Source organism: Hemitrygon akajei, chromosome 1 (assembly GCF_048418815.1).
Source record: "Hemitrygon akajei chromosome 1, sHemAka1.3, whole genome shotgun sequence".
NCBI classification, from domain to species: Eukaryota; Metazoa; Chordata; class Chondrichthyes; order Myliobatiformes; family Dasyatidae; genus Hemitrygon; species Hemitrygon akajei.
This window is the reverse complement of record NC_133124.1, coordinates 185,232,216-185,301,922: the sequence shown is the minus strand read 5'-3', so window position 1 is coordinate 185,301,922 and position 69,707 is coordinate 185,232,216. Positions and strand designations below refer to the sequence as shown.

Below are 69,707 nucleotides of genomic sequence, written 5' to 3'. Positions count from 1 at the left end.
CTGAAGCAGAGAGGTCCCGGCTGTTCCCAGACGGCAGTAGCCCAAGCTAGCGAGGTGATGACACAGGCTATTTTAGAACGGTCTGTAGGGAAGGTTAGAACTTGCTTTGAGGGATCATTAAGTGAGGAACTCCCCTGGGTTCCCATCGTACCTCTGACGAGATGGCAGGCATGGCTCAGACCTGGAAACTAGTGGACTAGGAGGAGCTGGCAGTCCAGGTGCTGGATTGGACCTCCGAAGAGTCTGTAAAGAGTGTAGAGAGGAACTGTTCATGCCTAGTAACTGCAGTTTCCTGTTTGGCCAATGCTTGCTCATAGTAGCAAGGAGATTGTCAAAGTCAGAAGGGCCCCAGATGAGGTGGGATTGTCTCTGCTGTGTCTATGAAGTGGCTCAGCCTTACTGCAAGGAAATGGCCTGACTGGGAATCAAACTGAGGTCGCTGAGTTGAAAGTCCAGCACTCTACCACTGAGGATTGTGAGTGAACCCAGTTGAGAAACTATGATGCAGGCTGGAGTTGATTTGCACATTCAAAGCAAGTTGTACTTTCTTTTAGCCAAGATGGACAAAGAACAGACATGAGTAAAAACAGGCAACCAGTCCAACTCAAAAAGGCAGTAATCCAAACACAAATACATTAATCCAAGATCTTGATGCACAAATAAGATCCAGAAATGGCAGGCAGTAAGCAGACATTTAAAAAAAACATAAAAAGTCTCAAAAATACCAGAGACTCTTACCACTTACAAGATCACATTTTAAAACCGAGCAAAGCAAGATACAGGAAGCAGGGTTTAAATATAGATATTAATTGTGAACATGTGCAATCAATGATCAACAACAAGTCCAATCAGTTCTGAAAAGAGCCCTTGGGGAACTATGTCTGCCCCTGCTGGCCAATCCCAGAATAGACCAGAGTCCGAACAGTCACCTCAAGCAAGTATAAGCACTCCTGCGCCTAGCATCGCTTTATGTATTTATATTTCTTGTTTTTATTATTATGTTCTTATCTTATTGTTCTGGTTTGTGCTGCATCGGATCTGGAGTGGCAATTGTTTTGTTTTCTTTTACACTATGCACTGGAAATGACAATAACCAATCTTGGCTGTTGAAAATGTCGAGTTACAGGGAGAAAATGGACTGGCTGGAACTTTATTTCTTTGAGCAGAGGAGACAGAAAGCTGAACTTATACAGGAGTGTGTAAAAAAAAATATAGGGACATGGGTATGGTGAATACACAGTCTTTCTTTCCATTACTGGGGAAATCAAGAATTAAAGGGCATAGGATTAAGGAGGGAAGGGAGAAATTTAATGGGAACTTGAGGGGCAACTTTTTTCTCAACAAGTGGTAAGTATGTGGAATGAGATGCTAGAGGAAGCACTTGAGGTGCAAAGGATTCACATTCTGCAAAGCCCCAAACTTAAAAGGATATTTAAGTCCTATCCAATACAGGTATCTAAAATTAATGTTGTGACTCTCAATATCCTAATCCTATTGATTGATTAACTATACCTGTGACAATATTTGATGTGCTAAGTGACAAAATAAACCAGGTCTGCAAGCTTCTTTTCAATATGTCAAATATTTGATTGATGGAAATGATGGCTTTGTTGCTATGCAGATGTTATGAAGGTGGGTGGAGGAGCAGGTAGTTTTTAGGAAGTACAGGGGCTACAGAAGGACAAATAGATTAGGAGAATGGGCAAAGAAGTGGCAGATGGAAGCATATGATCATGCACTTCGGTAGAAAACAATGAAAGGGTTGACTATTTTCTAAATGGAAAGAAAATACAAAAATCTGAGGTACAAAGGGACTTGGGAGTCCTTATGCAGGATTCCCTATAGGTTAATTTGCAGGCAGAGTCTGTGGTGTGGAAGGCAAATGTGATGTCAGCATTTAAGAGGATTAGAATATAAAAGTAATGATGTAATGTTAAGCCTTTATAAAGCACCTTTGAGGCCTCACTTGGAGTATTATGAGCAATTTTGGGCCCCTTATCTTAGAAAGGATGTGTTAAAACAGGAGAGAGTTCCAAGGAGATTCACAAAAGTGATTCCAGGATTGAACGGCATGTCATCTGAAGAGCATTCACTAGAATTTAGAAAAATAAGGGGTGACCTAACTGAAACCGAATTCACAAATGTCTTGATGGAGTGGATGTGAAGAGGATGCTTCCTATGGTGAAAGAGTCCAAGACCAGAGGACACAGCCTCAGAATAAAGGGATGTCCTTTTAGAATGGAATGGCGAATCTGTGGAATTCACAGGGTGCATTGGAGGCCAGGTCTTTATGTATATTTAAGACAGAGGGAATGAAGAGATACTGGTTGACAGCAGGAGACTGGGGCCGAGAGGGAAAATGGATCAGGTGTGATGAAATGCTGTGCAGTCGGTAGGCCTAAATTCTGCTCTTACATCTTAAGTTCTTATGGCCTTATGTGTCATAATGTTGTGTCGGAAAGCTGAAGTTTAAACCTCCTGGACCTTGGAATCTGAATATCCAGAGGAAGGTTTACAAGACCATAAGAGATAGGAGCAGAAGTAGGCCATTTGGCCCATCGAGTCTGCTCTGCCATTTCATCATGGGCTGATCCAATTCTTTCAGTCATTCCCACTACCCTGCTTTCACCCCATACCCTTTGTTGCCCTGGTTAATCAAGAACCTTTCTATCTCTGCCTTAAATGCACCCAGTGACTTGGCCTCCACAGCCTCTTGTGGCAACAAATTCCACAGATTTACCACCCTCTGACTAAAGTAATTTCTCTGCATCTCTGTTCTAAAAGGATGTCTTTCAATCCTGAAGTCGTGCCCCCTTGTCCTAGAATCCCCTACCATGGGATATAACTTTGCCATATCTAATCTGTTCAGGCCTTTTAACATTCGGAATGTTTCTATGAGATTCCCCCCTCATTCTCCTGAACTCCGGGGAATACAGCCCAAGAGGTGCCAGACGTTCCTCATACGACAACCCTTTCATTCCTGGAATCATTCTTGTGAATCTTCTCTGAACTCTCTCCAATGTCAGTATACCCTTTCTAAAATGAGGAACCCAAAACTGCACACAATACTCCAAGTGTGGTCTCACGAGTGCCTTATAGAGCCTCAATATCACATCCCTGCTCTTATATTCTATATATCTAGAAATGAATGCCAACATTGCATTCGCATCTTAACTGGCTCAACCTGCAGGTTAACCTTTAGGGTATCTTGCACAAGGACTCCCAAGTCTCTTTGCATCTCTGCATTTTGAATTCTCTCCCCATCTAAATAATAGTCTGCCCGTTTATCTCTTCCACCAAAGTGCATGACCATACACTTTCCAACATTGTATTTCATTTGCTACTTCTTTGTCTATTTCCCTGAACTATCTAAGTCTCTCTGCAGGATCTCTGTTTCCTCAACACCACCCACTCCTTTGCCTACCTTTGTATCACTGGCAAATTTAGCCACAAATCCATTAATACCGTAGTCCAAATCATTGACTATCGTATATTATCAACATTTGAAAGACAGTTGGATGGGTATGTGGATTGGAAAAGACATGGTCATTTTTTTTTTGCATTAACACCACAGCCCTTGATTCTATTAACCTTGTTATAGGAAACGTGTGGATAAACTGGAAAGAGTGCAGAGAAGATTTACAAGAATGTTCCCAGGACTGCAGCACCTGAGTTACAAAGAGAGGTTGGCCAGAGTCAGTCTTCATTCCTTGGAAGTTCGGACAGTGGGAGGAGGAAGTGATCATCTGGAAGTGTTTAAACTTAGAGGCAGAGATAAAATAAGTAGTAACAGTCTTTACCCAAAACTAGGCCATAGGTTTAAGAGTGAAAGGGGAAACATTTTAAAGGGACTCAAAGGAAAACTTTCTCTGCACAGAATGTGGTGTGTGTATGGGACAAGCTGCCAGAGGAAGTGGTTGAGGCAGGCACAACAGTCTCATTTCAGAAACACTGATAGGTACATGGAGGGGAGAGGCTTGTTGAGATGTGTGCTGATGCAAGAGATTGGGGCTATCTTGTTAAAGAGCATCAAGCACGCCACCTCGTCAAAGGCCTTCTGAAAATCCAAATGACAACTACTGTTGCCAGAGTTTCAGATGGTGATGAGGTGGTGTACAGGAATGAGCTGGTTGAGTGGTGTCGCAGCAACAACCTTGCACTCAACAGCAGTAAGAGCAAAGTACTCATTGTGGACTTCGGGAAGGCTAAAATTGAGGGATCAGAAATGGAAAGTCGAGTAGTTTCAAGTTCCTGGGTGTCAACATTTCTGAGAATCTATCCTGGGCCCAATATATTGATGTAATTACAAAGGAGGCACTGCAGTGGCTATATGTCATCAGTAGTTTGAGAATTGGTATGTCACCAACGACACACAAATTTCTGCAGGTGTACCACGGAGAGCATTCTAAATGGTCGCATAACCATCTGGTATGGAGGGGCCACTGCACAGGATTGGAAAAAGCTGCAGAAAGTTGTAAACTCATCCAGCTCCATCATGGGCACTGGCCTTCACAACACCCAGGACACCTTCAAAAGTCAATGCCTCAAAAAGGTGGTGTCCATCACAAAGGACCCCCATCAACTAGGACTTGCCCTCTTCTCATTCCTACCATCAAAGAGGTGGTACAGGAACCTGAAAACACACACTCAATACTTCAGAAACAACTTCTTCCTCTCCGCAGTCAGATTTCTGAATAGACAAAGAACCCATAAACACTTACTTCCTCAGTATTCTTCCCTCTCCTTTTTCCACTACATTATATACATATATAGTTTTTATTACCATGCATTGCAAATTTCACAACATATGCTGGTGATATTAAATCTGATTCTAATTCTGATATGACTCATATCTTTGAAAGGAGACCAGACCTGCACGTAATATTCAACACAGCTCTGTTTACCTCAGTAAGATGGTTTTCCGCTTGTAATGACAGCCTCTGCAATAAAGACTAGCACATACTCTGCCTTCTGCACCTTAGCTTTCAATGAAGTCTGAGCAAGGACACAACACCTCCCCATCTCTCAGCAGTTAAACACTACAACAAATATGTATTTACAGTTCATCTTCCATCTGCCCATCCCTGGCCTATCAACACCTTCCTATTCGCCACCTACAACCTCAGGGAGAGTCTCTGAATGTCAGAATATTCACCAGGGATTGTCTCAATGTCAGGCCACTGTCACCACGCCCAGCTGTACCAGGGATACCAGGGATTGTCCCTCAATACCAGCAAATGCTCAATACAGTACCAGGAAGCTCTCAATATTAGCCCCCAATTCGCCACGTCCAGCCTCACTAGGGAGTGTCTCTCATTAACTCTCCGCGCCTGAGTGCGACTGTCATTTGCAGCACTCCATTCGCCCCGCTAGCCTCAGTAAAGAACGTCTCTCAACGGCAGAGCACACACCGTTCTCAGACTTACCAGGGAGATTCTCCCAAAGGCAGAGCATATTCACTGCAACTAGCCTTCGCAGGGAACGTCTCTCAATGCCAGGACAATCAGGGAACGTTCTCAATGCCTGGGCAGAATCACCACTCCTAACTATCACAAAGTTTTCTTTTAATGAAAGACCAGAGTCGCACTCCCAGGATCACCTCTCGATGCCTGTGTCCCTGTGTCTCACCAGGGAGAGTCTCAATATTTGGCCATTCATACTCACCAGGGAGAGTCTCAATTCCAGTCCCTTTTAAATGTTCAACCTCATCACGGAGTCAGCCTCTCAGTGCCAGCCCAGCCTTGGCTTTCCCTCCAATGGATCGCTGCTGCTGAACTATCACCACCTTCAGCTGAGCAGAGCTCTTGCAATAGTTCCCACAGATGCACCCCTCTAGTGCTGTACTGTGGAAAATTACCCATTAACCAGAAGCAGGGCAAATCCAAGCAAGCTGGTTGTCACCCTTTAGAGACATAGAAAACCTACATGTTGTGCCAAACATGTCCTTGTCTTAGAAATTACTAGGCTTACCTACAGCCCTCTATTTTACTAAGCTCCATGCACCTATCTGAACATCTCTTTAAAGACCCTATCGTATCCACCTCCATCACTGGTGCTGGCAGCCCATTCCACGCACTTGCCACTCTGAGTAAAAAAAAACCTTACCCCTGACATCTCCTCTGTACCTTCTCCCCAGCACCTTAAACCTGTGTCCTCTTGTGGCAACCATTTCAGCCCTGGGAAAAAGCCTCTGACTATCCACATGATCAATGCCTCTCATCATCTTGTACACCTCTATCAGGTCACCTCTCATCCTCCTTTGCTCCAAGAAGAAAAGGCTGAGTTCACTCAACCTATTCTCATAAGGCATGCTCCCCAATCCAGGCAACATCCTTGTAAAACTCCTCTGCACCCTTTCTATGGCTTCCACGTCCTTCCTGTAGTGAGGTGACCAGAACTGAGCACAGTACTTCAAGTGGGGTCTGACCAGGGTCCATATAGCTGCAACATTGCCTCTTGGCTCCTAAATTCAATTCCACAATTGATGAAGGCCAATACACCGTACACCTTCTTAACCAGAGTCAACCTGCGCAGCTGCTTTGAGCGTTCTATGGACTTGGACCCCAAGATCTCTCTGATCCTCCTCACTGCCAAGAGTCTTACCATTAATACTATATTCTGCCATCATATTTGACCTACCAAAATGAACCACTTCACACTTATCTAGGTTGAACTCCACCTGCCATTTCTCAGCCCAGTTTTGCATCCTATCAATATCCTGCTGTAACCTCTGACAGCCCTCCACACTATCCACAACACCTCCAACTCTTTGAGTCATCAGCAGACTTACTAACCCATTCCTCCACTTCCTCATCCAGGTCATTTATAAAAATCACGAAGAGCAAGAGTCCCAGAACAGGTCCCTGAGGCACTCCACTGGTGACCGACCTCAATGCAGAATATGACCCATCTACAACCACTCTTTGCCTTCTATGGGCAAGCCAGTTCTGGATCCACAAAGCAATGTCCCCTTGGATCCCATGCCTCTTTGCTTTCTCAATAAGCCTTGCATGGGGTACCTTATCAAATACCTTGCTGAAATCCATGTACACTACATCTACTTCCTTAATCAATGTGTTTAGTCACATCCTCAAAAAATTCAATCAGGCTTGTAAGGCACGACCTGCCCTTTACAAAGCCATGCTCACTACTCCTAATCATATTGTACCTCTCCAAATGTCATAAATCCTGCCTCTCAGGATCTTCTCCATCAACTTACCAACCACTGAGGTAAGACTCACTGATCTATAATTTCCCGGGCTATCTCTATTCCCTTTCTTTAATAAAGGAACAACATCCGCAAACCTCCAATCCTCTGGAACCTCTCCCGTCTCCATTGATGATACAAAGATCATTGCCAGAGGCTCAGTAATCTCCTCCTTCGCCTCCCACAGTAGCCTAGGGTACATTTCATCTGGTCCCGGCGACTTATCCAACTTGATGCTTTCCAAAAGCTCCAGCACATCCTCTTCCTTAATGCCTATGTGCTCAAGCTTTTCAGTCTGCCGAAAGTCATCACTACAATCACCAAGATCCTTTTCCATAGTGAATACTGAAGTATTCATTAAGTATCTCTGCTATTTCCTCCAGTTCCATACATACTTTCCCACTGTCACATTTGATAGGTGCTATTCTTTCACGTCATATCCTTTTGCTCTTCACACACTTGTAGAATGCCTTGGGGTTTTCTTTAATCCTGCCCGCCAAGGCCTTCTCATGGCCCCTTCTGGCTTTCCTAGTTTCTTTCTTAAGCTCCTTCCTATTAGCCTTATAATCTTCTAGATCTCTAACATTACCTAGCTCTCTGAACCTTTTGTAAGATTTTCTTTCTTCTTGACTAGATTTATTACAGCCTTTGTACACCACGGTTCCTGTACACTACCATAACTTCCCTGTCTCATTGGAATGTACCTATACAGAACTCCACACAAATATCCCCTGAATGTTTGCCACATTTATTCCGTACTTTTCCCTGAGAATGTCTGTTTCCAATTTAAGCCTCCAAGTTCCTGCCTGATAGTCTCATAATTCCCCTTACTCCAATTAAATACTTTTTTAACTTGTCTGTTCCTACCTCTCTCCAATGATATTGTAAAGGAGACCGAATTATGGTCACTATCACCAAAATGCTCTCCCACTGAGAGATCTAACACCTGACCAGGTTCATTTCCCAATACCAAATCAAGTACAGCCTCTCCTCTTGTAGGCTTATCCACATATTGTATCAAGAAACCTTCCCAAACACACCTAACAAACTCCACTCCATCTAAGCCCCCTTGCTCTAGGGAGATGCCAATTGATATTTGGGAAATTAAAATCTCCCATCATGACAACTCTTATTATTACACCTTTCCAAGATCTGTTTCCCTATCTGCTCCTCAATATCCCTGTTACTATTGGGCGGCCTATAAAGTTATTGACCCCTTCCTGTTCCTAACCTCCACCCACAGGGACTCCGTAGACAATCCCTCCATGGCATCTACCTTTTCTGCAGCTGTGACACTATCTGTGATCAACAGTGTCACACCCCACCTCTCTTGCCTCCCTCCCTGAAACATCTAAAACCTTTAACCTGTGAACGTTGCCTAGCCCCAACTCTCCCAAGAACCATTCAGCTCCAGACCTGGTCCAAACAAGCGCCGAACTCCAAGGGTGAGACAAAAGTGGCCATCTGTAAGGAGACAAAGCTCAAGGCCATATAAGGTATGCATGCTTTGATAATAAATATGCACTTTGAACCTTTTGAGTGATTACCTTCAACATCGAGCATGGCATCAGAGAGCCCCGGGAAACATGAAGCTCCAGGGTATTGAGGGGAGAGTCCTCTAGTGGTTGGAGGTCACACCTTACACAAAGGGAGTCATTTCCCCATCCCAGGACATCACTGCTGGACATTGTCAGGGCAGTGTGCTGAACCCAAGCACCTCTTCATCAGTGACAAGTTCGGAGATACAGGTGCTAGCACTCTGTTATATTCAGCCAGGATGTATGCTTGGCTTAGCTATCAAGCCCGATGGAACCATTTCTACTGACAGGAGAACGGGCATAAGCAGGTTACTGGTGCCTTAGAGCCAGTTGCTTCAGGTAAATGGGACTTGTCAGCTGTGGTTGGCAACTCATCTAGGGGAAAGAAAATTCTTGGCTGCTGCCTTGCAGCTTTACCTGTTCATTGGGAAGACTCGAGGAAAACTCCGGAGCTAGAATCCCTAAGGCTGTCCTACATTGAGTTCAACGCTGACTGGCGACACTTACGACGCCGCTGGTACTAAACTGTATCGGTCTCTGCCATTCCTTTGGATTCATCAGCCTCATGAAGAGGGGGATCCTGCTGCAGCAGCAACAGCTTGCTCTCCATATCATACTGCTCTAGCTTCAGTATCCACAGATAACTAGGACGCAACATCGGTGGTTGACCAGACCCATGGAGAGTCAATGTGTCCTGGCGAAGGGTCTCGGCCCGAAACGTCGACAGCGCTTCTCACTATAGATGCTGCCTGGCCTGCTGTGTTCCACCAGCATTTTGTGTGTGTTGAGAGTCTATGTTAAGTAGCCTATATATACACACACATCAATAGCAAGAGAACGCACAGAGGGGCTGAGATATGGCAAGTAACATCCATATTGTGAGTGACAGTCTCCTCCAAAGGGTAGTCTATCCATCTCCCACGACTGTTTACGAACCAGAAAAAAATCTGCAAGCAACACACGCAAAATACTGGAGGAACTCAGCAGGCCGGGCAGCATCTACTGAAGAGTTCAGTCGACGTTTCAGGGCAAGACCTCAAACGTTTCTCTTCTATTTTCCTGATGAAGGGTCTCCTAAACCCCAGAAAGTACAGGCCCAGAGACATAAGAATGTTGACTGGTTAGGTGCTGCCTGGCCTGCTGAGTTCCTCCAGCATTTTGTGCTTGTCCCTTGACTGTTTAGTGTCCTGGGGGAAGAATGGAAACTCAACTAGACCAACCTCATAAATCCCAAAGCTAAGAGGTCAGAGGCTGGGGATCCTGCAGTGAGTGAATCGCCTCCTGAATCCCACAAGACTTAACACAAGTCAGGGGTACGATGGAAAGCTTTGCACTTAGTTTGGTATGTGTGGCTCCAACAACTCTCTCGAAGCTTGATACCACCCAGCAGAGCAGTGTGCTCAATTCCCCACCCCAAATACTCATAGACCATATGACATAGGGACCGAATTAGGCTTTATGGTCCAGGGAGTTTCCTCCGCATTTATTTGTGGCTGATTTATTTTACTTCTTGATCTCATTCTCTTGCCTTCTCTATGTAACCATTGACACTCTGACTAATCAAGAACCTATCAACCTCTTCTTTAAACATACCCAATGACTTGGCTTCTACATCTAACCGTGGCAATGAATTCCACAGATTCACCGCCCTCTGGTAAAAGGAATTCCTCCTCATCTCAATTCTAAACGGATGTCCTTCTATTCTGAGGCTGTGTTCTCTGGTCCTAGACTCTCCCATACTTGGAAATGTCCTTTCTCCACTCAAAGATGTATTTTATTATCAAAGTATGCATGTGCTCTCTATCTAGGCCTTTTAATATTTCCATGAGATCATCCTCATCAACTCCAGAGTACAGGCCCAGAGACATCAAAGCATTGTCTGTACTCTTTTCCATTGATGCTGTCTGGCTTGCTGAGTTCCTCCTGCATTTTGTGTGTGTTACTTGGATTTCCAGCATCTGTAGATTTTCTCTAGTTTGCAACCACTCATATATTAACCCTTTCATTCTTGCAAACCTCCTCTTGACCCACCCTAACCCCAGTACATCCTCTTAGATATGGAGCCTGCAACTACTCAACACTACTTCATATGTGGTCTGATGAATGTCTTATAAAGCCTCAGCATTACATCCTTGCTTTTCTATTTCTCATCCTCCGGAAATGAATGCTAAATTGTATTTGCCTTCCTCATTACCGACTCAACCTGCAAGTCAATCTTCAGGGAATCCTGCACAAAGCACTCCCAAGTTCCTTTGCACGTCAGGTTTCTGAATTCACTTGCCCTTTAAAAAAACCCAAAATATATCACTGTACATTTTTCTGCAAATATTCTATCTGCCACTTCTCTGCTCATTCAATCTGTCCAAGTCTTTCTGAAGGCTCTGTTTCCTTAACACTCCCTCCCTTCCAAACCTGCCTCACAGATCTGTGACCACGGCCACTACAAAGGGCTAGAAGGACAGCAAGGATAGGGGAAACCTCACGATGTGCAGATTCCCTCACAAGTCACACTCCATCCTGACTGGGAAATCCATCACCATTTCCCTATTGACACTGGGTCTAAACCCTGGAACTTCCTCCCCACCGTGCAGCAGATTGAGGAGGCTGCTCACCCCTACCTTAAGGTGCAACCAGCAACTCTCAGATCCTGGAAAACGACATGAACTGGCAGAAGCAACTTCTTTAAATAGCTATATTAAAAATGTTGAGGCCATACTTGGAGCACTAGGTGCAGTTCTGGTCACCCCATTACAGGAAGGATGTCCAGGGTGCAGAAGAGGTTCAACCAGGATGCTGCCTACTTTACAGGATATAAGCTACAAGGAGAGGTTGGATAAATTTGGGTTGTTTTCTCGGGACCAGCAGAAACTGAGATGACACCTAACAAAAGTTTATAGAATGAGAGGCACAGATAGGGTAGACAGGCAGATTCATTTTAACCGGAGCAGAAATGTCAAACACTTGAGGGAAGTGGAGGGTGGGGAGAGGGAGAAGTGTTTGTTTTAACTACACAGTGTTAGATGCTAGGGGTACTGTTGGAAGCAGATGCAATAGAGGCTGCTGTCTGGACACACAAATATGCAGACAGTAGAGAGATAAACACATGGAAGAGGTTTATTTAAATTCAACATTGTGTTTGGTACTGAAATCATGGTCCAAAGGGCCTGTTTACTGTGCTCTACTATTCTGTTCTATGTGCCTCTATGATCTTCTTTTCCATATGAGTACCAGGCATGGCCCTCGTGGTCTGACCTCACAGGAGTATTTGGTTCAGTGGGGCCCTCTCCCGAACCCCCCAGCACACAGCGACCCTGATTCAGTACGTCTGACAAGTCACTCAGTTTGTGGACACATTTATTCACTCCCAATATAGTGAAACGCCTGGTAGGTGGGAACTGTAGTATCCGAGATAATGGTTTGGGGGGGGGGGGGGGGTGGAAGAAGAAGAAAGGGAGGGTTGTGAGGAGAAAAAGGAGTGGGAGGACCAGGCGCAAGAAATATGGGGTGGGGCACGTGACCCCTTCCCCAGAGAGGGTGTAGAGGAGACGAGGTGAAGGGAAGGTTTGTAGAGGGGTGCGGCTTATTGGGAGGGGAGATGTGAGGTGGGTGGAGGTGATGGGGAGAGTGTGTGGAGTGGATTCATTTGTATGGAGGGGAGATACATGGAGGAGGGGATGGGGGTGGTGGGGAATTGTGAAGGTGCTCTGAGCAGCGACAGGTGGGTGGACCTACCTGAGCCCTCACCCACACAGGATGGAGGGTCCAGCACAGAGCAGCTACAATCCACCAAGTACCTCCAGTTGGGCCCAACACCTCACAGCTAGCAGACCTGCTCAGTAGCAATGCAGCGGGATGCGGGTGGGAGGCCCCAAGTGCACACTGCCTCTGACCAAACCCACTGCCCAAGACAGCCATCTGCTCCCTCCTTCTGAGGATACGCTCATGTCTGGGGACCTGGGAATACATGGCATCCACCGGATCTCTGGGGTTCTCCCAAGGAGCAATGGCCCCACAGAGTGTCCCGGGTCAGGTCGAGCTTCAAGCCTGACATCCGTGTAAATGTTCCAACCAAGGTTAATGTGCAAAGAAGATTCCGCTTGCCATGACTGGTGAGGGTCAGTGAGTCCACAACAGTAGATATATGCTGACGAGGGCAAGAGGTGAGAATGAGGTACGGTTACAATGACAGTGGGGAGGAGCAGACTGAACTGATGGATGAGAGGGGCAGCAGGAGTCAGAGTCTGCCCCTCCGTGCGGCACCCGTCCATATCTGCGGCTGCTCATACTGCCTCCATCTGCAACTCCTCTCCATCTCCAGACTCCAGCTCGTGGAAGCTGGCATGGCCCCCGATGAATACCAGCGTGGCACCTGTGGGAAGGTCAGGGAAAGAGAGGGCATCAGTGAGGAGAGAGCTGTGCGTGAGGGGGAGGAAGAGGGGTTCTGGCTTGGTGAGGGGAGCAGAGAGGAAGGGGAAAGCAAGGTGTATGTGGAGATTTGCGTGTGGGTGAGAAGAGAACATGGGGGGGAGGAAAGGTGTGCGTGTAGGAAAGAGTTTAGAGAGTCTGGTTTGGGGAAGTGGGGGTAATAGCACTTCAGCGAAAGGGGATGGTGGGAGAAAGCCGGAATGGGGGGAAGAGAGAGAGTGTTATATTGGCTCAGCGAGGAGACAGCGAGTGTGGACTGCGGTGGAGGAAAGATACAATTTAGAGGAGTGGAGGAGAGCAGAGGGAGTGAGAGAAGGATTAGGCAAGGTGAAGGGTGGGGGGGGAGAGAGGAATGTAGTTCTGAGGGGGAAAGGGCTGGGGGGAGGGGGGCAAAGGACATGTTTAACAGTGGCATAGGCTCAGGGTTATGTGGTAGGAGAGGTTTGGAGATGACGGACCACTAGAAGGACTGGGGGTGGGGGGTGGTGGGAGGGGAGGGAGGCAGTCACAAGGGAAAGGGTTGGGCCTAAGAGGATAGAGATGGAAAATGAGGAGGAGCAGGGCAAATCCATGGAGTGCAGGGAACGGGAGAGTGGTGGGATCGTGGAGAGTCAGAAGTGAAAGGTGCAGTAATGAGAGCAAAGGGATACATAGAGTCATGGGAATGGAGACCCCGAGAGGAAGACAAAAGTTGTCGGATGGACAAGTAGAAGTGCAGGGCGAAGATGGGACAGGGAATCACCCCGGCACCGCTGTGTGGGATTCCACAGCAATGCCCCTACCCCACTCATTACTCACCGAGCACCCAGAAGACAGCAGAGCCAGCACCTGCCAGCCAGAAGAAGGGGAAGGACACCGCTCCGGAAACAGCATACTGGTGAGCAGGACTCAGCTCACGGCCTGTGGGCAGCAAGGCAGACACGGCTCAGTTCCAGCACAACTCGCTCAAACCAACTACCGACAACCACCAACCCAACCACCCCCAAAACGAGAATCAGAGTTGGGCTGCACAACGGTTGGCGAAAGTGCGGTAGGAGGAGGAGTAAGGACGCCAGTTGGCTGGTGCATGGCAAGATATTGGCAAAACCAACATTGCAACTACTTTATTCAGAGCAGTTTAGAGGGGTGGGAGGTGTGGAAGGTCAGAGGTGCTGAGCAGGGAAATGGGGTGGTAGGGCTCCTCTCGGGACATGCACACTCCCCATTACCCTGTCCATCGTCTCCCTCTTTGCCCGCATTCTTACACAGGCCACACAGGGGTTGCGTGAGTTGGGGACGGCAACTATTATTGATGTGCCCCATATGTGGGCTGAGAATTTTGGCTCATAAATCACCGATGAGTTGGGATTGGGTATTAGAGAGACATTCCATCATTCGCAGACCACATCGGTTTTATAGGGCAAGCAGCAAGAGGTTTAGAGGTGTCTGAGATTAACCTATTTGCACTGGGGTTGGGGACGGTGCTGGAATCATGGACATTCTGACGGAGGGTGCAGTGGAGAAAGACTCTCATAGCATTTAAGCATTTGAGTCCAGGAGTGTAGACATTATACTGGAAATGTACAAGTTGTTGGCGAGATCAGACTTGGAGTAGAGTCATAGGCAAGTGTAGCACAGAAACAGGCCCTTCGGCCCATCTGGTCCATGCCAAGCCATTTAAACTGCTTACTCCCATCAACCTGCCCCCAACCCATAGCCCTCCACACCCCAGTATCTATTCAAAGTTCTCTTAAACACTGAAATCGAGCTCGCATGCACCTCCCACTTGCACTGACAGGTTGCTGCATACTCTCACAACCCTGGATGAACTACGGTCCCCTTAAACCTTTCACCCATGACCTCCAGTTGTAGCCCCACCCACCCTCGGTGGAAAAAGCTTACTTACAACTTTCCCATCTATACCCCTCATAGTTCTATCTCTATCAAGTCTCCCCTTAATCTCCCACGTTCCAAGGAATAAAATCCTAACTTATTCAATCTTTCCTTATAACTCAGGTTCCCCCCCAGTCCCAGACACATTCTTGTAAATTTTCTCTGTACTCTTTCAACCTTATTTGCATTTTTCCTGGAGGTAGGTGACCAAAGCTGCACACAATACCTCAAGTTAGTCCTCACCAATGTTTTACACATCTTCAATATAACATCCTGTACTCAATGTACTGACTTATGAAGACCAATGGGCTAAGAGCTTGTTGTTTGACCCTATCTACCTGTGATGGTACTTTCATTGAATTATGGACCTATATTCTCAGATCCCTTTGTTCTACAGCACTCCTCAGTGCCCTACCGTTCAAGCTGTAAGACCGACCACCCTGGTTGGACCTACTGAAGTGTAACACCTCACACTTGTCTGCATTAAATTTCATCTGCCATTTCCAGCTGGTCCAGATCCCACTGCAAGCTCTGACAGTCTTCTCCACTTTCTACAACACCTCCAATCTTGGTGTCTTCAGCAAATATGCTGATCCAGTTAAACATACTGTCATCCCGATCACTGACATAGATAACAAACAATAATAAACCCAGCCTTGAATCCTGCGGCAATCCACAAGTCACAGGCCTCCAGTCAGCCAGGGAACCATCTACCACCACTCTCTGGCTTCGCCCACAAAGCCAATGTTTCATTCAATTTACTACCTCGTCTTGAATACTGAGCAACTGAACCTTCTTGACCAACCTCCCATGCAAAATCCCTGCTAAAGTCCATGTAGACAATATCTACTGCTTTGCCCTCATCAACTTTCCTGATAACTTCCTCGAAAACTGTAAGATTGGTTAGATACAACCTACCATGCACAAAGCCATTTGACTAATTCTAATCAATCCATGCCTTTCCAAATTCTCATATGTGGTCCCTTAGAACACTTTCCAGTAACTCTCCCACTACTAATGTCAGGCTTGCTAGCCTGTAATTTCCTGATTCATTTTTAGAGCCAAACATTAGCTATCCTCCAATCCTCCAGTACCTCACCTGTCGTTTAAAGATGGGCTCCTGCAATATCTGCACTTACATCCCACTGGGTCCAAGGGGACACCTTATCAGGCCCTAGAAATTTGCCTTACGACAGCAAACACGTTCTCCTGTTATCTGTATAGGGCCCATGAATTTGATGTCGCTTTGCCTTACTTCTACGGTCTCTGTGTCCAGCTCCTGAGTAAATACAGATGTAAGAAATTCACTCACAGTCTCCCCCTTCTCTATCGGTGGGTTACCATTACGATCTTCCAGAGGACTAATTTTGTTCCTTACAATCCTTTCACTCTTAACATATCTGTAGAATCCCTTATGATTCTCCATTGCCTTGTTTGCTCAAATAACATCATGCCATTTAAAAAAAAAAGACCTCCTGATTTCTTTAAGTGGGATGCCATGGTAGCACGTAGTGGTTGGCACAACACTTTGCAGTACAGGTGACCCGGGTCCAATTCGCGGTGGTACCTGTAAGGAGTTTGTATGTTCTCCCCACCACCTAGTGGGTTTCCTCCCGCAGTCCAAAGATGTACCGGCTGGTAGGTCAATTGGTCATCGTAAATTGTCCTGCAATTAGGCTAGGGTTAAATCAGGGGATTGGTGGGCAGCGTGGTGCAAAAGGCTGGAAGGACTGTCTCCATGTTGAATCTCAGTAAATAAATGGTTCTCTTGCATTTAGAATACAGAACAGAAAGCAAGAGGACAGGCCCTTCGGCCCAAAAAGTTGTGTTGAACCAGCTAAAAAGTAAATCAAACTCCCCCCCCCCCCAACAAACTAATCCCTATAACCCACACAATGTCCATATCGCTCCATCTTCCCTCCTCATACTCATGTGCCTATCTGAACATTCTCTTAAAAGCCTATAATGTATTTCCCTCTACCATCGTATCAGGGAGCACATTCCAGGTATCCAAACTGAGTAAAAAAAAAACTTACCCTTCACATCCCCTTTGAATCTACCCCCACTCGCCTTCAATGTGACATCTCTACCTTCTGGTATTGGACATCTCTACCTCGGGGGAAAAAGATACTCCCTGGCTACTCTACCTATGCCTCTCAATCTTATAAATCAGATCTCCCCTCAGCGGCTCCTTTGTCCAAACTCTCATGACAGCACATGCACTCTAAACCAGGCAGCATCCTGGTAAACCTTTTATGTACCCTCTTCAAAGCATCAACATCTTCCTATAGTTGGGCGACCGGAACTGTATGCAATACTCAAGATGTGGCCTAACCAAAGTTTAATAAAGTTGCAATATAAACTTTTGACTTTTGATCTTAATGCCTCAATTAATAAAAGTAAGTAATCCATAAGCTTTCTTAACTACTCTTTTGACCTGTGTAGCCACTTTCATGGAACTTGGATCCCAAGATTTCTCTGTTCAGCAGCATTGTTAAGGTTTGCCTTTAAAAGTGTACTTGCGTCCTTGCGTTTGCGTAAAGGTGCAACAATTCACCTTTATCTGGGATAAACTCTGCCATTTCTCTGTCCATATCCGCAGCTGATCTATTTCGTGCTGTATCCTTTGTCAGTCTTCTACACTATCCAGAACTCTGCCAATTTTGGTATCATCTGCTAACTTAATAACCCACTCATCTACATTTTCACCCAGGTCATTTATTTACATCATAAACAGTAGTGGTCCCAGCACAGAACACTGCAGGTTACCACTAATTAAAGACATCCAGCTCAAAAAAGTCCCTTCACCCACTATCGTCTGACTTCTATGTGCAAGCCAGTTCAAACAGCCAATTCACTGCTAATCTTCTGGATTAGCCTCCCATGAGGGCCCTTGTCAAACACCTTACTAAAAACCATACAGACAACATCAATTGCTCTACCTTCATTTATCACATTGTCAAAAAAAACAATTAAGTTGGTAAGACACAAACTGGCCTGCACAAAGCCCCGCTGGATCTCCTTAATTAGGTCATGGGTTTCCAAATGCTCATTCATCCTACCCCTAAGAATTCTTTTCATCAATTTTCTCTACAACTGACATGAAACTGACCAGTCTATAGTTCCCAGGACTTTCCCTTGTTCCCTTCTTAAATAGAGGTACAACATTCACCACTCCTCCTGGACCTCACCTATGCCCATGCCCAGAGGGGACATGAAGTTACTGGTCAAGAGGCCCCAGCAATTTCATCTACTGCCTCCTTCAAAAACCTGGGATAAATCCCATCAAGCCTAGGGACTTATCCACCTTAATACTCATTGGCAGACCCAACACTTCCTCCTTCTTGACCTCCAAACACCCTAACACATTAATGTACTCAGCACTGATCTCCTGGTCCTCCATGTCCTTTTTCTTGATAAATACTGAAGCAAAGTACTCGTTAAGTACTTCACTCACATTCTCTGCAACCAAACAAATATTCCCCTCTTTATCCTTGAGTGGAACTACCCTCTCCCTTGTTATCCTTTTGGTCTTGATGTATGTACAGTCCCTCATATACTCCATTTGATCTGAACTTCTGGAGCTTTACATACTTTTACTTCTTGACTAAATTCATCACCTCTCTGGACGTTCGAGATAATCTTATCTTTCCATTCCTGCCCTTCCTTCCAACAGGAACATACATTTCCTATACTTTGTGCAATTGATCATTAAACGCTCTCCACATGTCTGACGTGGACTTGCCAGAGAAAAGGTGTTCCCAATTAACTCTTCTTCCTTCCTGCCTAATACCCTTGTAATTTGTTGTATTCCAATTTAAGGTCTATCCTTATCTATAGCTAACTTGGAAGTTAGGGAGTTGTGGTCACTGCTTCCTAACTGCCTACACACTGAAAAGTCAATCACCTGGCCAGTCTCATTACTCAACAGGTCTAGTACAGACCCTCCTCTCATTCGAATGTCTAGGTATTGATTTAAGAAACCCTCCTGGATACACTTAAATTCTGTCCCATCTAACCCCTTGCACCAAGAAGGTTCTTGTTTATATTAGGGAAGTTGGAATCTCCCATAACAATAACCCTATATTTATTTATTTTACACATTTCCTTAATCTGTTTACATATCTGTTCCTCAATGTCCTAGAGGTTATTGGGGGGAGGGGTCTGCAGTATAATCCCATAGTGTGATTGCCTCCTTCCTATTCCTGAGTTCTACCCAAATGGGTTCAGTGTCTGAACCTTCCAGTATGTCTCCTGAGTGCAGCTGTGATATTGTCTCTGATTAGTAGTGCAACTCCCACCGCCACCCCCTTTACCTCCTCCACTATCTTTACTAAAAATTCAAAACCTTGCACATTAATCATCCATTCCTGCCCCTCTCTCAACCAAGTTTCTGTCATGGCCATAATGTCATAGTTCCATGTACTGATCCATGCTCGAAGTTCATCAGCTTTACCCATAATATTTCTAGCATTAAAATACAAATATTTCAAAATATCCTACCTATCATACTGTCATTTTGATTTTACCTTTCAATACTTCCCTGACATCTACCTTTTCATCCAATCCTTCACTTCCCATTCCCAGACCCCTGCAAAACTAGTTTAAACCCTCCTGAGTAGCATCAGCCAACTTCTCGGCCAGGATATTGGTTCCCTTCCAGTTCAGGTGTAATCCATCCCTCTTGTACAGGTCACCCCCTTCTCCAGAAAAGGTTCCAATGATCCAAGAAATTGAAACCCTGCCCCCTACACCATCTCCTCAGTCACTCATTAATCTGTGCTATCATCCCATTCCTACCTACACTAGCCTGGGGCAACGGGAGTAATCTGGAGATTCCTGCCTTGGAACTCCTTCTCAGCCTCTTTCCTAACTCTATATACTCACTGCATGGGACCGCTTCCTCTTTTCTGCCTACGTCGTTGGCGGTGATATGTACAATGATCTCTGGCTGTTCACCCTCCTCCAGGAGAATGTACTGCAGCCACTCTGAGACATCCTGAACCCTAGCACCCGGGAGGCAACAGATCATCCTGGTGTTTCTTTTGCAGCCACAGAATCTCCCGTCCGCCTCCCTATCAATCTCCTATCACTACCGCTCTGTCTGTCTTTACCCTTCCCTGATGAGCATCAGAGCTGGGCACAGTGCCATTAGCTTGGCTGCTGGGACCCCCCCTCCACACCCTCAGCAGTATTCAAAGATGTATATTCGGTGCTGAGAGTGCAAGTACTGTGTGAAGTTCTGGTTTCCCAGTTAACGAGGATTCAGAAAAGATTCACGAGGAGGTTACCGGGACCGGACCAGACCAGATTGGAAAGGCTGGGTACTGGCCAAATGAGGGACTGAGAGTGCCTGGGTCTGAGAGGGAGGACTTGAAGTTTATTCGATTTAAGCGCTGGGCCAGACTGAAATGATTAGAGTGTCGCGGCCCGAGGAGAGGGACAGGCTGTGCTTAGCTCACTGCTTACAACATTTAGTCATCTCTGTGCTGAACTGACGCTGTGGCCTGCAACTCGTGGGCTTGTGGCTCGGCTGCAGTGATGACTGGCTTACTGGCTGTGGACTCACTTTTGTGAACTTCAGTTCGAAAGTTATTTGCTTCGTTTTACTGTTTGTATGTTTTTTTTATTCTGCACATTTTACAGTCTTCTTTTCAATGGGTTCTATTGTTTCCATGTTTTGTGGCTGCCTGTAAGGACATGAATCTTAAGGTTGTATATAGTATACATACATTGATAATGTACTTTGGTGGAACATAGCTGCTCAAGCAGCATCTGTGGGGTGAAGGGTGGAAGGAGGATCTGTTGACGTTTCAGGTCAAGACTCTATAATAGTCCCAAGTTACTCCAACATTTCGTTTGTTGGTCCAGACTCGAGCATCCTTGGTGCCTCCCTCAGACATAGATGTAAGGTGTGATAGGAAAGGTTTAAGCTGTTTTTTCATAGATGAACTCAAAGGAGTCACCATTGCATCTCCCGGCGAATCACACTCTCTCTCTGTCTCGTCTCTCGGAGAGATGGTTGCCAATTCTCTGGGCAGAGAACTCAGGACAAAAAGTGGCGTGACAAACTCTTAAAACCGTAAATCATTTGTTATATCTCCCTTCTCACTGTGGAAAAGGACATCTCTTTTGTGGAAGTAAGTAGGGGTGGGAGAGGGCTGTTGATTTGCTGCTGCTTCTGCGTGGGGGCATTGGGGTTCTAACATTTTTACCCATTCTTTAGGGCACTCCTGTCTTCATGGATGTCTCTGAAGAACAAGAATTTCAGAATGTATATTGCATACATTTCTCAAATATTAGTTGGAACTATTGAAAGGTTTAAGAGGAATCCAAGGAGGAAATATTTTTCACAGAGGGTGGCAGTTATATGAACAAGCTAGACGAGGGGATAGCTGCTATGTTTAAAAGACGTCCAAAAATTGGTTAATAAGTTGGCACAAGATTGTAGGCTGAATGACCTGTACTGTTCTGTGTTCATGAACACAGTTACAAAAGGTTTAGACATATATTGATTTGGTAAATGGGACAGGCTTAGATAGGTAACTTGGTTGGTATAGATGACTTGGGCTAAAGGGCCTGTTTTGGTGCTGCATAACAGTAAATCTAGACCTATATGAGCACTTAAATCACCAGGATAGACAAGGGTCTGGACCAACTGCTAATGTACTTTGGTGCTTGGCAGTCAGCATGGAAACTATGGGCCAAAGGCCTGTTACTATGCCATGAGACTCCATGACATCTTGCAGATGGAGATGTCCCCAAGGGAACTGCTGTTCAACTGCAGGGGCCTTCACTGGGATCAGCAGCTGCAGTTTGTACTGGCCTTCCCCACACTTGTTGGCCAAGGGCTGGTGACAGGGGTGGGGGCGAGGCAGCCTCGATAAACCGCAACAGGAACACATCTCGATTTCTCTCACCAAACAGCACAAGCCGGGACTGGGAGGCCCGCAGGTGGACGATGTAACAGGCACCAAAGAACACGGCCAGGGCGACCAACAGCATCGGTGAAGTGACCCTGTGGGGGGAGAAAGAAAAGCAGCACGAATGTCAGATGGGATCATCCCAACAGACATTCCCCATAAACACGGAGAGTCTCTCAATGGCAGACCTGAGTCAACGTTTACAGCCTCACCTAGGAATGTCTCTCAATGCCAGATCGTACAGATGACATTTACTATGTAACATCCTCAGCAGCAGAGTATCTCTCAAAGTCAGGTCACATTCTCTAATGGAAAGCCTCAACAGGGACATATCCCAATGGCAGACCACAGACACACCATCAGCAGGGAGCATCTCTCACTGGCAGACCACAGTCCCACCCTCACGAGGTAACATCTCTCAATGGCAGACCACAGTCCCACCCTCACCAGGAAGCATCTCTCAATGGCAGACCAGTCACACCCTCACCAGCGAACATCTCCCAATGGTCACAGTCACACGCTCACCAGGAAACGTCTCCCAATGGTAAACCACAGTCACACTCTCACCAGCGAACATCTCTCAATGGTCACAGTCACACCCTCACCAGGAAACATCTCCCAATGGTAGATCACAGCCCCATCCTCACCAGGAAGCATCGCTCAATGGCAGACCAGTCACACCCTCACCAGCGAACATCTCCCAATGGTCACAGTCACACCCTCACCAGCGAACATCTCTCAATGGTCACAGTCACACCCTCACCAGCGAACATCTCCCAATGGTCACAGTCACACCCTCACCAGCGAACATCTCCCAATGGTCACAGTCACACCCTCACCAAGAACATCTCCCAATGGTCACAGTCACACCCTTACCAAGAACATCTCCCAATGGTCACAGTCACACCCTTACCAAGAACATCTCTCAATGGTCACAGTCACACCCTCACCAGCGAACATCTCTCAATGGCAGACCACAGTCATACCCTTACCAAGAACATCTCCCAATGGTCACAGTCACACCCTCACCAGTGAACATCTCTCAATGGTCACAGTCACACCCTCACCAGCCAACATCTCTCAATGGTCACAGTCACACCCTTACCAAGAACATCTCTCAATGGTCACAGTCACACCCTCACCAGCGAACATCTCTCAATGGTCACAGTCACACCCTCACCAGCGAACATCTCCCAATGGTCACAGTCACACCCTCACCAGGAAACATCGCTCAATAGTCACAGTCACACCCTCACCAGCGAACATCTCTCAATGGCAGACCACAGTCACACCCTTACCAAGAACATCTCCCACTGGTCACAGTCACACCCTCACCAGGTAGCATCTCTCAGTGATAATTACCTTCCTATACCACATCCTTCACTCCCCAATGAGGAGTCGCAATGCAAGCCTCCATCCCAGTTAGCCCCATGGCCCCAACCCTCCAACCCCTTCCCCGGCACTCACACGCAGTAGACAATGAGGCCCAGGAAGACAAAGACGTAATTGCTCTGGAAGTACTCCACATTCTTCACCAGCCGCTTGCACATCTCGCCCAGGTTCTTGGGCTTGGAGAAACGCTTCTGGTCAACGAAGTTGGCCCAGGGGCGAATGGACAGCCGGCGCCTCTCAATCCACTCCTTGGCTGGACCCTGCGAGATAATCTTGGGGATGTAGATCCTGGTGAGGGATGTAGGGGTGGGAGGGGGAAGGGGCAGAGGAGGAGACGAGAGTTCAAAAGTGGGTTTGGGAAATAGAGGGATCTTCATTATGCAATGGACCAAGTGTAGAGATAGACCACCAAAGCTGGGGAGCAGCACCCACAAGCTCACCCTATGGTCCCGAAACCTCTCAGCAGATGGTAGCAACTGCATATAGTTTAGACATGCCCTTACACAGAATGCAGTGTCCTCCCACGAGCTGATCCCACCCATGCTCAGGGGAAGGCTCCACCCCCAATCTGACATGTCCACAGGCTGAGCCCGTTCTCACAAAGGGGACAGGCTTTGCCCACAGGCTGGCCCTACCCCCTTAACGGATGGCTGGAGTCAGGCTAGAAGAGGCAATGGGCAAGCTAGGTCTGCAATATCGCTCAGTATTGCGTTACCTGCCCATCACACCTGTCGCTTCCTCCTCCTTGGTGAGAGAGAACACATCCTCTGCCTTTGTCGTCATGGTTCCCAGGCTTCAGTGCAGCAGTAGGAAGTAACTGAAAGAAACACATATACAATCATAACATCTCTTTCTGCAGGTCCTTACACACAGGTATACTCATTGGGCATATATATCCCTGCTCCACCAGCTGCTTGTATCTGCAGACCAACACTATCCCTGGATACAGGTATCCAGAGACCGACATTGTTCCTGAGTTCAGGTATTCCAAGACCACCAGTCTCCCTGTGCACAGGTATTCCCAGATCACCACTCTCCTTACGTACGGATATTCCCAGATCACCACTCTCCTTACGTACGGATATTCCCAGATCACCACTCTCCTTACGTACGGGTATTCCCAGATCACCACTCTCCTTACGTACGGATATTCCCAGTTCACCACTCTCCTTACGTACGGGTATTCCCAGATCACCACTCTCCTTACGTACGGGTACTCCCAGATCACCACTCTCCTTACGTACGGATATTCCCAGATCACCACTCTCCTTACGTACGGATATTCCCAGATCACCACTCTCCTTACGTACGGGTATTCCCAGATCACCACTCTCCTTACGTACGGATATTCCCAGTTCACCACTCTCCTTACGTACGGATATTCCCAGATCACCACTCTCCTTACGTACGGGTACTCCCAGATCACCACTCTCCTTACGTACGGGTACTCCCAGATCACCACTCTCCTTACGTACGGGTACTCCCAGATCACCACTCTCCTTACGTACGGATATTCCCAGATCACCACTCTCCTTACGTACGGATATTCCCAGATCACCACTCTCCTTACGTACGGGTATTCCCAGATCACCACTCTCCTTACGTACGGGTATTCCCAGATCACCACTCTCCTTACGTAGGGATATTCCCAGATCACCACTCTCCTTACGTACGGGTATTCCCAGATCACCACTCTCCTTACGTACGGATATTCCCAGATCACCACTCTCCTTACGTACGGATATTCCCAGATCACCACTCTCCTTACGTACGGATATTCCCAGTTCACCACTCTCCTTACGTACGGATATTCCCAGATCACCACTCTCCTTACGTACGGATATTCCCAGATCACCACTCTCCTTACGTACGGATATTCCCAGATCACCACTCTCCTTACGTACGGATATTCCCAGTTCACCACTCTCCTTACGCACGGGCATTCCCAAACCGACTATGTCCCCCACAGTTTTTTTCCAGACCTTCCCTAAACTGTATTCCCAGACTATTTCTGGTATAGATATTCCCCAGAGTAACCCTATCCCGGGAACAGGTACCCATGGACTGACCCAGTCCACGACTCTGGATACAGATATTTCCTAAACCTACCCTGTCTCTGGATAGGGCCACCCATCCCCAGGCTGACGCGGGGTTGGTGTAGTAATTGAGGTCGGGGGTCCATTAAAGATCCCACTCCTTACCTCCGTCGTCGCTCCTTCCGATGTCCAGTTGGCAAGGAAATGACGTCCTCAGGAACCAACCCTTTCCACGATTCCACCAATCGGGGGGGGGGGCGGCAAGGGGAGGGAGTGCGCGGCTGCTGACCAATCGGCGAGCGTCGGTGACGGAAGGAACCAATCAGCAAACAAAGTGGTTGACGGACGCACGCAGATTGCCGGAAGACGCCGAATGGTCGGCCAATCAGGTTGGACCAAAACAACCCAGGTTGGACCAGCCCTTCGTTGTGCTCTAATTCGGCTAACATCTTGGTTAACTCCTTCCCCAAAGCCTGGCCATCCTTCCTATTACAGGGCGACCAGAACTGTATGCAACACTCCAGATACGATCTAACTAGAATTTTACAAAGCTGCAAAATAACTTCCTGACTTTTCAACTCAATGCCTGGACTAATTAAGTGCCTCACGCAAAACGACTGTACATTTTTTCCACAGATGCTGCCTGACCTGCTGAGCCTGCCAGCATTTTGTGTGTGTTGCTCGGATTTCCAGTTTCTGCAGATTTTCTCCAGTTTATAATAAAATGACTGATTTATTTGTTAGTCCTGACTAATAAATAAGATATGCTGAATGCTTTCCTAACCACTCTGTCACCATACATATTATTTATATATATGACAAACAGCAGACGTCATAAAACAGGTCCCTGTGGAACGCCACGAATCATAGACCTTCAGCTAAAACAAGCCCCATTCACCACCGCCCTGTCATCTGTGGGCAAGCCAGCTGTGAATCCAAACGGCCAATTCACCATGGAACTTATGCATTTTAATGTCTCCCATGAGCGACCTTGTTAAATACCTTCCTTAAATCCATATACAGCTCTCCCTTTATAAATCACCTTTGTCACTCTCAATCAAGTTAGTGAGACATAGCTTGCTCTGCACAAAAGCTCGGTAGCTCTCCCTAATTAGGTCATGGTTTTCCAAATGCTTATAAATCCTATTCCTAAGAATTCTCTCCAGTAATCACCCTATGACTCACCTGAATCTCTATAGTTTCCAAGATCACCCCTGGTTTCCTTCTTCCATAATGGAACAACATTAGCTACTCGCTGGTACTCCAGAACCTTGCCTGTGGCTACACAGATATTGTTAAGGCTCCAGGAATCTCTTCTGTTTGAGATGGCGCTATCAAACTTGTGCAGCAGCTCACTGGTAGCTAAAAAGGCAAGAAATTTGACTAAAACATCACTAAAAACACCTTTTCTGAGGTAAATTGTGTAAAATTATTGCCACAAACAGTGAGGGGGTGAGTGATGGCGAGACGAGATGGTGTGTTGCAGAATCAATGTAGATGGAGTGAGCCATTCGGAGAGGAGGGATTGGGGCAGTGGAGTTCTGGCCCGGGTGCGGTGTTAGATCGCTCTGGGCAGCAAGCTGATCTGAAGAGCCTGAGAGTGGCTTCGGGCTGGCTGGTTGGTGAATATGATGAGCAAGGCTTTGGGCCCGGAGGCTGCTCCAGGTTTCAGATCTGAGCACTCAATTTGCTTCAGAACTTTGTTGTTCACTTCAATTTGTCTGTATGATATGTTTCTTTTTTTTTCTTTTGTGCATCAGGTGTTGGTCTTTTTATTTTTTTTTCTTTAATTGGGTTCTTTCGGATTTCTTGCTTTATGGCTACCTGTAAGCAAACAAATCTCAAGGCTGCATAATTTATACATTCTTTGATAATTAATGTACATCGAATTTTTGAATCTTGTCTCTCTCAATAAGTTCAAGTTCTCAGGGCCTGGGGACTTATCCACCTTAATGCCCTTTAAGGGTCCCAACATTATCTTCTCCTTTACCTCAAAATGACATAGCATATCATTGATCTCCTTATCCTCCACGTCTTCTTCCTTTGTAAATACTGATGTATAGTACTCATTAAGGACCTCACCCACATCCTCCGCATCCGAATAAGTCTTTCTCCCCCTTTATCCTTGAGTAGTCCTTACCCTCTCCCTAATTATCCTCTTGCTCCTGGTATACATGTATGTACAGAATGCCTTGGGATTCTCTTTAATCCGACTTGCCAAAGACTTTTCATGGCTTCTCCTGCCTGTTCTAATTCCCTTCATTTCTTTTCTGGTATCTTTATAAGCCTCAAGGGCTCTGTTTGATTGTAGCTTCCTAAGCTTTACACACTTATCATTTTTCTTATTGACTAAATTCATCTCCTGTCTCATCATCCAAGAGTTTCTTACTTTGCCATCCTTGTTCTTCTTTCTAACAAACATACCTGACCTGTACTCTGTGCAATTGGTCTTTAAACACTATCCAGACGTCAGGCACGGACTTGCCCAAAAACAGCTGTTCCCATTTAAACCCCCCCCCCCCCCCCCGAGTTTCTTCCTCATGCTCTCATAATTTGCCCTGCTCCAATTTAATACTCTCCCACTCGGTCCATTCTTATTGTTATCTACAGCTATCTTAAAAAAGGAGTTGTGGTCACTTTTCCCTAACTGTTCACCCACTGATAGGTCGATCACCTAGCCAAGCTCAGTACTAGACCCAGTACACACACTTCTCTTTTAGCAATCCATATATTGATTTAAGAAAGCCTCCTGGATGCACTTAACAAATCCTGCCCCATCTAAACTCCTTGAACTAAGAAGCTCCCAGATAATCTTAGAGAAGTTGAAAACCCCATAACAACCCTATTGGTTTTAAGTATTTCCTACGTTGGCCCCCATACCTGTTCCTCAATGTCCTGGTGGCTGCTGGTGGAGGTTGGGGGGTGGGGTGGGGTCTGTAGTACAATCCCATCAGAGTGACTGCACCCTTTCTATTTTTGAGTTCTACCCATACACTCAGTGGGTGAGCCTCCATTATGTCCCCTCTGTGTACAGCTGTGATATTGTGCCTTATTCATAGTACATCTCACCCCCACCACCACTTTTACTTCCCTTTCTATCTTTTCTAAAACAGTGAAACCCTGGAATATTAAGCACCCATTCCTGTCCCTCTCTCAATCAAGTCTCTGCAATGACCACAACATTACAGTTCCATGTACCGATCCACGCTCTAAGTTCATCACTTTTTACCCAGAACACTCCTAGCATTAAAGTACACACACTTCAAACTAGGCCATTCCATCGCATCTATTATTTTGATCCTGCATGTTTTTATTGGCCCTGACGTCTAGCTTCTTCTCCATCCTTCCAATTTCTGACCTGGTTTCTCCAGTTACTGTCCCCCTGCCAAACTAGTTTAAGCCCTCCCAAGTATCACAAGTGAACCTCCTGACCAGAATATTGAAGCTTTATAAGGAGGTGACCAAGATGAATGGAATTTAGTATGACATTCTTTTAGGAAGTATTCAGGAGTTAGGTGGATACAGCAGATACTGCCTCAAACAAGAACCAGTCTTCAGTTCTGTGGTGAACTACATATACCTGTCTGGACACGCCCCCCTGCTGACTGCTCCTGTGGCTCCTCCCACAGACCCCGGTATAAAGGCGATTGGAGGCACAGCCCCTTCCTCAGTCTCCAGGATGTTGTGTGGTGGTCACGTGCTGCTTGTGCTTTCTTCCAGCCAATAAAAGCCTACCTTAACTCACGTCTCCGAGAGTTATTGATGGTGCATCAAGTTCTTAATGGTAAGTTGTAAATTGCAAGCAGTAAGTTGAAGTTAAAAGCACAGTCTGGCCCACAGACTAAGAGAAAGGGTTTACAATATGGTGACCATGAATTATGTTTGCATAACATCAGACAAATGTTAACACAGTTAACTGATCTGCGTCAACTCGAGGTTCAAAGGTTCATTTTATTGTCAAAGTATGCATGTACAATACAACTCTGATATTCACCTTCTCCAGCTAGCCATGAAATTAAAAAAAAAGGCATGGAGGTTTTGAAAGAAAAGACGCCAATTCCCTTTCCCGCACAAAAAAGGAAAAAGAAACAAAGTTTGCAAACCCAAAACCCCTCCACCGTCTCCCTCGCACAAAAGCTAACAGATTGCCCATGTGGAAAATGGTGTCTGGAACATCAAACCCCAAAACCCCCAACCTCCTCCCTGGGAAAAAAATAAAAAATTAAGGAATTTGCATCATTGTAATATTGTGAACAGTTGTGTAAATTCAGAATGCTGCAATTGGCTTTGTCTCAGCCAAGGTATTTGAACATTCACGGGAGTTGCCCACTGTGGACATACAATTTAGATGAAGTATGTCAATCGAAAGTATACATACCATTGTAACTATTGAAACTGTTTTGATCTTTAGGGTATAAAAATGCATTGTACGTGTGAAACTCTACCGAGTGTGTCTGCGGAGAGTACCTGCTTGTTGTGAAGAATACAGACTTTGATCACAGCCACTGCACGATTCAACAAGTTTCTTCATGGGGTAGGGTGATACAGGAGGTTACGGCACATGGAATCTAAGAAGATTTGGGAGATTAGATTCAAAACTGTTTGGCCGTAGAAGACTAAGATTATTTCAAAGATTAGCTTTGGCTTTATTTAATTGTCACACGCACATGGAAACATCAAAGCACGCAGTGAAATCCTTCATTGATAGATAGATAGATAGATAGATACTTTATTCATCCCCATGGGGAAATTCAACTTTTTTCCAATGTCCCATACACTTGTTGTAGCAAAACTAATTACATACAATACTTAACTCAGTAAAAAATATGATATGCATCTAAATCACTATCTCAAAAAGCATTAATAATAGCTTTTAAAAAGTTCTTAAGTCCTAGCGGTTGAATTGTAAAGCCTAATGGCATTGGGGAGTATTGACCTCTTCATCCTGTCTGAGGAGCATTGCATCGATAGTAACCTGTCGCTGAAACTGCTTCTCTGTCTCTGGATGGTGCTATGTAGAGGATGTTCAGAGTTTTCCATAATTGACCGTAGCCTACTCAGCGCCCTTCGCTCAGCTACCTATGTTAAACTCTCCAGTACTTTGCCCACGACAGAGCCCGCCTTCCTTACCAGCTTATTAAGACGTGAGGCGTCCCTCTTCTTAATGCTTCCTCCCCAACACGCCACCACAAAGAAGAGGGCGCTCTCCACAACTGACCTATAGAACATCTTCAGCATCTCACTACAGACATTGAATGACGCCAACCTTCTAAGGAAGTACAGTCGACTCTGTGTCTTCCTGCACAAGGCATCTGTGTTGGCAGTCCAGTCTAGCTTCTCGTCTAACTGTACTCCCAGAGTTCTGGGCAGCACACAAGTGTCGTCATGTTTCCAGCATCAACATAGCATATGCCCACAGCTTATTAACCCTGACTGTGAGCTGAGGGAGGAAACCTACTTGTTGTCATTGAGAGCAGGCAGTGGTAGAATTGAACCGGGGTCACTGGCATTGTAATAGTCTTGTGCCAACTACTAAGGTACTGTGCCAGCCCAATTGTGTAGTACATGGCAGGATTCTTAAAAGCTTTGATGTACAGGGAGATCTTGGCGTCCAGGCCTCCTTCGCTCTTTGAAAGCGGCAACACAAGTGAATAGGATGGGAACAGGGTGCCGTGATAGCGTAGCAGTTAGTGCAATGCTTTTCCAGCTCAGGGCAGCAGAGTTCGGAGTTCCATTCCAGCACTGTCTGTAAGGCGTTTGTCTGTTCTCCCCATGATGATGTGGGTTGCTTCCAAGTGCTCCATTTTCCTCCTACAGTCCAAATATGCAGCGGTTAATGTCCTGTGATCAGGCTAGGGTTAAATAGGAGGGTTGCTAGGCGGCATGGCTTGTTGGGCTTGAAATAAATAGATCTATAAATAAGACATGTAGCGTACTTGCCGTCATCAGCTGGGCATTGAGCATAAGGGTCTAGAAGTTGTGCTGCCGTTGTATAAAACTGTGGTTAGACCACATTGGAGTATTGCGTGCAGTTCTTGCCACCACATTATAGAATGATGTGGAGGCTTTGGTAAGAGTGCAGAAGAGGTTCACCAGGATGCTGTCTGGGTTAGAGAGTATTTGCTATAAGCAGAGGTTGTACAAACTCAGTTTGTTTTCTCTAGAACAGCAGCGGCTGAGGGGAGACCTGATAGGAATTTATTAGATTATGAGAGGCATTAAAAAGGCAGAGTTTTTCTCGGGGCAGGACAGGATGTAGCTTCAAGGTGAGAGAGGGAATGCTTAAAGGAGATGTATCTGGAATGTTTTTACACGGAGTGGTGAGTGCCTGAAGTAGGCTGCCGGAGGTGGTGATAGAAGCAGACACAATAGTGGAGTTTAATGTGCGTTTAGGCAGGTAAAGAATGGGTCCATGTGGCTCGTGTGCAGGCAGATGAGATCAGTTTAATTTGATATTTGTTTAATTTGGTATTGCGGTCAGCAGGGACAACGCGGGACCCATGGTCTGCTCCTGTGTTCTTCTGCTGTTTGTTCTCCACTTTGTTCTTTCAGTTCTTTGTTGTCACGAGACCCCTTGACTTTACAACAAAGAGCAGCTGCCAGGTTTTCTTCCACAAGAGCTATTGTTTAATCACTCTGTCATTTCCATGTTCCTCCTGTATCTTTGCCCAAGGAATTACAGAGGTTGGGATGTGTGTAGTGAGCATACCTTTGCCCTCTTTACTGGCTTTAAAAAAAAAGGTGCTGATCTGTTGCATGTTACTTATCACTCTGCTTTCAAATCCTGCTCAGCCTTTCTCTACCAACATCTCTACCCTTCTCAGTGAGATCTGTAATACTCCCAATCCTCAGGCAATTGCTATTTCTGGAAACAGATTTAGCTCTGTCTTTAATTTCCCCTGTCAGCTGCGGATGAATCACTTTTCCTGTTGGTTCCTTATGACTTAAAGAAATCTATTTTCTGCAGTTGGGTATTATTTTTTGCAACACTAACCGTTGCCTGTCCCCCCCCCCCTCCCCCCCGTCACAACTTTTCGTTTCATGTTTTGGCATTGAACCGTTGACGAGGCCGTGACAAGGTACTGCCTCACTGTGTGGGTGGATGACTGTCAAAGGAACCGCTTACTGCGGGCGGGGCGCTGCTGAGTGAGCACTGCACTGTAGGGGTACTGTTGCTGTAGGAGGAGTGACGAGGAGGGAGCGTTGCAATATGGGAGGGGCATTGCAAAGGGAATGCCGCACTGGGAAAAGTGATGAGGAGGTCATGCAACATTTTCAGAATCAGAATCAGGTTTAATATCATCGGCATATGTTGTGAAATATGTTATTTTGTGGCAGCAGTACAATGCAATACACAATAAAAGACTATTAATTATAGTAAGAAATATATATAAACACATACATAGTCCTTGTGCAGGATTCCCTAAAGTTAATTTGCAGGTTGAGTCTATCAAATGTTGAAAGCCCTCGATAGAGTGGACGTGGAGAGAATGTTTCCTATAGTGGAGGAGTCTAAGACCAGAGGACACAGCCTCAGAGTAGAGTGATGTTAATTTAGAACGGAGATGAAGAGGAATTTCTCTAGCCAGAGAGTGGTGAATCTATAGAATTTGTTGACACAAGCGGCTGTGAAATCCAAGTCATTGGGTATATTTAAGGTAGAGGTTGGTAGATTTTTGAGAAGTCAGGGAATGAATAGATGTGGGGAGAAAGGCAGGAGATTGAGGCTGAGAGGGGAAGGGATCAGCCATGATGAAATGGCAGAGCAGACTTGATGGGCCAAATGGCCTAATTCTGTTCCTATATCTTATGGCCTTCATGACGGATTCCATCTTTTCGACGCTCGTTGCTGGGGAGGCTAGTGCTCACGATGGAGCTGGCTGAGCTTGCAGATTTCTGCGGCTCTTTCTGATCCTGTGGAGTGGCCCCTCCACACCATCCTCAGACAAGTGGGAAAAAAGTCTGACCAGAGACCCATCTTACATGGCAAAGGAGGAGCGTGTATAAGTAGAGAGAGGTGAAGAAATACGGAGGGCAGAGAAAGAGAACTATGCTGGGATAAAGCACTGGAGTAGCTGGCCCAGAAGTTGTATGTATCAGATTTATTTTTGAGGATAAACAATATTTTAGATCCCAATCCAACATCAGGCATTGCGGAGAGATTGGTGCCGGCTGTGGTAAGTCGATCTGATCTTCAAGTGGAAATTCAATTACGCCCTGCTATAATGTGGCGTTCTGGTGGATCGAATGGGGCCTTAAAATAAACATCACCTGTTTTGTGACCCAGTTACAAGAAAGGCGTTATTCGTAGCACCAGTTAACAGTTTCCCAAACTCTTTGCAGACAATGAGGTTTGATTGAAAGGTTGATAATCGGGTGTCCAGTGGTACTCCTCTCAACTGTGCTGCGACGATGTACTCTTAATTCTCTCACAGATACTTCTTGAAGGGCAAACGTTAGCCCAGGGAAGTACTAGAGTTTCACTGGGCTTGGAGGTGGTGCCACTGTCCCGTGCCGCATTCATCAGTCCAAGCTGCATCTTTGAGAGGGGAAGGGGCCACAGACTGACGACCCTTTCTCAGAGCCGGGAAGGATTGTGGATTCAAACCTTTCTCCTGGCTTTGGGCAAATAATCCAGTGCAGAAGCTGGTGTAGAGAGCCCTAGAGGAATGTAGCATGTGTATGGGTTCTTTGGCCGAAGTTCATGCTGACCACATTGACCGCCAAGTTTCCTATTTGTGGCCCACATCCTGTGTTTCCAAGTACCTATCATAGTGCTTCTCAGATGATACTGTGGTAGCTGCCTCAACTGCTCCCTCTGGCAGCTTGTTCCCTACTACTCATCATCCTCTGTGTGAAAAAGATGCCCGTCAGGTCCTTTTCAAATCTTCATGCTCTGACCCGAACCCATGGTTCACTAGGATGCTACCAGGACTAGAGGGCTTGATTTATATTGTGAGACAGGATAGGCTGAGGTGCTTTCCCCCGGAACGTAGGAGGCTAATGGCTGACTTAATGAGGTATATAAAATCATGAGATACATAGATACGATAGACACTCACGGATTTTTCCCCACGGTTGGGGAGTTTAAAACGATAGGGCATAGGTGGATGGGGAAAGGGTAAAGGAGTCTTAAGGGGCAAGATTTTCACACAGGGTGGGTGAGGTGGTGTTACATGGAAAGTATTGCTGGAGAAAATAAAAAAAGTAGGAACAATGTTTAAAAAGAATTTAGACACGTTGGTGTACAGAAAAAGTTTATAGGGATATAGAGAAAGATGCAGGCAAAAAGGACTAAGTCAGGTAGGTAACTTAATCACAAGCAAGAGAAAATCTGCAGATACTGGAAATCTGAGCAACACACACAAAATGCTGGAGGAACTCAGCAGGCCGGGCAGCATCCGGGAAAAGAAACGTCGACTGTACTCTTCCCCTAGATGCTGCCTGGCCTGCTGAGTTCCTACAGCATCTTGGACAATGATGAGTTGGGGCAAAGAGCTTGTTTTTGTCCTGTGCATCTCCATGAATCTATGATTCCCCTTATATATATATATATAGAAATCTTTCACAGTGAACAGCCAAGCTTCCACAGTCCTCAAGGGTAATGATTCCCCACTCCATTGGGCAAAGGAATTTCTCCTAAATTTTCTAACTTATTGTGACATCACTTCTCAGTCTTCAGAACTCTAAAGGATACCATCCTGGTCTACTCAATTTCTGTTCATAAAGCAAACCCACCATCCCTGGGCATACCTTCACTGTATCGTCTTAAAGGCAAGCCTATCCATTTAATGCCAACATTTTCCAGTTACAGTCTCACCAAGACACTATAGGATCACAATAAACTGCCTTGCTCTTGTGACTTTTTGCAGAGAATAGTGACTCTATGTTGTAAATATTAACTCAATAGGGTTGTCGTAGTCATGAAGAGACACCAGATGATGGAGAAAGGCCCTTCAGCCATCAATGCTACACTGGTGGTTGTCCATCATATCCAACGATGACTGGAAACCTGTTCAGAGTTTTTAAAGTGGAAAAGCTGAGGCACTGGTGAAGTTCCACTCTCTTGACCTTGGAAATCTGGGTCTAGTGGCACAGATAGTTGTCACAATTGGGGTCTTCCTTGTTTGCAATGAATGATCATGACTTCTTCAATGCCTCGTCATGCCCTTTGCTCTCTACAGGCATTGCTGAACCACCTTGCTAGCCATTGGATCTCAGTGTAGATCTCAACCACCCAGTCAGCCAGAGCCTATCACATCAGAGTATGACCCCCACCAACTACACTTACCTGGTTTAGCCTTCCTGTCCAAGTGGAGTACCGGGGCATAGCCACTGTCACATGTACACAACTACAGGTGAGAGCTGAGTATCTGGTGGGAACCAAAGGTGAGTGAGTTGTGCTAGACTGGGCATGACAAACCCCTTCACCTTAGGCGCTCCTACTCCCTACACACCCCATACACCCCAGAGCTACACTAATTCCCATTCTATACCCCCACACACCTATCAAATTGTCATAGATTCTACACGTTATCTTTGGGATGTGAGGGGATGTGAGAGGACCTGGGGAAGCCCACCCGGTCAAAGGGAGAATGTGCAAACTCAACACAGACAGAGGCAAGGATCAGAATCAAACTGGGCTCACTGCAACTATGAGACAGCAGGTCAACTAAACTGAGTCAGGGCCAAGACATTCCACCCAGATGTGGAGACTGGGATTAATTTTTATTTTCTCCCTCTCTCAGAGAAGGCAGTTAGAACTGTTTGAACTCATGAAATCATCTCGATAAAATAAGGGCACTGTTCCCATTTGGAAGGGAGCCTGATGCCAAAAAGCACTGTCCATTGAATCCAGGGATGGGAACGAGGAAAGGCGTTCAGAAATTTTGTTTAATTTTATTGAGTGAAGCACCCTGGTTTCTTTGGCTGCGTAAGTCTAGGGAAGACAAGCTCCAGCCCCCGCAGCTCAATCCCACCCCAAACCCCTGTTTGTGTGGATGCTGGGTCATTTGCTACCCTGTTACAAATTTATGCCAGGAAATGACAGACAGTACACTGCATACGATCAAAGGAATTATATTTATGAATCTTAACTAAAGGGTTAGTAAAGAATAACAAAAAGAAAAGGGCCCATTCAAATAAAACTGTCAAATGTGCACAGGTTGGAGCTCATCTTGAACTTCCCTGTCACTCATGCGCCGGGACCTGGGTCAGCGTGAAAGCTCACGCCACCTTCCGAACATCACTCGCAATCCATCTCGAACAAACGGGTCTCTCACCGGACCGTACGCTACGACCAGTTCTCCCCAGCCTCTTCTCTCTTCATCTCCTCTTGGACAAAAGCTCCAAGCCCAACCTTAATGTTCCTCACATTAATCCCCTTAATCCGACCATCCTAATTGGATGGCAGACATTTCTCCTCATCTCTCATCTTCAGCAATAACCCAAACATCAGCTGAAAACAAGCAGCTCGCACAGAACAGCACAAAATGAAATACACATGGCATAGCAGTAAAAAATATGCACCAGGACATTACATTAGTAATGCATGACACAGAGCTCTCTAATATGTTGATACAGATGGATTCAGGGAAGTCAGTCAGGACCAGATTGGCAGTATCTCCATACATCAGAAGAATGGCACTGCAGTGGAACTCACTGGAGATTGAATCATTAGATTCCTGGTGTTATACACCAGGGAAACAAGCACTTTGTCCCAGTACAACATGTCAGCCATGATGCTTTTCCGAGCTAGTCCCACTTGCCTGCATTTGGACCATATTCTTCTAAACATTTCCTATCTTTGAAAGATCCCAAATGTTCTGTAAACAGTGTGAACAACAGATTGTGATCAACAGGCCAGGCAACATTTATAGAGGCAAATGAATAGTCTATGTTTGGGGGTTGTGGCTTGTTTCTCATAACCCTGGAACATTATTGCTAATGGAATTTGTGTGGTCGTGATTCTGATGAAGATGGGTTAGATTCTGGTTGTTTGATTGAGGTGACGAAAGCCTTAGGTCATAAGGAGACCTGACCAATAGAATTATACAGCATGAAGGAGGCCATTCATCCCACCATCCATACTGACCGTTACTCACCAATTTATACCAGCTCATGTTCACGTTTATTGTCATTCAGCCATATACATGTCCACTGCCAAGCGAAACAATGCTCCTCCAGACCAAGGTGCACAATACAGTATGTACAACTTGCACATAACACATAATGTAATATTACCACAAATAAATTGACAAATAATAAAATATATTACAGAAGATTGACCTTTAGCACAAGGTGCATTTACGACACGTTAAAAAGTAAACAGTATAATGGTGCTGGCTTTTTTTCTTTGATTAGACCTGTAGGGAGATCAGTAGTCAGTTGTCTCAGAGCCCAAAGATGCTGTTTCCCATCCTAATAGTCCTTCTGTTCTATCAGCTACTCCCTCACTCACACATTGGGAGCAAATTACGGTGGCCATATAGTCTAATTTTGGTTAGGCTACACTTGGAATATCTGTGTGCAAATCCGGTGGCCACATTAAAGGAAGGGTGTAGTGGGAAAGGTTTCCCAGAACGCCACTTGGATTAGAGGGAGAGGTTGGATTCTTTACTCTGGAGCATTGGAGGCTGAAGGGAAATCTCACAAAAGTTTATAAAATTATGGATGGCATTGATAGATAGAGTCTTTTTTTCTGGGGCGGAAATATCAGATACTATGGGGCATGCATTTAAAGTGAGAGGAAAAAAGTTTAAAGAGATGTGCAGGGCAGGTTTTTTTTTAACACACAGAGTGGTCGGTGGCTGGAAAGGACTGCCAAGGGTAGTGGTAAAACAGCTGTTCCTCTCTGCAGCCCCTCAGCATCCCATTCCCCCATGCACTGTCATTTTACCCTTACGCTCCACACCGCAGATCTGGACTGGCACAGTCACTGTGCCACCTTGTTTCCATGTGCCTCGCCACTACTTAGAACTGTTCCTTTTTCATCACTTCATTACTTCCTCATTTCCTGTTAGTTGCCTTCTGTTCAGATACTCCTGCACCTAGAGTCACCTTATGTACATACAATCAGATTATGTATACAAGCTAATCTTATGCATATGCGGCCACTCTCAACAGTTACTTGTGCACTGTGTTTTATAGGATTGCTTTTATTTTTTTAATGCTTATCGTGTTTTAAGCTTATTCTGCATCAGATGTCGAGTAACAATTATTCAATTCTCTGTTACATTGGTGTACTGGAGTATGACAATAATTAGTCTTGAGATTGTAGCATTTAAGAGGCTTCCAGATGGGCACATGACAATGCAGGAACTGGAGAGATATGGATTGTGTACAGGCAGACGAGATTTAGAAAGATACATGCCAAGCATGGACAGATGGGATTAGCTTAGGTATTGAAGATGATGGGGTAGACAAGTTAGACCAAAGAGCCTATTCCATACTCCATGACTCTTATGACATAGGACACACTGCAGCCAGCCTGCGCTGGTGGTGGAGGAAGCCGGTGCCTGGGACAGTGGATGAGATGCTAATTGAGCCACTTTTTCCTGGATGGTGTCAAGTTTCTCAGGAGTTTTTAGTACCGCACACACTTGGGCAAAAGTAGAGAATGTTTCAGCACACTACCAACTTGCAGAGGTAGTGAAAATGTTAGCTAATGAAAAATGTCACCAACTGAAACCAGAATATGAACAATGAATCCAGCTTATTAGCACACCCCCACCTCATTGCTTGCAGAGAACTACTTCAACACCTCTATAGTTAACGTTTAATGGAATAAATGGGGGGTTGGGTGGATGTCAGCACCACGGAGAGCACTCCAAGGTGGAATCAACAGTTCAATTTGAGAGGAACTTCAGAAGCACCTGAATTGGGTGAGAGACTGTCAGTTTTACCTGCTCCCGGAACTTGGCTTGGGTGAGGGCATAAATACAAGTGTTGCTGCAAGAGTTCAGGTACATTAGCATGGTCCCGGCATGCACGACATCCACCATAGAAGACATATCCAATAACATTTCCTGGAATATGAAAGTCACCACCTTAGTCATCCACAGGATCACAAAACTCCCCGAGATGGCGAAGAGAAGAATGATGGACCTCCGTCGGTTCTCCATCTCGGGGTCAACCTGTTTGCCGTTGGATCTAGTGGTCTGGAATCCCCTGCGGGCCCGGCTTGCTATCAGGATGTGACGGACGGTCAGAGCATTGAGTAGCAGGATCACCACATAGGGTATCAGAGGGGTCAGCACCGTACCCGACCACAGGTAGGTGGCCCAGGGAGTCGTTGTGCAAAGGTTACGTAATCTGCAGACTGGGAAGGGCGCGCGGCCCCTCACCACCTCGTAGGTGAAATAGCGCGGGATATTCCGCAGGTAGCTCACCACACACACGGTGATGATCGCTGCCAATGCTGCACGGTCGGTGCAGTATTTGGGTTTCAACCGCGGGCAGCAGATGGCGACGAAACGGTCAAAGGTGAAGGCCACTGTAAGCCAGACGGAGGAGTCCACCACTGCGGCGTTCATGATGCTGTTAATACTGCACACTTGGTAGTGGGTCAGGATGGAGTAGGGGAAGTACAGACTGCCTAAGTAGTCCAGGATCACACAGAAAATGATGACCAGCAGGTCTGACCCTGCCATGGACACGAGATACCGGACAGTACACCTGGCCAGACCACAGCTCCCTCGGCACAGGATCACAATGGTCATGAGATTCGCTGAAAAGAGAGAAGTTAAGTGCATTTCGTTAACTCCCCCAACATCTCGGCCCAATGCTACAAGACAGGCTTAGCCAAGTGTTACAAGAGAACAGATCCCAGATATGTCGCTAGAATCTGGAGTGATTGGACATGAAGGGTTTATTCTCAGTGGAGCGTGGAAGGCCGAGGATTATAAAATTATAAACCTTTCAGAGGATTATAAACTTATTAATATTATACATCTTTGAGAGGATTATAAAGTTATCTGGAGGTGGCAGGGGTTAAGCAAGATAGATAGTCAATTCAAGAGAGCTTACATCTAGAAGGCCCAAACTGAAGGCGAGGGAGTGAAGTTTAGAAGAAATCTGAGGAGTAAGTTTTTTATTGTAACAAGCTGGCAAGTGATTTAAATTTTTTTTTTCATAAGAGGCAGGTTATTATAGAAAGTTTGAGTTGGAAACCTTTGACCATTATTACGCCATTGTTACTTTCCATTCACCCACCCGCCCCCACTTTCAACACATTGTCCTCCACCTTTTCCATCAACTCCAACCTGACCATCAGTCACATCTTCCCTTCCATCCTCTCTGCTTCCTCATCATCCACTCCCTTTGTCACCTATCAGTGCTTACCTCACCTGGCTTCAAACAAACTGGAAATCTTTCTTGCCTGATGCAGGATTTCGGCTCCACCGACGCTGAGCTTTTACAGAGCCTGGTTTTATTCTACAATGTGAAAACTGCAGTCTCCTTTGCCCCTACCCCCTGTACCACAACTGTTGTTATATCCATGAATGATCAGGATATAAGTATAGGAGCTGGCTGTAATTATCTAGGTAGGGGATTACATTAAAAGTGGATGTTGTTCTGATGGTGAGGAGGGTAGACTTCTGCCGCAGCAAAATGTTAAGTTGGACAGAGCAAATGCAGATCTTGATAAATGTGAAATGATGCACTTTGGGTGGACTTGCAATGATAGGTTTGAGACTATGAATAGTGCCAATGGTAGAATATACCTCATTTTGAACTGCATCTTATCGTCCACCTGCATTGCCCTTTTTCTATTAATGTAACACTCTATTCTAAACTCAGTTGTTGTTTCCCCTTGCATTACATCAATGCCCTGTTGTCATGAATTGATGTGAACAAACGATACACAAGACAGGGTTGTCACTCTTTCACGTTACATGTGCCAATAACAAACCAATTTAAACCCCTAAAGGGTGCAGAGGAACAGGGAGCTTTGGCGTGTAAATGTAATGGTCACTGAAGATGGCATCACAGATAGGTAAACTGTTTGGGAGGGCAACACACACAAAATGCTGGAGGAACTCAGCAGGCCAGGTGGCATCTATGAAAAAAAGTACAGTCGATGTTTCGGGCTGAGACCCCTCAGCAGGACTGGAGAAAAAAAGATCGGGAGTGGAGTTAAAAGGTGGGGTGAGGGAAAGGAGAAACACAAGGTGCAACTGGGAAGGGGGGGGGGGAAATGATGTAAAGAGCTGAAAAGTTGATTGGTGAAAGTGATACAGGGCTGGAGAAGGGGGTGTCTGATGGGAGAGTACAGAAGTCCATGGAAGAATGAAAAGGGGGGAGGAGCACCAGAGGGAGGTGATGGGCAGGGAAGGAGATGAGGTGAGAGAGGGGAAAAGGGGATGAGGAATGGTGAAGGTGGGGTGAGGGGCAATACCGGAAGTTTGAGAAATTGATGTTCATACCTTCAGGTTGGAGGCTGCACAGATGGAATATAATGTGCTGTTCCTCCAACCTGAGTGTGGCCTCATCACAACAGGAGAGCAGGCCACGGATTGACATATCGAAGTGGGGATGAGCAGTGGAATTAAAATGGGTGGCTGTTGAGGGATCCCGCTTCTTCCAGCAGTTGGAGCACACATGCTCCGTGAAGAAGGTCTCCCAATCTATGTCAGGTCTCACCAATATACAGCAGGCCATGCCGGGACACCATCAGACTCTCAGGTGTAGCGTTGCCTCACCTGGAAGGACTGTTTGGGGCCCTGAGTGGTTGTGAGCGAGGTGGTGTAGGGACAGATGTAGCACTTGTTCCGCTTGCAAGGTTAAGTTCCAGGAGGGAGATCAGTGGGGAGGAACGAATGGACAAGGGAGTCGCGTAGGGAGTGATCCCTGAGGAAAGCACGAGTAGGGGTGGGGGCGGAGGGAAAGATGTGCTTGGTGGTGGCATCTTGTTGGAGATATAGAAGTTCCGAAGTATTATGTACTGGACACAGAGGCTGGTAGGGTGGTAGGTGAGGACAAGAGGAACCTTATCCCTGTAAGGTGGCAGGAGAATGGGGTAAGAATAGATGTTTTTGAAATGGAAGAGATGCTGTTGAGGGCAGTATTGATGACGAAGAAAGGGACGCTCCTTTGTACTGGAATGAAAGGCCTTATTATGAGGGCAGATGTGATGGAGACAGAGGAATTGAGAGAAGGGGATGGCATTTTTACAAGTACTGTATCAGGGTGGGAAGAGGTATAGTCCAGATAGCTGTGAGAGTCCATGGGTTTATGATAGACTGTAGATGATCAGTAGATAAAAGCTGTCTCCAAAGGTAGAGACAGTGAGATAGAGAAAGGGGAGGGAGGTGTCTGAAATGGATTAGGTCATTTGATTAGGTCATTTGAGGGCAGGGTGGAAGTTGGAGGCAAAGTTAATGAAGTCAATGAACCCCAGATAGGTGCAGAAGCAGCACCTAAGCAGCCATTTATGTAGCATAGGAAAAGTGGGGGGATGGACGCCAGTGTAGGCTTGGACATGGACTGTTCCATGTAGCTGACAAAAGGGCAGGCATTGCTGGGTTCCATGCGAAGGCTACCACCAGGTTCTCTCAGGTCTCACCACCGGCTTTTGGGTGCTTGGTGACTCCATCTTCCTCTCACCCCACCATCTCTCTCAGGTCCCACCACCTGCTCTCGGGTGCTCGGTGAATCCATCTTCCTCTCACTCCAAGCCTCCCTTCTCCTCAGACATTACCAACCCCCTTGCCAGCTCTCATCCTTGCTGCGATGTCACCATTCCAGAACGTTCTGAGGCAGAATGTTCTGTCCTCAGTAAGAGCCCCACCTTTGTCCCCCTGTGCCCACACTTCAGTGAGTTCCATGTTGCCATAACACTGAGCTCTTCTTCTGCCACCTCCATCTCCAAGCTTATTTCTTTGGCAAGGATTCCCCACCCGCACCGATGACCCCTCCTCCTCTCTTCAGTCCTTCACTTCTTCCTGGACACCCCACTCTGGTCTTCAGCCTGCTCTGGACCTTTTCATTACCAACTGCAGACGGGACAGCAACCATCTCTCCAATTCCAACCTCACCCTTTCCGAACACTCTGCTCTCCACTCCCTCTGCACTAATCCTAAACTCGCCATCAAATCCGCACTTACAGGGGTGCTGTAGTAGTCTGGCAGACTGACAGCTATCTTGCTGAGGCCCAGCGACAACTCTCCTCTTACTTATCCCTCAAACACAATCCTACTAAGGGGCACCAGGCCATTGTCTCCCACACCATCACTGACCTTATTAGCTCTGGGGATCTCCCATCCACAGCCAACAACTCATGGAGCCTGCACGTCCCATTTCTACCTACTACCCAAGATTCACAAACCTGCTTGTCCAGCTAGACCCATTATTTCAGCTTGTTCCTGCCCCACTGAACACATACTGTGACTCTTGTTTTATCCTCTTAGTTCAGTCCCTTCCTACCCACATCCTTGACACTTCACATGCTCTGGATTTTTTCAGTGATTTCAAGTTCCATGGCCCCCATCATCTAATGTTCACTATGGGTGTCTAGTATCTATATACAGGGATCTCCATCCCCCACTAGGAAGCCTCAAAGCTCTCTGTTTCTTTCTGGACATCAGGCCAAGGAAGTTATCCTGCACCATTCTCCTAAATCTGGTGGAACTTGTCCTCACTCTTAATAATCTCTCCTTTCACTCCTTCTACTTCCTTCAAAAAAAAAGGTGTGGCCATGGGCGCTCGCATGGGTCCCAGCTATGCCTGCCTTTTTGTGGGCTACGTGGAACAGTTTATTTTCCAAGCCTAGACTGGTGACCTTACCCCACTTTTCATATGCTACACTGACGACTGGTGCTGTTCCTGCACCCACGTGAAGCCTGTCGACTTCATCAACTTGGTCTCCAACTTACCTGGTCCATTTCCAACACCTCCCTCCCCTTTCTTGATCTCATTGTCTCTACTGATGTCTATTATAAACCCACGGACTCTCACAGCTACCTGGACTATACCTCTTCCCACCCTGTTACTTGTAAAAATGCCACCCCCCTTCTCTCAATTCCCCCAACTCCACTGCATCTGCTCTCATAATGAGGCTTTTTGTGTCCTCCTTTTCCAAGAAAAGGGCTTCCCTTCCTTTATCATCAATGCTTGTCAACCTCATCTCTTCCATTTCATGCAAGTTTCACCACCCTACCAGGGATAGGGTTCCTCTTATCCTCACCTACCACCCCACCAGCCTGCATGTCCAGCAGATAATTCTCCGGAACTTCGCCATCTCCTACGGGATCCCACCACCAAGCACATCCTTCCCTACCCCGCCCCCCCCCCCCCCCCCACTTTCTGCTTTCCATAAGGATCACTCCTTATGTGACTCCTTTTTCCAGTCGTTGTTCCCTACTGATCTCCCTGCTGGCATTTATCCTTGCAAGCGGAACAAGTGCTGCACCTGTCCCTACACCTCCTCCCTGACTACCACTGAGGGCTGCAAACAGTTTTTCCAGGTGAGGCAACACTTCACCTGTGTGTCTGTTGGGGTCCTGGTGTGGTCTCCAGTATATATGTGAGCCCCAACATAGTTTGGGAGACCTCTTCATGGAGTGCCTAGGCTCCATCCACCAGAAGATGCAGGATCTCCCAGTGGCCACCCATTTTAATTCCACTTCCCATTCCCTTCCAATATGTCTATCCATGGCCTCCTCTACTGTTGTGATGAAGCCACACTCAGGTTGGAGGAACAGCACCTTATATTCCATCTGAGTAGCCAGCAAGCTGATAGCATGAACATCAATTTCTCGAACTTCTGGTAATGCTCCCTCCTTCACCATTCCCCATCCCCTCTTCCCTCTCTCACCTTATCTTCTTGCCTGCCCATCACCTCCCTCTGGTGCCCCACCCCCCTTTTCATTCTTCCGTGGCCTTCTGTCCTCTCCTATCAGACCACCCCAATCTCCAGCCCTGCATCTTTTTCACCAATTAACTTCCAGTTCTTTACTTCATCCTTCCCCCTCAGGGTTTCACCTATCACCTTGAGCTTCTCCCCCACCCCTCCCACCTTTTGAATCTACCCCTCATCTTTTTTTCTCCAGTCCTTCTCGGACCAAAACGTCGACTGAACTTTTTTATTCCACAGATGCTGCCTGGCCTGCTGAGTTCCTCCAGCATTTGTGTGGGTTGCTTTGGATTTCCAGCATCTGCAGATTTTCTCTTGCTTGTGGTTAGGAGAGAACCTGGGACGTTTGGTATGTTATTTGATCATTGTAAGTTGTCCCGTGATTAGGAGAGAGTTAAATTGGAGGTTGCTGGGCAGCAGGGATCGAAGGGCCAGAAAGGCAGTCACCATACTGTATCTCAATAAGTTATTATGCATGGCTATTTAGTTGTACTGAACTGGTTTCGGGTTCGCACAAGTGGACATGCCAACATCCAGTTGCCAGCTCTCTGGGGCGGGGAGAGATTTCAGTTGTTACACAAACAGACAATGAAAAACTCTGCAGATCGATCAGGAACAGGGCACTTGACTCATTGTTTCCATGTCAGATCTTTCATCTCTTGGCCCCGACTCTTCCCCAACGGAACTGCAAATTGTTCCCTGTTTGTCCATGGCTGCTTACTCTCTCTGCATCCTACACCCCTTGGCCTCTTCACAAGTTTCAGGTTATGGTCAGTATGTGTTTTATTTTCATTTTCCCTGCATTCTCATAGTCACAGAACCATGGAGAGATGTTATATAATTAAGGCCATTTGGCTCACGGAAGCTGCATCACCATCACTCCCCATTTACACCAATCCTACATTATTCTCGCCCTGTCATCATGTTTTAATCCTCACCTACACACTAGTGGGATGATTTACCATAGGAAATTAACTCACTGATCCCGTGCGCAATTGGGATGTGCAGGATAACGGAAAACACACACACACCCACACACAGACACACATCACACACACAGCCAGACACACACCTGAGTCACTGGAGTTGTAAAAGGCAGCAACACTACCGCGGCGCCACCTGGTGGCAGAGGTGAGGAATTATTCCCTTGCCTCGAAACCCTTCGCCATCTTCCACCACAAATCTACATCTACACCGATTTGCACTCAGGAAAATTCCTTAGGCTCTCCAATCTAACCATGTTGGAAAATATTTTCTGCACCCTCTGCGATCTTCTGGACTTTCATAAAAAGTGCTGAGCAAATTGGTTGGATCCTAGCGGCTGAAGCAAAACCGTGTCTTGCACAAATCAAACGACCTGCTTTCGAACTGTACACTTCTGCTTATGAGATCTGGGATCCCACTTGATTTAATTACTCTCTTATATAGCCCTGTCTCCAGTCAACCTTTCAGTTTGAGGCGCTTAATCTGGATTAAAAGAGTAGAGGGGAGGAAAAGCACTCGCATTCCACCTGAGTGGTCTACCAACCTACAGCATGAACATTGAAGTTTCCAACTTCTGGTAAACTGCTTCCCCTCTGTTCTTTGTTTCTTTGAGTCCCTGTACTCACCCCAATGCCCGTATCCTTCCTCTCCACCCCCTACTCCATTAGACACTCTCTACTGCACCCAACCCACCATTTCCAACTGCCTTGCTCATCCCTCTCTTTATTCCATGCTCCATCTTCTCCTATCAGATTGCATCATATAACCATATAACAATTACAGCACGGAAACAGGCCATCTTGGCCCTTCTAGTCTGTGCTGAACGCTTACTCTCACCTAATCCCAGTGACCCGCACTCAGCCCATAACCCTCCATTCCTTTCCTGTCCATATACCTATTCAATTTTGCTTTAACTGACAATACCGAACCTGCCTCTACCACTTCTACTGGAAGCTCGTTCCACACAGGTACCACTCTCTGAGTAAAGAAATTCCCCCTCGTGTTACCCTTAAACTTTTGCCCCCTAATTCTCAACTCATGTCCTCTTGTTTGAATCTCCCCTACTCTCAATGGAAAAAGACTATCCACGTCGACTCTATCTATCCCCCTCATAATTTTAAATACCCCTATCAAGTCCCCCCTCAACCTTCTACACTCCAAAGAATAAAGACCTAACTTGTTCAATCTTTCCCTGTAACTTAGGTGCTGAAACCCAGGTAACATTCTAGTAAATCTTCTCTGTACTCTCTCTATTTTGTTGACGTCTTTCCTATAATTCGGTGACCAGAACTGTACACAATACTCCAAATTCGGCCTTACCAATGGCTTGTACAATTTTAACATTACATCCCAACTCCTATACTCGATGCTCTGATTTATAAAAGCCAACATGCCAAAAGCTTTCTTCACCACCCTATCCACACGAGATTCCACCTTCAGGGAATTATGCACCATTATTCCTAGATCACTCTGTTCTACTGCATTCTTCAATGCCCTACCATTTACCATGTCTGTCCTATTTGGATTATTCCTACCAAACTGTAGCACCTCACATTTATCAGTATTATCTCCATCTGCCATCACTCAGCCCGCTCTTCTAACTGGCCTAAATCTCTCTGCAAACTTTGAAAACCTACTTCATTATCCACAACGCCACCTACCTTAGTATCATCTGCATACTTACTAATCCAATTTACCACCCCATCATCCAGATCATTAATGTATATGACAAACAACATTGGACCCAGTACAGATCCCTGAGGCATACCACTAGTCACTGGGGACCTAGGGAATATCCTGTCAGGATCCAGAGATTTATCCACTTTTATATTCCTTAAAAGCGGCAGTACTTCCTCCTCTTTAATTTTCATAGTTTCCATAACTTCCCTACTTGTTTCCCTTACCTTACACAATTCAATATCCTTCTCCTTAGTGAATACCGAAGAAAAGAAATTGTTCAAAATCTCCCCCATCTCTTTCGGCGCCACACATAACTGTCCACTCTGATTCTCTAAGGGACCAATTTTATCCCTCACTATCCTTTTGCTATTAATATAACTGTAGAGACCCTTCGGATTTATTTTCACCTTACTTGCCAAAGCAACATCATATCTTCTTTTAGCTTTTCTAATTTCTTTCTTAAGATTCTTCTTACATTCTTTATATTCCACAAGCACCTCACTTACTCCATGCTGCCTATATTTATTGTAGCTATCTCTCTTTTTCCTAATCAAGTTTCCAATATCCCTTGAAAACCATGGCTATCTCAAACTTTTAACCTTTCCTTTCAACCTAACAGGAACATAAAGATTCTGTACCCTCAAAATTTCACCCTTAAATGACCGCCATTTCTCTATTACATCCTTCCTATAAAACAAATTGTCCCAATCCAGTCCTTCTAAATCTTTCACATCTTCTCAAAGTTAGCCTTTCTCCAATCAAAAATCTCAACCCTGGGTCCAGTCCTATCCTTCTCCATAATTACATTGAAACTAATGGCATTGTGGTCACTGGACCTGAAGTGCTCCCCAACACATACCTCCATCACCTGACCTATTTCATTCCCTAACAGAAGATCCAACACTGCCCCTTCTTTAGCTGGTACCTCTATGTATTGCTGCAAAAAACTATCCTGCACACATTTTACAAACTCCAAACCATCCATCCTTTTTACAGTATGGGCTTCCCAGTCTATGTGTGGAAAATTTAAATCTCCCACAATCACAACCCTGTGCTTACTACAAATATCTGCTATCCCCTTGTAAATTTGCTCCTCCAATTCTCGCTCCCCATTAGGTGGTCTATAATACACCCCTATAAGTGTCACTACACCTTTCCCATTCCTCAATTCCACCCAAATAGTCCCCCTATATGAGCCCTCTAATCTATCCTGCCAGAGCACCACTGTAATATTTTCTCTGACAAGCAACGCAACACCTCCCCCTCTTGTCCCTCCGATTCTATCACACCTGAAGCAATGTAATCCAGGAATATTTAGTTGCCAATCACACTCCTCCTGCAACCATGTTTCACTAATAGCTACAACATCATATTTCCAGGTATCAATCCATGCTCTAAGCTCATCCACCTTTCTTACAATGCTCCTAGCATTAAAATAAATGCATTTAAGAAATTCTCCACCTCTTCCTCTCTGTTTATCTCTAACAGTACAAAGAACTTTACTGTCTTCTTTTTCTTCCTTCTCCCATACATCTGTTCCTACACTCTAGTTCCCCTCCCTCCTCATATCTAGTTTAAATCCACTGGAGCCTCTCTAGCAAACCTCTATCTCCCTGAAACTCCTGTCTATTTCTGCCTCTATCTCCTGATCTGAAGTTCATCCAGCTCCAGTTCCCTAACACGGTTTGTCAGGAGCTGCAGCTGGATGCACCTTTTGCAGGTGTGGTCATCAGGGACAGCTGTGCTCGCCCTGACTTCCCACATACTGCAAACGGAGCACTCAACTGCCCTAACTGCTGCCTCCATTACCTACTCTTAAGCTAATTAGATTAATTAAAGGAGCTTACCCAGCCTTACCTCACCTGGGGTGAAGCTCGTACTCAGCCTCTGCCGCTATTTAAGTTCTCCTGCTGCCTCACGGGCCGACTTTCACGTGCTTGCGCAGTTGTGCCCCATTGAAACCATGCCTCTGCCTGTTCCCGCCAAAGCCTGATTGAGCCAAAGCCAACCCACTCTGCCTCAGTCCACTCTGACAATGGCCGCTACGATGATGGCCACTGTATATGGTGGTCTTTCTTTTTAAATCTTTGGTGCACTACGTCACGCACCTCAGCAGTCTAGCCTCTTTGTTGCGATCAGTTAAAAAAACAGCTTCTCTCTGAGCTTCTTTTACCTCTTCCCTCTCTGCCTCTTGCTGCGATTTAAATCTTTTTTTTATTGTTTGAGACTCGTTATATTTCTTTGATTGGAAACAAAAGCATCAGGGTATAATGATAAAAGTAAAAACATCCTATTCAAGATAAGCTCCAGCAATTTACCCCTGTATCATCATCTCTGATGGACTGATACAGTCCCATCATATTCACCATAGTTCATAAACCTTTCAAATTGTTTCAAATCATCTGCAACCCTTTGTCACCTCCCAGCCTCATTTCACTTTCCTGGTCTATCCTCTTCCCTTTATCTATTGCCCTCGGCACCTGATTCCACCTATCACCTGCCACCTTCTGCTTCCCAACTTCCCTCCACCTTTTTAATTGTCAATCTATCTTTAAGTTCAGACTCAACCCGACTGTCCAATTCCCTCCATAGATATATGGCCTGACCTGCCGAGTTCCTTCAATGTGTACTGAACATCTGCAGAGTGCCTCGGCACCTCCTCACTTCACCAATCAATTACTGGCTCCTGCCTCATCCCTCATTTGCACCTCTTCTTATTGGCTGGTTTTCGATCTCCGCCCTCAGTCGGGTCTCGACCCGAAATACCAGCAGTTCATCTCCCACCCTTCACAGATGCTGCTCAGCCCCCTGAGTTCCCCCATGTTCTGTATGCATGTGTGTTCTGTTGTCCCAGATCTCAGCCTCTGCAGTTAGTTTCTTGTGCCTCCATTTCATTATTTCTGCCAAAGAGCATCTGCTCTCACTTCGAGTCCTGGGAGCGCTATGGTGCTGAGAGAGGCCCTTTGGCTCATGCATTCGAAACCTCAGAGAATGAACTGCTTGCTCAGAATCTTCCTGAGAGACTCTGTCTCTGTCATCTACACTACCTGACGCACTTTGGGTGAAAAGGGTCTTGCTCAGTTCGCCTCTAAGCATCTTACTTTTCAGCTGAGCCCTACGCCTTTTACTTCACTATTGTCGGTACAGAGTCCAGGTCTCACATCCATATAGGAGAGAAGGGACGACCACAGCTCTGTAGACTTTCAGCTTGGTGGAGATGTGGACGTTGTGTTGATTGAGCACTCTGGTACGCAGCCTCCCCGGAGCCTGGCTGGCCTTGCTGATCCTGGACTCAATTTCTTTGTCCAAAGACCCATCACTCGAGATGATGCTTCCCAAGTATTTGAAGCTACTTACATTTGTCAGCTGGGCGTCATCAGCAGTGAACTTTGGTTCTATGGGGTTGGTGTTTGGCACGGGCTGGCGAAGTACTTCAGTCTTGTTCAGGCTGATAGTCAGGCCAAAGGACGTAGCAGCGTCTGAGAATTTGTTCAGCATTAACTGTGCGCCAGGAGTGCACAGTCATCGGCAAAGAGGGTTTCTTGAAAGACTGTATGGAGGAACTTCGCCCATGCAAGGCCAGCCAGGCTCTGGGAACGCTGCGTACCAGAGTGCTCAATCAACACAACGTCCGCATCTCCACAAAGCTGAAAGTCTACAGAGCTGTGGTCATCCGTTCTCTCCTGTATGGAGAAACAACTGGAGAAATTTCACATGCGCACCCTCCGCTTCTTCCTTGGCATCCATTGGCAAGACTGTGTCTCCAACCTGGAGGTAATGGATCGCGCGGAGCCCACCAGCATTGAGTCCCTGATCACCAAAGCCCAGATATGGTGGGTGGGACACGTCATCAGAATGGATGACCACCGTATGCCTTGCCAGCTGCTCTGTGCTGGACTGGAGACCGGAAAGAGACCTCAAGATCATCCGCGCAAGCACTACAAAGATGCTGTGAAGGAAACCCTACACTATTGTGACATCCAGCCAAGGGAACTGGAGCTGCGGCTGCTGACAGAACCCACTGTGCTGTGAAGCCTACACCAGTTTTGAAGACAGGCACTGCCAGAATAGATGGAAAATTGTGAGCAGCATCACAGAACAGCAGCCACAATTATTCCAACAACCGACTTCCAGTGCCCCCATTGTGCTAGACTCTGTGCTTCCAGTCTGGGACTGCAGAGCCACCTCCGTGTTCACAGATGAGTTGCACAACAGCGTGTCTTCTTCGAATCTGAAGGACTACCGCTATTAAATTGCATCTGTCACTGTGCCAGCCTATCCACGACCTCTCACTGTTTACCAAATTTCCAAGATATTTTGGGTAAAGAGTCATAGTCATAGGGAAGTCTAAAACTAGAGAGCATAGGTTTATGATGAGAGCGGAGAGTTTTAAAGAGGCTGCGATGGGACTTTATGCTATCATTGTATGAAACAATGGTTTGGCTGCACAGAGTAGGCCTTCTGGCCCTTCATGTCGCATTGCCCAACCTTCCCCAAATTTAATCCTTGCCCAATCACAAGACAATTGAAAATGACCAATTAACCTGCCAACCAGTGTGTTTTTGGACTGTGATCTGGAGCATGCAGAGGAACCCCATGTGGCCCCCTGTGAGAACGTGCAAACTCATTACAGGCAGCAGCATGAATTGGACCCTGTTCATTGTAAAGCGTGTGCTTATACAGTCTTTTCCCAGGGCAGGTGAGTCCAAATCTAAGGGTAGAGTTTTAGGGTGAGAGAAGAAAGATTTATCAGGGATACGAGTGGCTATTTTTCCCACCCAGAAGTGGGTGAGTATATGAAATGAGCTGCCAGAGGAATGGGTTGAGGCAGATAGAATTGAATCATTTAAGAAGTACTTGTACAGGTACATATAGAGACAGGCTTGGAGGGCGATGGACAAACGCTGGAAATTGGGACTTGCTGGCATGCGCTGTGGTGGTCATGGACTGGTTGTGTGCGAAAGACTTGTATCCATGCTGTATTGCTCTGATTTTCCACAGAGGGGGCTGGCATATGAGACAAGCTGTGAGCGGAAGTAGTAGAGGTGAATACAACTATATTGCTTAAAAGCATTTGGATGGTACATGCAGAAGAAAGGTTTAGAAGGATTTGGGCCAAATTTGGTCACGTGGGATCAGTATAGATCAGCATCTTGGTTGGCACGGGTGAGTTCGGTCGAAATGTTTATAATTCCGTAGATTATAACCCTATTAATGTATGCCATTCACAAATTAAGAAAGTTTTCCCAGTCTTTGTTATTAAAGTATTATAACATGCTCCACCCATTTCCATCACACAGAAATTTCAGTTACCCCATTCTCTTTCCTGGATTATTCATTGCCCAGCTCTCCTCTGGTTTACCCCAAATCTACTGTGCTCTATTTTTTTCTCATACCCTCTTAAAAAACCTAAAATATTAGTCAGACATATCTTCCAAATAGACCATTAATTAATTAATTAATTAATTAATTAATAGACCATTAATTTCTAAGTGCACTGTAGGCATTGTCCTTGGTAGCATATCCCAGCATTTGCTTGATTTGCATCATGGTCTGGTACAGCAATTCTGAAGTGCAGAAACTTAAGCTGCAGAAAGTAGTGTACTCTACTCAGTACATCATGGGCTCATCCCTCCCCAGTATCAGTAGCATCTACTGAAAGCACTGCCTCAAGAAGGCAACATTCATCATCAAAGATGCTCATATCCGGGAACTGTCACAACACTAATCGCTACAGTTTATGAATACTATGGTCATTTTGATCAGTTTGCACGAAAATGGACTTTGTTTTGTTTTCTGGTTGCATTCTTTCTTGCAAAATTATCTATGCCTGATTAATGTTTTTATTCCTGTGAATGCTGTTAATGCTACATGCCTTTGATTGCTACGGCAAGTAAGTGTTTCATTACACCTGTGCATACTTGAGTATATGATAATAAACTTTGACTTTGACTCTTACTCCTGATATTAAGCCAGGTAGTTCTCAATTTCCTTTTGCTCTTCTTTTCTACTTCGAGTACATTCCTTAACTTCCTATCAGATATAATCACTTGCTACAAATAATCTGCAGGAACTCAACAGTCAAACAGCATTTGTGGGAGGCAAGAAACTGTGCATGTTTCAGGTCGAAACACTGCATCAGGACCAGTTATAATCCCTTGTTTTGTGCACATTTTTATTTCCATAAATCTGAATACATGCACATCCAGGTCCCTCTGATCATCAAAATTATTCAACACACAAGAAATGCTCAATATTTTCTGGGACATATGGAACTTTGGAAAGTAACAACTGTCTTGATGCCTCTTCCATACTTTATGAACTGTGGGCATTGAGTCTTGCAATACTACTGGATTTCACTCACTCCGATTTCTCCAGTGCTACTTCTTATCAATGTTAGTTTAACCCATCTCCTCCTTATCTTGTGTTTCCAAAATGTTCTTTGTGTCTTGCTTTAAAACTGGCTCAGAATGTTTAATTTCCCTGCTAGTCCCTATTCCCCAATATGACTTCTCCCTCTCCATGAAGAAACAATTAACAAGACGCTGAAGATCAGTGGGTCAGGCAGCATAGTCAGCATGCTTTCCTCAAGGGAAAATCACGCCTGAAAAATCTGTTGGAATTCTTTGAAGAAATAACAAGCAGGATAGACAAAGGAGAATCAGTGATATGAACTCAGATTTTCAGAAGGCACTTGACAAGGTGCCGTACATGAGGCTGCTTAACAAGCTAAGAACCCATGGTATTATGGGAAGGATTCTAGCATGGTTAAAGCAGTAGCTGATTGGCAGGAGGCAAAGACTGGGAGTAAAGGGAGCCCTTCCTAGTGGTTGGTTACTAGTGACTAATTGTGTTCCACAGGGGCTTGTGTTGTGAATGCTTCTTTTTACTTTATATGTCAATGATTTGGATGATAGAATTGATGGATTTGTTGTAAGGTTTGCAGATGATATGAAGATAGTTGATGGGTCAGGTAATTCTGAGGAAGAAGAGAGGCTACAGAAGGACTGAGATTAGGAGAATGGGCAAAGAAGTGGCAGATAGAATACAGTGTTGGGAAATGCATGATCATGCACTTTGGTGGAAGGAATGAAAGGGTTGACTATTTTCTAAATGGAGAGAAAATAGAAAAATCTGAGGCACAAAGGGATTTGTGAGTTCTTGTGTAGGATTCCCTAAAGATTACTTTACAGGTTGAGCCTGTGGTGAGGAAGGCCAATGTGATGTTAGCATTCATTTCAAGAAGTCTAGAATATAAAAGCGAAGATGTAATTTTGAGGCTTTATAAAGCACCGTTGAGGCCTCACTTGGAGTATTGTGAACAGCTTTGGACCCCTTATCTTAAAAAGAATGTGCTGAAACTGGAGAGGGTTCAAAGGAGGTTCACGAACATGATTGCAGAATTGAACAGCTTGTCATATGTAGAGCGTTTGGGCCTGTATTTGTTGGATTTCGGAAGAATGAGGGTGACCTCATTGAGACCTATCGAATGGTGAGAGGCATTGTGTGGATGAGGAGAGGATGTTTCCTATGGTGGGAGAGTCTAAGACCAGAGGACAGAGCCTCAGAATTGAGGTATATCCATTTAGAAAGTAAATGAGGAGGAATTTCTTTTGCCAGAGAGTGGTGAATCTGTGAAATTTGTTGCCACAGGCAGCTGCAGAAGCCAGTCTTTAAGTATGTTGACAGAAGCTGACAGATACTCGATTGGTCAAGGCAGTATAAAGGGGGAAGGCAGGAAATTGAGAACGAGGGGGAAAAATGGATCAGACATGACAAAACGGTGGAGCACACTGGATGGGCCAAATAGCTTAATTCGGCTCCTATAACTTATGGTCTTAAATAACTCCCATAATATACTCCCCGTTCTGTATTATTTTTGCCTATAGTTAGTCATCTTCCACTGTCAATGATCCCAATACGTGATGTTGCTAAAGAAATTCCACTGTCTATGTCTATTAATGAGATATCATTGCACATATAACCACAATCGCACATAAACCAGATAGGTGTAAGCATAATCAGAGCTACCCAGCATTCAGAGTGACCCAACGAGTACCCAACACTAAAATGTAGCATTACTCAAATGTTTCCCAGTTCCCAGTAGTATGCAGTAAATTCTGGGTATTGATGAACACATTGATAAGGCTTTTCCAACACTCTCCATTCTGCAGTAGCTTTCCATTGATAAGCTTCTAGTTGGTGTATTATATCCCATTGCTCAAATTCCATTGATCAGACTATATTTGTCCACAGTTTTAACAGTGCAACTGTCCAGTTTGCTAACGTTATTCTATGACCAATCTTCATATCAACTAGACCCTGTTGTTGACTGTTCTAACAATGTTATAAAATTCTGCTTTCACTTTATCTGAGAATTTCATCATTTCTGGCCATACCGTTATGGGAAGGATACGGAGGACTTGGAATTAGGCTGTTTGCTTAGGAGCGACGGAGGATGGGGGTGACTGGACGGAAGTGTATTAGATTAAAAGAGCCATAGATAGAGCACACAGTCTGAATTTTTTTTCCAGGGGAGAAACGTTTAGCACTGGAGATCATGGATTTATGGTGAGAGGGGTAGTTTCGAAGGAGATGAGCTGGGAATTTATTTCACACAGAGTGGTGGATGCCTGTAATGCTCTGTTGGGATGGTGGTGGAGGCAGATACAATGGAGACATATAAGTCGTAAACGAATGTACAATGAATGTGGGGATGTGGACGTTGCATAGGCAGAACAGATTAGTTTAGCTAACTGTTTAATTACTACTATGAATTATTCTGCGACATGGTGGGTTGAAGAGCCTGTTCCTGTGGTGTACTGTTCTGCGTTCTGTTATTTTTCTTCAATATATCCATCCTCCAACCCTATGAACCTAATGACTGTCTCACAGATAATGACCACTTTGCAATGCTCCATCAGTTAATATCTTTTTTGCTGTTCCATCCCTCTCATCAGTCAGAGATTTATGACTGTTCTACTTTTCTTACTCACCAAGTTACCGATAATCATTACTATCCACTGACCAGGGAGTTCACACGACCAAGATCCATAATCCCAGAACAACAACAGTAGAGAGCATGGATTTACAGTGAGAGGGGATAGCTTCAAAGTCACTCCTCAATATTTCCACTTCCTGTGTTGCTCTTTGGCACGCTATTCACCGATTTCCTCAGCAGGCTCAACTCCCACTGTCTAACTCTTTCCATCAGCTAAGGAAATCCCATCACTTGATGAGCTCACTTCAAATGAAATTGTTCAGATCCATCCAATAATGAAAAATTCTCCAACATATTGAGCCAAACTCCATTCTACTGCTTTGCACTTGCCCCCATTCAGTGCCCTCGCCTGACCAAGTTATCTGAAACATCTCTCAATCACTCAGTCAGTCTCACCCAGTCATGTGATGACTCCCACTGAGATCTCATTATTGACCTTCCTGGCTGCACCCAACACCACCAATGAGATTCTACTCTTTACCCATTCCCACCAATTAACTCCCATTACACATCCCTTCCCATCAATGAGATTTCTCTAGTGAGTTTCCATTGTCCTCAATAATCCATGAATGAACTTATATCAATCTTCTCTGATTTTCAAGGATCTCTAATTCTGCAGCTAATGCTCGACCACAAAGACATAAGCTGGCAGCCTCTATGACAAATACAAGCTCCAATGAATTTATAAAGCAATCTATCACAAATGGCTGCCACTGTACAAACCTTTCCATTAGCACTCATCAACAAATTCTCTTCCAAATATCCATCTCTCATTCACTTATAACAACTTCTAGGTGGTCTGGGTTCTCCACCCACACTCTCTAAAAGAGTTTGTCTGCTCATTGTGTTCCTATTGTTTCATTCCCTCAGTAATTTCCCTTGAGCCACACTCTTATAAATATTCACTACTCCTGCTCTCCAGTCTCAATATTATTGTCCTATAATCAACCTATAATCGCTGCAGTGGTCTGATTGAATATACAATTGTGTCCACCTCTTCATTCTTTGCAACAGTTCACAGATGTCATTGAAGTATCTCTCTCTCTCTCTCTCTCACACACACACACACACACACACACACACACACACACACACACACACACACACACACACACACACACACACACACACACACACACACACACACACACACACACACACACACACACACACACCTGTGCATAGAAACCTAGACGAAATATTTCTTGCAGATCCAGGGACATTCACTCACACCTGCTCACTCTCCCACATAAGAATTTCAGGAATCACCAATATCCAAACAGTCTGTGTTTAAACAAGACTTCTCACATTGATCGGCGCTTCCCGCACTCACCTACCGGCTACTCCAACAACAGCCAGGGAATGGTAGAACACATCCTGGACCAACAGGAATGCCAACTCTCCCATCCTTGGAGCAAGACCTTGATGTGTGCTGGAGGCGACGAGAGCTCAGATCCTGAATGGCAGCGTGTACAAAAACAACAACTATATATCTGCCCAGAGGCCCCCAGATGGAATGGGACAGCTGGGGCAAATGCAATAGATTAGATTGAGAATTCGGTTACTAACCCGATTCATGACAGCATTTTATATAATTACCAAGATTGCGTAAAGAGAGATGTCTAATAAAAAGTTACTCAATACTATCGAGGGACTCATAATGAAAATGAGAACAAATTGCGCAAGACCAGTGGGACTATGCTAAATGTTCCCAAAAGCTTGAAGTTACCAGGCAGCTCAATGATGTAAATAGTCATGAGGCCCAAGGGACTGCTGCCTTTGTAATGGGGAAGCCAATTTCAAAACACCAAGAGGGAGACTTGCATGGAAAAGTCATGGACATAGAGCATGGAATCAGGCCATTTGGCCCAACACATCCATACTGACCAATAAGTTGATTTGAGCTAGTCCCACTAGTCTGCATTTAGTCCATATTCCTCTAAACCATTTCTATCCATGAACCTGTTGAAATGTCTTTTAAATATTATTGTGATGTCCGTCTCTGCAACTTCTACTGGCAGTTCATTCCATAAGCCAATCACTGTCTGCTAAAGCAGTTTTCCCCCAGATTCTTTTTCAATCTTTCCCCTCTCACCTTACACCTAAGCCCTCCAGATTCTGACTCTGCTACCTTGGGAAAACGGTAACAGTTCAGCTTATCTATATTTCACATGACTATACAGACAGGGCCACTGCTTGACCTCCTACACTGCAGGGAAACATGTATTAGCTTTTATGACCTGTCTCCATAACTCAAGCTCTCCAGTCCAAGTAATATCCTTGTCAATCTTCTTTGCACCCCTTCTAGTTTAATGGTGACCTACCTGAACTGTATATGTAGTTGATGTGTGGTCTCACCAATGACTTAAGATGATTGCCACATGGCGTCCCAACTCCTGTACACAATGCCCTGAACAATAAGTCAAATGTGTCAAACACTTTTTATGCCACCATATCTACCTATGTCTCCACTTTCAGCTCATTCCCTTTTCAGAAAATAGTTTATACATTTAGTCCTCTACAAAAGTGCATTAGATACACATGCATATACTGTATTCCATTTACCACTTCTTTACCCATTCTTCAAATCTGTCCAAGCACTTTTGGAGACATTTTCCTTCTTCCTCAACACTACCTGTCCTCCACCCATCTTTATATAATTGCAAAGCTGACCACAAAGATGCCAACTATAATATACAAATCTTTGACACATATCATGAATAGCAGTGGACTCAACACAGCTCCTATGGAACACCACTAGTTACCAGCAGACAACCAGAAATGCCCCTCTTTTTTTGCTACTTTTTTGCCTTCTGCCAGTCAGCCAATCTTCTGTCCATGTTAGAATCTTTCCTGTAATAGCATGGACTCCTTATCTTGTTTAACAACCTTATGTGCAGAACCTTCTCAAATGCATTCTGAAAATCCAAGTAAACAGCATCTATTGACTCTCATTTGTCTATTCTGTCAGTTATTTCCTTAAGGCGTTACAACAGACTTCTGAGCCAAGATTTTGCTTGAAGAAATGATTCTGATTTCTAATTTATTGCATGCCTCCAGGTGCCCGGAAACTTCATCCTTAATAAAGTACTCTAACACCTTATGAACTACTGAAGTCAGGCAAACTGGCCTGTAATTTCCCATCTTTTGCTTCCTTTCCTGCCTAAGAGGTGCAGTGACATTTCCAGTTTTCCAGTCCTTCAGAACCATTCCAAAATCCAGTGATTCTTGAAAGGTGACTGCTCATGCCTCCAGAATCACTTCCAATACCTGTTTTAGAAACATGGATTGTAGTTGATCTGGCCCAGGTGGCTTCTTTACTTTCAAACCTTTCAGCTTCCCAAGCACCTTCCGAGTAATAGTGACTACACACACTTCTACCCTGATGCTCTCAAATTTCTGGCATATTTCTGATGTCTTCCACAGTGAAGATTAATGCAAGATACCTGTTCAGTTTGTCTGCCATTGCTTTGTTCCATTACTACCCCTTCAGAATTATTTTCCAGCGGTCTCATGTTCATTCTTGCCTCTTGTTTACTCCTTATATATCTGATAATAAGTTTTGGATCCTCTTTATCTTATTGTCTAACAAACATTCTCTTTCAATATTTTTATTAATGTATACAAGAATAAATAACAAATACAGAGTGTGTGTGTATCTATATATATACATAAGTTACTACCAGAATACAGACAATAGAAAAATTGAACTGTATAGGACTGAGTAACATACATGTATATAGTACTCCGGTAATGATTACTAACACTGCAAATTTATAAAGAGCATACATTAGGAATTTTATATATATAAAAAAAATCTTGCCTCTACCAAGAAAGCCAATGGGTAAGAACAAGGAAAAAAAAATTTAACAAAAAAGTGTCGCTAAGTTGTTAACAAAGAATAACATAATTATTAACATCTACGTAGAAAAAAACACTCACAAGTTAGAGTAGTAGTTCATAAAAGGACCCCATGTCATATAAAAATACTGTACTGAATTAGAAATAGAACACCAAATCTTCTCCAAACTAAGATGAGTCATAATGTCTTCTAACCACTGCATATGAGTAGGAGAGACTGCTTCTTTCCATTTAAGCAAAATCCGTCTTCTCGCCATAAGTGAGATAAAAGCTAGAACATACAAGTCTGAGGGAGTTAAAGTTATATCTTGAGTTCCGAGAATACCAAAGAGAGCAGTAAGAGGATTAGGTTCAAAGTTAGTGTTAAAAAGTTGAGAAAAAGTAGAAAATACATCTTTCCAAAATTTTTCTAAGCTGGGACATAACCAAAATATATGAAGTAATGAAGCATTGGCTGAATTATATTTGTCACAAGTTGGAGAAATATCAGAATAAAAACAGGATAATTTACTTTATATCCTTTATACTTTACTTTATAATTTATATACTTTATAATTTACTTTATTTCTCATCTAACAAACATTCATATTTATTATTTTCTCTTATTGTTTATTTAGTTTCCTTCAATTCTTTTTTTTTGAAGCTCTTAATCCAATAGATTACCACAAATTTCTGCTATTTTGTATACCTTCTCTTTTGTTTTAATGCTGTCTTTGACTTCCCATGTTGGCCACAGAGGCAGTATCTTCCCTTAGAATTTTTCTTCTTTGACTAGAGTTCTGCCACGAAGCACTGCCTCTTTCAGTCTTCAATCGTGGACCTATGTGATATGTTACTTCTTCCTGAGCTCCCATTCACTGATAGATCACAGTCAGGCCACATTTAGAGTATTCTGTGCAGTTTTGCTCGCCAAGTTATTGGAAGAATGTCATGAAACTGAAAAGAACACAGTGAAAATCACAGCAAATTTACTTGGACTGGATGATTGACTTACCAGGATAGGCCGGTGGTTTTCATTGGGAATGTAGGAGGCTGCAGGGTGACCTTATAGAGGTTCATAAAACTACGAGGACATCTAGTCAGAAACTAGAGGGCACAGGTTTAAGGTGAGAGGAAGGAGAAAGATATAATGAGGAGCTGAGGGAAATGTTTCTCACACAGAGGGTGATGTGTATTTGGCTGCCAGAGAAAGAATTAGAGGTGGGTACAATTATTAAGTTCAAAACATATTTAGATAGGCAGACAGATAGGAAAGGTTTAGAGGGATATGGATCGATGACAGGCAACTGGGACTAGCCCAGGAAGCCAACTTGGTCAGCATGGATGTGTTGGGCCGAAGGGCCTGTGTTTATTATTTAACCTTATAAATAGGATATGCATAATTAAAGCATTAAGATTCCCTTTCTTTCCTATTTGCTCGCCATGCTTAGAGCATGAAAGTCCCGCCCTTTTAAAAAAATCGAATTGGGAGCAGGAACTCGCCATTCAGCGTAAAATGTAATCAGATCAGGAAACACAAGGTACACTGCAGATGCTGTGGTCAAAGCAACACGTACAACATGCTGGAGGAGCTCAGCAGGCCGGATAGCATCTGTGGAAATGAGCAGTCAACATTTCGGGCCGAGACCCTTCGTCAGGACTTCTTTGCACTGAAGATTATGAATATTTGAGCGACCTTCTAGAAAAAGTGGCAGAGCAAAATACAATTACTATGCTTAAAAGCTGACAGGACAGGTATTTGAATAGGAGAGTTGCAAAGGGATACGGGCTTGAAGAGAGTGGAATGAGAGGGGTGGGGGAGAATACAGAATGTGCAGATGGTCCTGTTTCAGGTTACAATACCTTAGAATGTTAGCAGAAAATGAAGAGCTGTCAAAGTTGCAAAACCCTGCTGGATTGTTGTAAAGAAATACTATTTCTACTTATAATGATGCTTATTGAGGCACAGAGAGACCTGTATTTATTGACAAGTACCTTTATTGTTCAAACTACCAAGTACGTGAATTCATACGCTAAATACTGTTACAGGAGTGTGGCGGTGGACGAACCCAAGTGCAGAACATGGGCACGAAGGCAGGGTCGGGAGGCAGTATTGATGTAGCGAGTGTGGAATTGGTATCCAGGAGCAATGCTAGATTTAGAACTGGCAGTCCTAAGTACCATAAAATGAGGTTACTCACACCGGAGTCAACCAACGAACTGGCAGTTCCTTGTTGTGTTTCCAGTGTTTTTATCCTGCAGTTACTGCTGGGAAGCAGGTATGTTTAATTTGCTGAATTGGGAATGGTTGGAACTCAGGCAAGGGGGTTAGGGCCCAATCAAAGAGGTAATGGGGAATTGCCAGACGGGACCATGATAAATACCTTGTGTGCACACCCGCTAAATATCCCTGACTCTCCTGAATAGTCAAAGAATAGCAAAGGTATTACCCAGGCAAAGGAGCTTATGCTGGCCAGGTGTTCCTCATTGTCACGATTCACTCACCACATGTTTCACACAAGGGTTGCTTACGGTTGTATCTATGATGGTTATTCTTCGAAGTTACTGCTGCCAGCACACACAAAGCATCCACTTTTATATCCATTCCTTATCAATTCAAATATTTCATTCCAGTGTCATTAGCCACAGGCCATGTGTCTGTCCTTTAACACCTTGTTATTGGCTCTGCTCCAAGCCAGCATCAATTTATTGCCCTCTTCCCATCAATTGGCAGTTGTGACAGACATGGACTGTGTCTTTAAGAGAGAGAGAGAGAGAGAGAGAGAGAGAGAGAGAGAGAGAGAGAGAGAGAGAGAGAGAGAGAGAGAGAGAGAGAGAGAGAGAGAGAGAGAGAAACTTAGTACAGTACTGCTGCCTGCTTCTGGGTTGCTATGGTGTGAAAGTGAGGTGGAGTTATGTGATGGACAGTTCGATGATTACACAAGCTCACAGCGTGGTTGGACTTATACAAGGACACTTTCGTTCACAGTCAGAGTCGCAGCTGTAATCAACCATGGAAGGACACCAATGACAGAAGAGTCATTAGATAGAACTTTCAAGTTCCTACAAGGGTAGGTTGAAGATTGATCACGAGAATCGATCAGTAGCTATCACGGTGTGTAGAAGGGCTGAGCCTGTGGAGGCTAACCGGTGTGTTTACCCTTGAAGACAGTACCGTTTGTGATAAGCTACGTTTAGCTAACTCGAGAGTGGATTCAGAGTCCAACGACGGAAGACCAATGGCACCTGTTTAATTGTTCTCTTATTGTGGATTTCACCTTGACTTACACATACCTATCTCTCCCCCACCAACTCCGTGCATTGAATTGAACTTTCTTACAGTACCATCATAAGACCTTAAACCTTGCTACCTGAGCTTAAACGAGTTTGGGAATTATATTTACACACATATATATGCAAAACTGCTAACTTTTGATTTACCTGGTCCAAGTTACTATATTAAGTAGCTACTAATAAATAGTGGTTTTAACATCAAAACCAGACTCCAGGCGTGGTTTATTGCTGCTGGTTCATTTAAGTCATTGCCTGTACGTAACAAAATTGGGGGCTCGTCCGGGATATGGACACATTAGGGGGCTTATTTGTTGATCAAATACCGATTTGATTGGGGAAGTCCCTTCTGGATTCACTTGTGTCAGGGAATATCACAGGAATGGATGTTGACAAATTTACAGAAGCGCCAACCTCTGAGGCATTAGAGGATGCCAGAAGGGTTGAGTTGTTGAGTATTGCTAAAAAGTTAAAACTTCCTAAGGTGAAATCGGCAACAAAGAGGGCACAGATGCAAAGGATAATAGCCGAGTATTATGTATCCGAGAATGTATTTGAAGTGGAGGAGTTGGAATTGTTTCTGGAGGGTAAACTGAATGAGTGTGAGCTCCAGTATCAGATGGAAAAATTAAAGATGGATGCTAAGGATAGGTGAAGACAGCAACAGGTCGAGTTTGAGTTATGAGTAAAACAGCTCGAGGCTGAGATGGCAGAAAAACAGAGGGCGGAAGCAGAAAGATGGAGGCAGTTTGAGTTGGAAAGGATAGAGAGATTGCAGCAAGGAGGTCTAGTGCTAGACCCTGGCGAGGGGTTTAGTACCAGTTGGGAGGTTAAATTGGTACCTCCATTTGACGGAGCAGAAATTGATAAATACTTTTTGCATTTTGAAAAGGTGGCCCAGAGTCAAAATTGGCCGAAAAGAAATTGGCCTGTTTTGTTACAAAGTGTATTTAAGGGTAAAGCCCAACAAGCTTATTCAGCTCTATCACTTGAAGATGCAGCTAATTATGATGTTGTGAAACGGGCAGTGCTTAAAACTTATGAGCTGGTTCCAGAAGTTTATAGACAGGTTTAGAAATTTGAAGAAGTTTCTACCTGGAACTTGCTTATGAGAAGCTTGTGTATTTTGATCGTTGGTGCTTTTGATGATTTTAACAGCTTGAAAGAGTTGGCTTTGATTGAATAATTCAAAAGGTGTGTCCTTGATGATATAAAGCCATATTTAGATGAAAAGGATGCTGTCACTTTACGGGAGTCTGCTAGATTAGCAGATGAGCTTCCTTTAACCCACAAGGCTAAGTTTACCCTGAATAAGAGCTTCCAAAAGGGTAGCAGGGATAACCCGCAGGGTAAACCAGAAATTAAATTGGCAATTAGTGACAAAAGTAAGGATGAAGGGAGGCAGTCGAAGGAAAAATATTCTGATCTTACTTGTTACTATTGTAAGAAAGCTGGTCACATGATGGCTAATTGTTCCGTCCTGAAAAAGAAAAAGGAAAAGGAGGCAGTCCCAAGTGCTTGTATTCAGCAGGCCGAAGCACCTAAAAACCCACCGGGTTCTGAGCGTTCTGTTGAGGCTCAGTTAAGGACTGAGAAGGCCGACCGAATTAAGAAGGGAATCGATTTTTTTTATATCAGATGGGTTGGTGTCAGTGAATGAGGGGTCAACACCGGTACCAGTGAAAATTCTTCGAGACACTGGGGCTTCTGAGTTACTTATATTAACGTTCTAAAGTTTGCTGATGAGACTAAAACTGATGAGGTAAATCTTATTAAAGTTATTGGGAAAGGTTTTGTTTCTGTACCTTTGCATAAGGTAATTTTGAAGTCTGAATTATTTTCGGGACCTGTCAAGATAGGGATCCAACCCAAATTGCTGATGAAGGGGGTTTCTTTGTTGTTAGGAACTGACATAGCAGATGGTGAAGTTTATCCAGCAGTGCAGCTGACAAATAATCCTGCCACTGATGACCAACAGATGGATGTTGATATTTATCCAGCCTGCGCTGTAACACAAAGCATGTAACCGCCAATGCAGACGGTTCTGTGCAGCATAGCTCTGATGCCCAGGATAGCCAAAATCGGGATTTAGGCGATGACGACTTGTCAGGGTCTTTTCTGCCTTCATTGTTTCAACAGGATTCAGGGAGTAAGTCTGATAAGAAAGGTTTGTCTTTGTCTAGGAAGGAGTTTGTAGCAGAACAAAATCGAGATCCTGAGATTGAAGCTTTAAAAGAAACAGCTCTCTCAGATGATGAGATTAAAAAAGTGCCAATAGGGTACTATCTCAAGGATGGGATATTGATGAGGAAGTGGAAACCACGTACTGTACCTGTGAAAGATGAATGGGCTATTTTTCACCAAGTTGTAGTACTGCAATTTTAACTTTGGCTCATAGTATGCCTTTAGGTGGACATTTTGGGGTGAATGAAACTGTAAACAAGATGAGGAAAGAATTTCCTGACGAAGTGTCTCGGCCCGAAATATCAACTGCTTATTTCTACGGATGCTGCCCGACATGCTGAGCCCTCCAGCTTGTTGTACGTTTTGCTTTGACCACAGCATCTGCAGTGTACTTTGTGCATAGGAAAGAATTTTACTGGCCTAATCTGAGGAAGGATGTTGTGACCTTTTGCAGGACCTGTCACACTTATCAGGTTGTCGGTACACTTAACCAGACCATCTCAGTGGCCCCACTTCGGTCTATATCTGCTTTTGGAGAACTTTTTTCCAGAATTATAGTGGACTGTGTTGGCCCATTGTCAGCTGGCCATCAGTATTCGTTAACCATAATGTGCACTGCATCTAGGTTTCCAGAAGCGATCCCTCTCAGGAATATTCTCTCTTAATCTTTTTATTAGTATTAAAAATATTATGAACAAAATACAATTAAAATATTAATAATGGATTACAAACATATAAACTCCCATTACACATGAAGGAATACATAAACAATGAATACAGTATAAGTAAGCTTTCCCAAAACATAAACCATATAGTATATATATGAACAAGGGAAGTCAATCAGAAATCGTGTCTTTAACTCATATGTTTTGGTCATGTCCGATTTTGGAAAAATATTGGAAAGATATTTTTGATATTATTTCGGCGGTACTGAACATTGATTTACAACCCCATCCTATTACCGCAATTTTTGGTTTACCGATGATGGGCTCACTTCACTTATCTCCTTCCGCCTGTCGAATGATTGCTTTGCTCACTTTGATGGCTAGAAGATCTATTTTGTTGAATTGGAAGGAAATTAATCCTCCCACGGTATTTCATTGGCTTTCTCAAACTATGTTATGTCTAAATTTAGAAAAAATTAGAAGTGCTGTATTTGATACTTCTATTAAATTTGAAAAGTAGTGGAGACCATTTATTCAATATTTTCATATGATGTAATGGCCCTGTGCCAGGCTTATTGGTTTTTTCAGCTTTAATCATATGTATGTTGAGAGGATCGGAGTTGGCGACATTGATGTTTATGTATGCTTGTGAGATACTATGAACAGCCCTTTTTTTTCCTCTTTTTTAAAAGTTTTTTTAAAAGTTTTTTCTTCCTTTTTTGTTTTTTTTTCTTAGATATTAGATTAGTAGATTAGTTAACTTTCATATATAGATTTATTTTTTTTTTCTCTTTTTTATATTATATATTATGGAATATCTAGACTTACCTCTCAGGAATATTAAGGCTAAGATTGTGGTGAAAGCCCTCATTAGTTTTTTTTTATTTGGTTGGTCTGCTCAAAGAGATTCAATCTGACCAAGGCAGTAATTTTACATCAGGAGTATTCCAGCAAATAGCTTTGGGAGCAAAACAAATTACATTGTCTTCATCTCACCTGGAATCCCAGGGAGCTTTCGAAAGATTTCATTCTGCCCTTAAACAATGATTAAGACATACTGTGTTGAGAATAGGAAAGACTGGGATGAGGAGGTGCATTTGCTACTATTTGCCGTAAGAGACTCAGTGCAGGAGTCGTTGGGGGTTTAGTCCATTTGAACTTGTATTTGGTCACAGAGCGAGAGGACCTTTGACCTTGATAACAGAACAGTGATCTGATGATAAGGTGAATGTCAGCTTGTTGAGTTACCTTTTGGAATTCAAGGATAGACCCAACAGGGTATGCAATCTCGCAAAACAGAACTTACAAAGTTCTCAAAATAAAATGAAGGTCTGGTATGATAAACGAGCCCGAGAGCAGACATATCATGTGGGAGATAAAGTGCTGGTGCTGTTTCCAATATTGACCAATCCGCTTCAAGCAAAGTTTAGTGGGCCATGCCAAATAATCTCAAAAATTGACTCTTTGAATTATATTATTAAAAACACCCGACCATAGAAAGCCCACTCAAGTAGTACATGTCAATATGATGAAATGTTATTATGATTCAGAAACAGCACCTGTGAGTATTGTTGTGAGAACACATGAAACTGGAAAGCCTGAGAAAGGGGTAATTGACATGTCAGAAACTTTAACAAGTCAAACATAGCCTCAATGTGGCTCAGGGATTCTGTTATTTTAGAAAACTTTGATACCAAATTAAGCCATCTGGAGCCGGAGCAGCAAAAACAATTGAAAAGGTTACTTCTTGAGTATGAAGATTTACTTCCCAATGTACCCAAACAAACCACCGCCGCTGTGCATGATGTGGATGTTCGTCAAGCTAACCCGATTAAACAGCACCCCTACCAGATGAATTTAGAAAAGAGTAAATTGGCTGAGCAAGAGATTTAATACATGCTGAAAAACGGTATTATTAGGCTGTCAACATCTGATTGGTTCTCACCTTGTGTTATCATGCCCAAGCCTGACGGTACTGTGAGATTTTGTACCGATTACAGGAAGGTAAATGCAGTGACAAAGACAGATGCTTACCTTATCCCTAGGGTGGATGTTTGCATATACATGGTTAAAGAAAATGGTTAATCAGACTCCAGTTCAACCACACATTCTGATTTTGCAGGAATATGACATGGTAATCAAACATGTAAAAGGTACCGATAACATTATCGCAAATTGTTTATCCAGGTGTTAAGTTAAAGTGTGTATACGCGTCTGTAATGTGTTACCTGGTAGTTACATATGTATCACTTTACACCCTGTAATCTACAGTTAAACATTTTGCTCCTTGATCAAAATTTTCCCTTTTAGATGGAGGTGTGCCGGACATAGATTGTGTCTTTAAAGAGAGAGAGAGAGAGAGAGAGAGAGAGAGAGAGAGAGAGAGAGAGAGAGAGAGAGAGAGAGAGAGAGAGAGAGAGAGAGAGAGAGAGAGAGAAAGAATCTGACTACAGTACTGCTGCCTGCTTCTGAGTTGCTATGGTGAGAGAAAGGTGGAGTTATGTGATGGATAGTTCAATGTTTACACAAGCTCACAGTGTGGTTGGACTCATACAAGGACACTTTCGTTCACAGTCAGAGTTGCAACTGGAATCGACCATGGAAGGACACCAGTGACAGAAGAGTCACTAGATAAAACTTTTGAGTGCCCACAAGGGTAGGTTGAAGATCGATCAGGAGAATCGATCAGTACCTATCATGGTGTGTAGAAGGGCTGACCCTGTGGAGGATACTGGTGTGTTTACCCTTGCCTGGGTGGTAGTTTTCCCTTGAAGATGGTACCCTTTATGATAAGCTACGTGTAGCTAACTCGAG

The 69,707-nt window shown here is 44.7% G+C and overlaps 1 protein-coding gene across 1 annotated transcript; it reads right to left on the bottom strand.

Annotated features, from left to right (window-relative positions):
- Window positions 1–11,835: 11,835 nt before the first annotated feature.
- Window positions 11,836–25,651, bottom strand: rabac1 (Rab acceptor 1 (prenylated)). Its single transcript, XM_073056043.1, has 6 exons — window positions 25,559–25,651; window positions 24,073–24,174; window positions 23,433–23,645; window positions 21,963–22,060; window positions 13,969–14,070; window positions 11,836–13,114 (listed from the first exon to the last, which is right to left on the bottom strand). The coding sequence occupies exons 2-6, from the start codon at window positions 24,138–24,140 to the stop codon at window positions 13,026–13,028; spliced, it is 570 nt and encodes a 189-aa protein (XP_072912144.1). The 5' UTR covers window positions 24,141–24,174; window positions 25,559–25,651; the 3' UTR covers window positions 11,836–13,025.
- Between the last annotated feature and the right edge of the window lie 44,056 nt (window positions 25,652–69,707).

Bases quoted from the DNA above. Each gene is read 5' to 3' on its own strand.
- rabac1 (XM_073056043.1), bottom strand. From the start codon at position 24,140: ATGACGACAAAGGCAGAGGATGTGTTCTCTCTCACCAAGGAGGAGGAA. The intron at 22,061-23,432 runs GTGAGTGCCGGG...CTCCCCCCACAG, and splicing joins GGCCTCATTGTCTACTGCGT to GGTCACTTCACCGATGCTGT. The intron at 14,071-21,962 runs GTGAGAGAAATC...TGCTGCCCACAG, and splicing joins GTCCCGGCTTGTGCTGTTTG to GCCGTGAGCTGAGTCCTGCT.